Below are 72089 nucleotides of genomic sequence, written 5' to 3'. Positions count from 1 at the left end.
CCTGCTGCCGCCCCGTCCAGGAGCGCCAATTTTGACGCTCCGGGACCACTGGCACCCGGCTCTTCCCAGTACCCCTGGTGGCATTGGGTACTGGGGTAATAATAGGGGGTTAGTGTTAGCCATTTTATACCGGCTAACACTAGGCCCCAACTTAGTAATGGATTCCGTCTATTAGACGGCTTCCAATACTAAGTCTATAAAGTAAACAAATAAAGACAAGACACAAGTTAAAAAAATTTTTTATTCAAATAAAAACAGCCCCACACCCCTTATTGACCATTTTATTAAAAAAAAACATTAAAAAAACGCTGGTCATCGACGTAGTCCACGGAATCCGACGTAATCCACAGGATACCGATATCTGAAGAACAAAAAGGGAGAAACACACAAAAAACACACAAACAGGAGCACAACACCCATCATTGTGAGCGGTGTTGTGCTCCTTACAGTATGCAGCATCTTTACAGATCGCTGCTTACAGTCTGGCCCCCAAGGGGGTAAGGGAGGGTGTATTGCATCCCCCTTAAACCCGTGGGGGCCAGACTGATGTCAGACTGCACCCATCCCAGCAAGGAAGGGGTTTACTGACCCCCCCTTCCTTGCTGGGAGGGGTGCAGTGCTGGGGAGGGGGTGGGGAGAGCTCTATACTCACCCCGATGTGTCCTCTTCGCTGGTCCGCAGCACAATGAAGTCACTGTGCTGCGGACCCGCTAATTATACGTGCGCTCAGCCGATCAGCCAATCAGCTGAGCGCACATATAATTCTAAATGTTTCTTCTAATAATGCTATTGTGATAACATAATTAGAAGAAACATTTGATGTTTTCATTAAAGTAAAGTGATGATTAGTACAGAAAGCTCTTTTGCCGGCAATATGAATTAACGGCTTATGGAGCTTCCTGTACTAATTAATATTTAATTAATAAAACACATTTTCGATGAAATAAATTCAGTTTCGTTGTTCAATAATTTAATTCTAACGAATCCATCATTGTGCAATTAAATATACTGTCAAAAAATAAATATATATATAAATATACATTTATTTATATATCTATTTATTTTAACTGTATATTTAATTGCAAAATGATGGATTCGTTAGAATTAAATTATTGACCAACGAAAGGGACTTTATTACAAAGAAAATGTGTTTTATTAATTTAATATATTAACTATTAGAGGCATCGGCATTCGGCATCATTGCCGGCTATTTTTGAAGTACTCCGTACGGACCGCCTGTCAATCCTCGGCTGCAAACAATGGTCTTGTTCATTTTTTACGGGTCCGTTTACGATCGGGCCGTAGATTCATACATAGTGTGCACTGTGTATATCCTATACTTTCCAGCGTACGCATGAACCACCAAAAATACCGCCGCACAATTACAGCCGCAAATACAGCCGCACAGTTACATAGTCTGAACCTGGCCTTAAAGTGTATTTGAGGGGACTGTGTGTTAGAAAGACCCACAAAGCACCCCATTTCAGAAACTGCACCTCCAAACTCTGCAAAAGCACATCCAGAAAGTTTCTTTAACCCTTTAGGGGAGTCGCAGAAATAAAAGCTAAGTGTGTAAGAAATTTGAAAATTTTAATTTTCTGTGCAGAGATTTTATTGTAATCCAATATTTTTCATAATTATGAACCTATTACCAGAGAAATGATCCCCAATATTTATTGCCCTGTTTCTGCAGTTTATAGAAATACCCCATATGTGGCCCTATTGCGCTATTTGACGCAACCACAAGCCTCAGATATAAGGGAGCGCCTAGTGAATTTCAATGGCTCCGTTATATTTGGTTATTTCTGACTGTACCACTTCAGGTTGGCAGAGGCTCTGGGGTGCCAAAACCTAAAAAACACCCCTAAAGGGACACCATTTAGAAAACTACACCCCTCAAGGAATGTAACAAGGGGTGCGGTGAGCATTTGGACCCCACAGGTGCTTCACAGATTTTCCGAACAATGTGGCGTGAAAAAAGACAAAAGTATTTTTTACACTAAAACGTTGTTCTAGCCTTCAATTTTTCATTTTCACAAAGGGACAAAAGGAAAAAAAAACAGAAAACATGTAGCGCAGTTTCTCCCGAGTACGGAGATACCCCACATGTGGACATAAAGTGCCAAGCGGGCGCAGGACGAGCCTCCAAAGGGAAGGAGCGCCAATTGGCTTTTGGAAGCTGGATTTCACTGGAATGGATTTCAAGGGCCACGTCGCATTTACAGAGCCCTCGTGCTGACAAAACACTGGAAACCCCCCACAAGTGACCACATTCTGGAAACTACACCCCTCAAGTAATCTAACAAGAGGTGCAATGAGGATATGGACCCCACTGGTGACGGGCACAAATGTGGAACAATGTGACGTGAAAGTAAAAAATTTCATTTTTTCACTTTCACGGCACAAATGTGCCCGTCATCAAGGGGTTCATATCCTCATTGCACCCCTTGTTAGGTTCCCTGTGGGGTGTAGTTTTCAGAATGGGGTCACTTGTGGGGGGTTTCCAGTGTTTTGGCAGCACGAGGGCTCTGTAAATGCGACATGGCGTTCATCATCCATTCTAGCCAAATCCAACCTCCAAAATCCAAATGGCGCTCCTTCTCTTTGGAGGCTTGCCCTGCACCCACATGGCACTTTATGTCCACATGTGGGGTATTTACGGACTCGGGGGAAATTGCTCTACACATTTTGTGGTTTTTTTTCTCTTTTAACCCCTTGTGAAAATGATAAATTCAAGGCTAAACCAACATTATAGTGTAAAAAATTTTATATTTCATTTTCACGCCACATTGTTCCACATTTGTGCCCATCACCAGTGGGGTCCATATGCTCACTACACCCCTTGTTACATTCCTTGAGGGGTGTAGTTTCCATAATGGGGTCACTTGTGGGGGGTTTCAACTGTCTTGGCAACACAGGGGCCTTTAAATGCAACATGGCCCCTCGAAATCCATTCCAGCCAAATCCAGCCTCAAAAAACCAAATGGCGCTCCTTCTCTTTGGAGGCTTACCCTGCACCTGTATGGTGCTTTATGTCCACATGTGGGGTATTTCCGTACTCAGGGGAAATTGCTCTACACATTGTGTTTTTTTTTTTATCTTTTAGCCCCTTGTGAAAATGAAAAAATCATGACAAGATCAATGATTTAGAGTAAAAATTAAAAAAAAAATTACACTAAATGTTGGTCTAGCCTTGATTTTTTTCCATTTTCACAAGGGGTTAAAAAAGAAAATAAACTCAAAACGTGTAGGGTAGTTTCCCCTGAGTACGAAAATACCCCACATGTGGACATAATGTGCCATATGGGCACAGGGCAAGCCACCAAAGGGACCGAGCGCCATTTAGAGGCTGGAATGGAGGATGGAGGCCATGTCGCAATTACAAAACTCCTGTGCTGCCAGGACAGTAGAAACCCCCCACAAGTGACCCCATTCTGGAAATTACACCCCATAAGGAATCTAACGAGGGGTACAGTGAGCATATGGACCCCACTGGTGATGGGCACATGTGTAGAACATATGCCGTGAAAATAAAAAATACCATTTTTTTCATTTTCACATCCAAAATGTGGCCGTCACCAGGGGGCCATATACCCGCTGCCCCCCTTGTTAGATTCCTTATGGGGTGTAGTTTCCAGAATAAGGTCACTTGTTGTTGGTTTCTACTGTCCTGGCCGCACAGAGGCTTTGTAATTGCATCATGGCATCCTCTAATGGGAATGTTGGCCATACCTATTTAGCTGGGGAAAAGGGACCATTCTAATTTATTTGGGGGTATTAGGCCAATTATTAGTTTATAAGGTTGAAAATGACAGGTGTCCATCAAATTCAACCTGTGTTGATCCAGAGGAAGGCAAAAAACCCTCGTAAGGCAGACAACTTTAGCCTCATCACAGGGAAAAAAATCCTTCCCGACTCCATAATGGCAATCAGAATAGTCCCTGGATCAACGTGACCCCTGAAATAGGAATAAGGGAAGGAATTTAGATAATGTAGAACTCCAGTGACGTGTGGTGCGCCTTGAAGTGATCCAGTATGCAGAGGCCGGGACGATCAGGACAGGCGTCACACTGGAAAATGGTGTCCTTCCTGATCCCCCTGTTACGCCACACTCTGCGCTTCTTCTGGTGTCTCCCATTCTCCTGTGTGCGGGACGTCACCTGGAAAATGTTGTCCTGGTGCGATATGGGGTCCTTCATATCCAGAAGCGCTGGGTCCGCTCCATGGCTGCTAAATATTAGGGCTCTATTACTGCTTCTGATATTTTCGGATCGTTCTGCAAGCTACAGTAGCTCAGGCAGCGAGGGACCGAAAGAGGGGGTGCTGGTATAAAAGTTATCCCTGTACAGGTGGTGGTAACCTTTATCTAGCAGTGGGAAGATCAGTTCCCAAACGATCTCCCCACTAACTCCGAGGATGGGGGGGCATTGGGGGGCTGGATTCGGGTGTCCCTTCCTTCATACACTGTAATGGTACCTGCACACTGCGGAATGGCGAAGGATAACCCTTTGTGCATTCCGCAGCTGGCACCCACCGGCGGACTGATGCCGGCGCGCGTCTCCGTCCGTGTCATAGACTCCATTCTATGCACGGGCGGATTCCGCTCCAACGTATTCATTCTTTGGACGGACGATGGAATCCGCCTGTGCATAGGATGGAGTCTATGACACGGGTGGAGACGCACGTGCCTGCATCAGTCCGCCGGCGGCTGCCAGCTGCGGAATGCACAAAGGGTTATCCTTCGCCATTCCGCAGTGTGCACGTACCCTAAATCTGTAAGTGTACCCTGAGGTACTCTCACAGAGTTAGTAGAATTTCACGCCATACCGTCATCTCTTATTGGGACGGTACTGGCGGAAAAGACGTGTCTGGGAAGCAGCGTACACTACGCTACCCCCAGATACGTCATTGGAGGATGAGAATGAGGATGAATGGAGGAACGAAGGATCCCCCCCATTCATCCTCACTGGCTGTTTCGGTGTCGGAGGCAATAATAGCATATGCGTCCGATACCGAAAACACGCCGGGGGCCACTTTTATATAGGGATTGGTATATAGGGTATGTAGTGGTGTAGTGTCAAACTTTATTCAATGTAGTGTAGTGTGGTGTAATGTAGTGTTTTTTACGTGTTTTTTACAGTAAGTATAAAAAAAAAAACTACGCCAAAAATGGTGTTGCTGATAAGTGCCGCACTTATGTGCAGCACTTATCAGCAGACCGTGGCAGTAGGATATAGAAAAAAAACACCCTACGCCAAAAAGGAGGAGTTGCTGATTAGCAGCGCACTTTCGTGCGATGCTGATCAACACTCAGTGGCGATAGGGTGCGGAAAATAGAAAAAAAAAATTTGGGAAAAAAAACCAAAAACCTTTATTACATACTGAACATCCCTATAGTGGCTGATACGTGTATTACACTTATCAGCCGCTAGGGGGCAGCAGAGCGCAAGATCCAAAAAAAGACGACGCTGGAGCCGAAAATAGCCGAAAAAAGCCGAACGGGACGTCACGGAAGGAGCCGAAGACCTGACCAAAAGACGAGGACGCCGCAAACCCGGAAGACGCCGATCAGGACCCCGGGACAGGTGAGTAATGTACAAATACCTGCTCTGGACCCCTCAGCTACCTAGCTGAGGGGTCCGGAGCAGGTATTTATAACTTTTGGGGACTTTGAACTGATAAGCCAATAGCGGCGATCGTCGGTATGGAGGGGGTTAACAACCCCCATGCCGACAGGGAGAGATGGCCTGCAGTGTATTTCTGCAGGCCATCTCTCCCGATCGCATGCGGCTGGTCCGCGTCGCCCTCTTAAAGGACCTGCATACCGGTACGTCATGGGTCCTTAAGTGACAGTGATCCATGACGTACCGGTACATCATGGATCCTTAAGAGGTTAACTATTACAGGGTGCATCGGAACGTCCCATTATTTCTGGCGTTGGGTCTCTTACTTCTAATTTATCTCATTATTTGGATTTATTTGTGCAAAAATATGTGTGGGAACTACCTTCTTTTTTGAAAGACTCATCCCAATTAATTTTTGAGTTACAGTCACTACAATTACCTTCTTATTACAGTTTTGTTACACTTGATGTATCTTCATTATACTCTAATATTGATATTAATTTAGGATTAGATGCTACACTTTGTTTTTTACAAATGGACCCTGATTTAGATGAAGCACAAATTAAGTTTATTTATGATGGAATGAAATTTATATTGGAGCACAATGTGTTTAGTTTTGAAGATGCTATCTACAGACAGATCAGGGGCTGTGCTATGGGCACTCGCTTCGCACCAAGTTTTGCCAATTTGTTCATGGGTCGATTTGAGGCTAGTGTCCTGGCACAGTCCCCTGATTTTATTAAATTGTCTATTTATTATCAACCTGTTCCTCATTTGGGGGGGGGGGGGTCGGAGTTAGAAGCCCACCAATTTGTTACAAATTTAAATGAAAATCAATGGGGTATTCAATTTACACTAAATTATGGTGAAAACACTATAGACTTCCTTGATTTGGAAATCTTCAGATCGGAAGATTCGGGGATTGCCACTAAAACCCATTTTAAAAGCGTGGATGTAAACAGCTTTTTAGATTACAGTAGTAGTAGTCACCTCCCCTTATGGTTAAAAAGGTGCCTTTTGGGCAATATCAGCGCATATGAAAAAACTGTAGTCATGAGAGGGATTATATAGAACAATCTAAGATTTTGAATGACAGATTTAATAAAAAAGGCTATCCTGCTAGAAGAATAAAAACCGCCTATAACATGAACAAGTGCACTACACAAGGACAATTATTGACAAAAATGAGGAAAGAAATAAAAAGACCAAAACTAAAGTAAGCAAAGGAAAATGTGTACTGTTTTATCACAGAATATAACTGTGGAGCTCAGAACATAAAAGAACACTTACAAAAAAATTGGGCTATCCTTTTAAACAACCCTATTTTGAAACCAATTATCCCTAAAAATCCTAACATGATATTTCGAAAAACCAGGAGTTTACGAAATCATCTAACCCCAAGTAGATTACCACAAAAAAAGAACTGGATCGCTAAAAACAGTAGTACATCAGTGAAAGCGATTGGTACAAGAAAGTGTTCTAGCAGTAGATGTTTGTGTTGTGAATGGATATCTAATGAACCTACAAAGACCTTTTGTTCTCAGGCCAAAGGTGAGATTTTTTCGGTAACTGACTCCTTTAATTGCCCCACCCAGTTTGTGGTGTACCTTTTGGAATGCACTTGCAAACTGCAGTATGTGGGACGCACTGTTCAGATGTTCCAGGATGAATAAGCACAGATCCAACATCCGTAAAGGTTTTTTACTGCACAGTGTTTCTAAACATTTTTTGTTGAAACATAATTGCGATCCCAAGTACCTTACACTGACTATTTAAGAACACATCTCTGAGGAACGACGAAATAGACATAGACATCTTAATAACAGAGAATCCTTTTGTATTTTTAAACTGTGCACATTATCCCCTATGGTTTAAATGAGACTATTGAGAATATTCGTTAGATTTTACTGCTGGATTCTTGGTAGAGATATTAATGCTTCCTTTTATATATATTCTTTTATATATATATTTTTTTTTTAAATATTTGTATTGTATATACATATATATTTTTCTATATACTTTTACATACTGTGAATTTTATCATTAATATATTTGAACATTGAGAGTGGTGCTAATGCAATGAACAATGGTTTGTAAAGAGTTAATGTATTAGTCTTTTTCCATCCCCACCCTGAGATGATGTGACCTAGTGAATGTTTCTTTATATATACGTTTCTTGCTTCTTTATATATGCAGATGACACTTGAAAAAGAAACCAGAGCGGTTTGGAAACGCGTTGTGTCGCATTTTATTGCTCAATAAATCATTTTTATACATACTGTTTGATGGTTACATTGGACTTGGACCTGCGCCCTACAGTACCTCGGGGTGGAGTGGAGGTTTTTTCTGGCTGTATTGATCCCGTTTGTGGGAGAATCCGAGGAGTGGCTGTGGTTTAATCTTACATGCTGTTTGAGTGTTGTGCCTCTTATCACGCACAACACAATCAGGTGAGAGCATTCCCTACTATCGCTCCCATCTTATGCATGGTCTATATTATGCCATGGAGCGCTGTTTCTCCTTTTATTACAGGATGCGGTATTATTGCCGGCAATTACTATTGCCAGTAATACCATTGCCTATAATACTGCTTCCCTGCTTTCCCAGATGCTTTCCCAGTGTTTGCATCACTTTCTAAAGATGTCTTGGACTTGGTGACCTCCGATTCGTTGAATCTTGATTTCCAGGTCCCAAGGATTTTTCTCCCATAGACTATAATGGGATTTGATATTTGATCAAATAGTCGAATATCGGGAGCTATTCGAATCGAATCCAATCGAATCGAATATTTCACTATTCGCTCATCTCTACTGCCCACAGTTCTATTCATTGTCTATGGAGCCGCCGGAAAGAACTGAGTGCTGTACTTCGCTTTCTCTGGTGGAGTCGTGGATCATGTGCCCTACCTGCCACTGTACAAAACAGAAGGAGCTGGGGCCGATCTGGACATCACCGTGGGGTACAAAAAAAAAAAAAGACAGAATTGACAAATATATATATATATCAGATCAGGTTCCAGAATGATTGAAAGGATGTCCTTGTTAGGTGTTAGGTGTCTACAGGAATTATGCCAGCTTGTACCTACTGATAATGTGACAATTTCTCTTTAAAGAAGGCATTCATATTATCTTTAAGGTCATCACATTTTCAGCTGATGCTTCAGTTTATAATGTTGTTACTCTTTGATTTAGTTTTCTTCATCCATTTTTTATGTCTATTAAGTAGTGATAAGCGAGTACTAAATTGCCCGGGTGCTTGTTACTCAAGACGAATATTTCCCGATACTCGAGTGCTCGTTTCGAGTAATGAACCCCATTGAAGTCAATGGGACCCAAGTTCGGTAGAGGGAAGGTCGTGTGAAAACCTGTCAACCTCAGAAAATGATGTAAACACCATGGAAATGGAAAGGAAACAGCAGGGGCAGCATGCATGGATGCCTCGGAGGCTGTCCGAGGCATCCATCGCACCAATCCAATCGCACCATTATGCCAAATTCTGGGCAACAGCCTAGTTAAAAAAGAAGTAGGCATATAAACCACCCAACAACTTAGCCTGTCACAGCATGACAGGGAACCATTAAAACAGAGTTAGCATATGAAGCACCCCAAAATTTTGCCTGACACAGCATGGCAGAGAACACAGTGAACCATTTAAACAGAGGTAGCATATGAAGCACCCCAAAATTTAGCCTGACACAGCATGGCGGTGATGACAGAGTGACCAAGGTAAAGCGGTAGCAGGTGAGCCTCCCAAAAATTATGCCACACATAGCATGGCGGTGATGACAGAGTGACTAAGGTAGAATCGGTAGCAGGTGGGCCTCCCAAAAATTATGCCACACAGCATGGCGGTAATGACAGAGTGACCAAGGAGGAAGTGGTAGCAGGTGAGTCTCTCAAATATTATGCCACACACAACATGGCGGTGATGACAGAATGACCAAGGTGGAAGCGGTAGCAGGTGAGCCTCCCAAAAATTATGCCACACACAGCATGGCGGTGATGACAGAGTGACTAAGGCAGAAGTGGTAGCAGGTGAGCCTCTCAAAAATGATGCCACACACAGCATGGCGGCGATGCCAGAGTGACCAAGGTGGAAGCGGTAGCAGGTGAGCCTCCCAAAAATTATGCCACACACAGCATGGCGGCGATGACAGAGTGACCAAGGTGGAAGTGGTAGTAGGTGAGCCTCCCAAAAATTATGCCACACACAGCATGGCGGAAGAAGAATTGGCTGAGAATTGAAGAAGTAGGGGGAAAAGAGGAGGAGGAGGAGAGGAGATACCAAGAATCTTCATGTTGAGCTGCTTTCCCCTGATGGACAGTGGAATTCAGCTGAAATCCAGGCTTTGTTCATTTTTATAAATGTCAGCCTGTCAGCGCCGTCAGTTGACAGGCGGGTGCGCTTATCAGTGATGATGGTACCAGCTGCACTGAAGACACGCTTTGACAACACGCTAGCGGCAGGGCAGCACAGCACCTCCAAGGCGTAAAGCGCCAGTTCGGGCCATGTATCCAGCTTTGCAACTCAGTAGTTGTAGCAGAGTGATTGGAAAGGACGTTCGTATGGTTAGCAAGGTACTCCCTTACCATCTTTCTGGAGGCCTCCCCACTACTCTGTGTAGACTGGGGACGGTTGACATAGTCTTGCTGGGGTGCCATGAAACTGTCAAAGGCCTTGGAGAGTGTTCCCCTGCCCCTTGACAAGCTGCCTGCTCCCCCCTCCTCTCCCCCGCTTTTTGGCCAACAGAACTATGTCCTCTGGCGCTAGTGGTGTCAGATGGGAAGTACATTTTCAGCTTCTGCACCAAGGCCTGTTGATATTGATTCACTCTCATATTGATTCACCCTGCGTTCCTTGGCAGGAATGAGAATGGAAAAGTTCTGTTTGTACCGAGGGTCCAGGAGGGTGAACACCCAGTAATCTGTGTTGTCAAAAATGTTTTTAACCCGAGGGTCACGAGAAAGACAGCCTAACAAAGTTAGCCATGTGCGCCAGGGTCCCAACACGCGAGAATTCCCTCTCCTCAATAGGCTGACCTTCAATTTCCTCCTCCTCCTCCTCCTCCTCCTCCTCCTCCTCCTCCACCAATTCCTCCTCTTCAAGCCATACACGCTCAACAGCTAAGGATTGAGCATGGGTACCCTCTTCAGTCGCACCAGCAGTCTGCTCCTCTTCCTCCTCTTTTTCCTCCTCCTCGACTTCGTGCTGAGATACTGACGTCAGGATGGTCTGGCTATTTAGCAGATGTTCTTCCCCCGTCTCCTGAGATGAAGGCAAAGTCTCAGACTTCAGGCTGAGCAGGGAGGTTTGAAGCAGACACAGCAGCGGGATGGTGAGGCTGATAATGGCGGCATTGCCGCTGACCATCTGTGTTGACTCCTCAAAGGGGCCCAGTAGCTGACAGATAGCAGACATTCACGTCCACTCCTCATTGTAGATTTGAGGAAGTTGACTGATCTGACTTTCCACAATGCCTCTGCGTTGCTGGTAAACCCTGGCTACCATCTGGAAGGTGGAATTCCACCGCGTGGGCACGTCGCACAGCAGTCAGTGAGCCGGCAGTTGCAAGTGCCTTTGCACTGCCCTAAGGGTGGCGGCATCCGTGGTTGACTTGCAGAAATGCTCACAGATGCGCCGCACCTTGGTGAGCAAGTCAGCCAAATTGGGGTAGGTCTTAAGAAACCGCTGCACCACTAGGTTGAACACATGGGCCAGGCATGGTACATGTGTGAGGTTGCCGAATTGCCGGTTCCTAAAAACCTCTGTCTCTACGAGCCAATAGGGCAGCATCTTCAGGCTCAGCAGTTTGCCTATGTGCACATTTAAAGTGTCACTGTCGTGAATTTTTTTTTTGCAGAAATCAATAGTCCAGGCGATTTTAAGAAACTTTGTTGGGTTTGGGTTTATTAGCCGAAAAATGCATTTTTATCATGAAAAAGCAGTTTGAAGCTCTCCCCCTGTCTTCATTGTTTTCCTATGGAGAGAGCTAAATAAAAGACCAAAACAAGACAACAAAGAGTTAATCTACAAATACCTCACCCTTTATCTCCTCTGACAGTCACCACTGACCTCTCTGAGCTCTGATTACAGTTGTCACCCAGTTCCGTGCCTGTAATCCTTTATCTGCTTTCTGCTGTCGGCTAACTCCCTCCTTCCTCCTCCCCCCTCCCCTCTCTATAGACCAGACTGGGTATGTCTGATGCAACAAGTCACAATTTTCAGATTTTTTGCAGTGGATGGAAAAGAGGAGGGAGGGGGGGGGGGGGCTGGGAAAAAGCTTTTTAAATGCAGATAAAGGCATATTTGGCTAATAAACCCAGTTACAAAGTTTCTTAAAATCGCCTGGACTATTTATTTCTGCAAAAAAATAAAATAAAATACGACAGTGACTGGGGCCTGGGCTGGTGCTCATGCCTTGAGCCTGGGCTGGGGGACTAACAAAGCCAGCACGTGACACAGGGGAAGGAGCAGGGGTGTGACTTGCAGTCACCCAACGGCTTTGGTTCCACTGAGTGGGGTGTTTAGCACTCATATGCCTGTGCATGCTGGTAGTGGTTAGACTGGTAGTGGTGGCTCCCCTGCTGATTCTGACAAGGCAAATGTTGCACACTACAGTCCGTCGGTTTCTTTAAAGAACCTCCAGACATGCAAACATCTAGGCCTGGCGAAGGGATTTGACTCTGTGAAACAGTTGCTGATCTACTTGCTCTGGCCCTGCTTCTCCCTCTGCCCACCCCTCTTCCCCTTCCAACCGATCTTGTGGCTGAACTTGCCTCCCTCTCAGAAGCACGGTCTTCACTTGGCTTATCCACCCAGCTCGGGTCAGTCACCTCGTCCTCATCCACCAGCTCTTCCTCCATTTCTGCACTCTGCTCCCCACTTTGAGTTACATCCATGACAACAACCTCACTGTCTGACAACTGAGTCTCATCGTCAACATCAGACACCTCTTCAAACCCGCATGCAAGTCCCCATTCTCTTCACCCACTGACTGCGTTAGCTGCATAGTTTGGGCATCGGGACAGATCAACTGCTCCGGGTTCTCAGACTCAGGGAAGGGTCCAGAATATAGTTCCTAGGAGCATGGTGGTCGATCTGAATCCCTCTTTCCCTGGAGGGGCCAGGCTGTGGGGAAGGAGGCTGAGCTAATGGAGCAAGGGTTCCACTCCCTTGGGTAGCGTGGGTGGACTGCCTAGAAGACTGGGTGGTGGATAAGTTACTGGACACATTATCCGCTTATCCGGTTTCAATATCGGTCTACCATGAGACCCCGTAAGTTGGGCGAAGAAGCTAGGGAGTGAACGTCTGCGGTGTGTCACTGCTCCCTCCTCAACAGGTGCTGCTGTGTCACCCTGCCCTAAAACACGCCCTCTGCCAACTGCATCGCTTGGAACACCACGCCCACGCCCTCGTCCTCGACCCTTACCCCTGGGGTTCACCATTTTATGGACACTGCACAGTCAAGACTGAGATAGCTGGAGGCTGTGGTCAGGGGCGTAGCTAATGTCTCCTGGGCCCTGGTGCGAGAGGCCAACTTGGGCCCCCCCCCCCTCCTTTCACAACCCCCCGTCCCCCCCCCCCTCCTTTCACGACCAAGTGATGCTATTGTTGTGTGTGTGTGTGTATATATATATATATATATATATATATATATATATATATATATATACACAGTGGTGACTTGGATTATGAGCATAATTTGTTCCAGGACCGTGCTTGTAATCCAAATCCACTCTTAAACCAAAGCAAATTTTCCTATAAGAAATCATGTAAATGCAGACAATTGGTTCCACACCCCAAATATATTTATTATTCTGTACTGTACAGTAATGGAGAGGATGGGAAACACAAGGGCGGACAGAGACTGCAGGGAGCAGGAAGGAATGAGCAGGGCAGATGTGGGCACATACATGCAGCACTCTCTGTCCGGGGAGAGAGGGGTTACAGCTATGGAGAGATTACCCCCCCCCCCACAGTCCTGTCCCCTGATGTAAGCCCCAGCCTGAAGGGGATCTGCTATGATTTGGAAGGTGTTTAGAGTACAGTGCTGTAGACCCCGCTATGCAGGCCATGCCCCTTCTCCACTCGCGCTCCCACCCAATACAGGAAGTTCTTAAACCAAAGCAATGCTCTTAAACCAAGTCACAATTTTGAAAAACTGTGAGCTCTTAAACCAAAACGCTCTTAAACGAAGTTACTCTTAAACCAAGGTACCACTGTATATATATATATATATATATATATATATATATATATATATATATGTATATATATATATATACACACACACACACACACACACCAAGACAGATATTACCTATACCGCCATACTGTTACCGACCAAATCCTGTATACTGAGACCAATATTACCAGTAATACCAGTATATAGGGAGGAAACATTACCGCCACACCACAACCACTACCATCACCACCATATTGTTACTGACCAAATCCAGTATACTAAATAACCTCATCCAGTCATATAGAGGTGGCCCCAGCTCTACACAGGTTCTATACACCATATACATTACTGTGCAGATATATCAGGTGACTCACAGGGGACGTCTTTTCTGATTGGAGTTCTTTCCTTTTCATCTTCTTCTCCATTTGTCCTGGGCTGTTATGAGAACTTCTCCGAGCCACGAATCCACAGAATCTGCCAGACAGATATATTAGGCTCCACACTCTGACACCATCCTCATCTCTCTACACAATGCACATCTGTACTGTCCCCTTTACACCCTCATTTAGTGGGTAGCCCTGACTCTATGTGACCTCCTAATATATGCCCCCCTCTGTGTATTCCCTCTCCCCCTATGTTGCCCCCCCAAATAGATGGCCCCCTCTACCCCCTCCCTTATAGATGGCCCCCTCTACCCCCTCCCTTATAGATGGCCCCCTCTCTCCTCACCCTCCCTTATGGATGGCCCCCTCTCCCCCCACCCTCCCTTATAGATGGTCCCCTTCCCCCCCCCTCCCTTATAGATGGTCCCCTTCCCCCCCCCTCCCTTATAGATGGTCCCCTTCCCCTCCCTCCCTTATAGATGGTCCCCTTTCCCCCCCTCCCTTATAGATGGTCCCCTTTCCCCCCCTCCCTTATAGATGGTCCCCTTTCCCCCCCTCCCTTATAGATGGTCCCCTTTCCCCCCCTTTATAGATGGTCCCCTTCCTCCCTCCCTTTATAGATGGTCCCCTTCCTCCCTCCCTTATAGATGGTCCCCTTCCTCCCTCCCTTATAGATGGTCCCCTTTCCCCCCCCCCCCCTCATAGATGCCCCCCTCCTTTCCCCCCACCCTCATAGATGGCCCCTCTTTCCCCCCCACCCTCATAGATGGCCCCCTCCTTTCCCCCCACCCTCATAAATGCCCCCCTCTTCCCCCCCACCCTCATAAATGCCCCCCTCTTCCCCCCCACCCTCATAGATGCCCCCCTCCTTCCCCCCCACCCTCATAGATGCCCCCCTCCTTCCCCCCCACCCTCATAGATGCCCCCCTCCTTTCCCCCCACCCTCATAGATGGCCCCCTCCTTTCCCCCCACCCTCATAGATGCCCCCCTCCTTTCCCCCCACCCTCATAGATGCCCCCCTCCTTCCCCCCCACCCTCATAGATGCCCCCCTCCTTCCCCCCCACCCTCATAGATGGCCCCCTCCTTTCCCCCCGCCCACATAGATGGCCCCCTCCTTTCCCCCCACCCTCATAGATGGCCCCCTCCTTTCCCCCCACCCTCATAGATGGCCCCCTCTTTCCCCCCACCCTCATAGATGCCCCCCTCCTTTCCCCCCACCCTCATAGACGCCCCCCTCCTTTCCCCCCACCCTCATAGATGCCCCCCTCCTTTCCCCCCACCCGTACAGGCTGATAAAAAAACAAAACTTAACTCACCTGACATCGCGCTCCCACGTTGATCCTCACTCCTTCGCCTTCGGTCTGTCCCCGGCTGCTGCGCGGCTGCCGGGGGTGTCGCGTCTTATCCCCGGCAGCGCGCGCATCCCAGAACTCCCTGCGCGCCGGAAACCGGAAGTCAGGGCCCAAGGCGCGCAGGGAGTTCTGGGATGCGCGCGCTGCCGGGGGTAAGACGCGACACCCCCGGCAGCCGCGCAGAAGCCGTGGGAAAGACGGAGCCAGTCTCTTGTGACCGCAAGCAAAACAATGCTTGCGGTCACAAGAGTGATTGATCGGGGGGCCCCGCGGGCCCCCCTTGTGGCGGGCCCGGTCGCGGCGGCGACCCCCGCGACCACGGTGGCTACGCCACTGGCTGTGGTATATAATCTGTTGGTGGCTGCACCTATACACTGTGTGACCCCTCTTACACTGGGCAATCAGTACTGAGCTTAGATATGCCTTGAGTGGTAAATACAGAAATCAGCAAATATACTAGTGGTCCCACTAGTTTTTGGAAGGCTTTGGTATACAATCTGGTGGTGGCTGCAGCTTTACACACTCTGTGACACACCCTTACCCTGGGCAATCACTGAGCTTAGATATGCCTTGAGTAGTAAATACAGAAATCAGCAAATATACTAGTGGTTCCACTAGTTTATGGGAGGCTGTCGTATACAATATGGTGGTGGCTGCACCTATACACTGTGTGACCACCCCCCCCCCTTACACTGAGCAGTCAGTAGTGAGCTTTGATATACCTTGAGTAAGAAATACATAAATCAGCAAATATACTGGTGGTCAGTGTCACACTAGTATTTGAAAGCTGTCTATAGAGTCTGTGTGTAAGTGGTGGGCTGTCGTCTGTGGCACCTGTTATACAGGACAATGAACAGTGAAGTTCTATGCAGGTATACTACAAATTACAGCAATACAATCTACGACACCAGCACCACCAGCCACAAAATCAGAAAAGAGTACTGAGCACTTCTTAGGGGTCTGTATGCAACACCTAATGTCCCCTTTCTGCCAGCAGCCGATCACCACAATGTGCTGCTGAAATAGTGGTAGCTGCACTGCAAGTCCCAGCCGGCAGTCTAGAGTAATACAAATAAAAAACTATTTGAAGCCCTTACAAGGGCTGTTTGGTTGTTTCGCTAGTATTCCCTGCCTACTGGAATGCTGATTCCCTCCCTAATGCTCTCCCTGACAAGCAGCAGCTCTCTCCCTAATCTCTTCCAGCATACGTCTGAAGCAAGCACTGGCGGCCGCGATTTTTTATATGGCAGGGTCATCTGATCTGGCCAACCAATCACTGTTATCAACATGTATGGGTCCCACGTGATCGCAGGATGTACCAAAGGGTCTCCTGCATGTTTATTGGCTGAGAAATAGCGCCCAAACTTACAGGAAACGGATGATGAGATTTTCTCGAGTATCGCGAGATGGTCGTCTAAGTAACAAGCACCATCGAGTACCCTAATACTCGAACGAGTACCAAGCTCGGACGAGCATGTTCGCTCTTCACTACTATTAAGGAATTAAAATCAAACCTTGTTTTAATAAAACTTAAAAGTATACAGGATTAAATGTCTTTTCTAAGATAATTTATTTTACATACATCATAAACCTATTAGAAGATAAGATTTCCTCTACTTGTACCATCTAAACCAGGGATGGGGAACCTGTGGCCCTCCAGCTGTTGCAATACTACAATAACCATCAAGGCATGAGGGGATTGACAGTTTTGCAACAGCTGTAGAGCCAAAGATTCCCCATACCTGATCTATAATATAAAGTGCCACAGTATATGTTGGTGCTATATGAAAATTAGTATTATTGTTGAAAGCCTAGAATTCTTTTGGAACATAATTAGCTGTCATATGCAAAGTGTACACAAGATGTCGCTGTCCAACTTATGTAACTGTTTTATGTAAAGTATCTCCACCTGGTGGGGGGATTACTCATTTAGGATACAATTTGAATGTTGTTTAACAAGTAATAAATGTACATTAGATTTCCATAGAGTAACAATAAAATAAAAAAGTATAACAATGAGACAGATTGATTAATAATATCTAAAAACTTACTGGAATGGTAGAGTGATATATTCGCTGTGCTCACTAGGCTTGTTTGTAAAATTGTTGAGAAATATTAAGATAGAATCACATAATAAATTTGATGTGCACCTTTTGCTCCAGTTTTTGCATTTAATTTCTCTTATCTAATTTGCAAACGATCAGCGAACGATTAACAGTGATTTTACGGTAGGCTCAAAATAGCTGATCAATGATATACGAACAAATTTTAATTGGTCGATTGATCATAAGGGTCCATTTACACAGAAAGATAATCTGACAGATTATCTGCCAAAGAGTTGAAGCCAAAGCCTGGAATGGATTTGAATACAGGAGAAATCCTTAATGACCTGATCTCTGTTTATAGTCTTTTTCTGGCTTTTGCTTCAAATCTTTGGCAGATAATCTGTCAGATTGTTAATGTTGTTATTTTATTCTGAACATTTTTTTGCAAACTGTTTTTATTAAAATGAAAATAGATTGAGTTTAGTTATATCTATGCTACATAACATGCTCCTTATGATGTTCTTTATAGCTTTTGTACATATTTTCAAATTATACATAAGTATAGTGTGGTCCTGTGCTCATGGCATTATTAGAGGGCAGGCTACTAATAAAGTCTAAAACAGTGTAAACATATGCTGCGTTTACACAGAACGATTATCGTTCAAATTTTAGCGATAACGATTGCATTTGAGAGACAATCGGTTTGTGTAAACACAGCGAACGATCAAGTGACGAGCGATAAATCGTTCATCGGGATCTTTCAACATGTTCTCAAATCGTCGTTGGTCATTCACTGATAATTCGCAGATCGCTTCGTGTAAACAGTCTTTCTCCCTATGTGGGAGATAGGCTTAAGCGTTCTTAAAACAATCGCAATAACGTTTTTTTTCCAAACGATATATCATTCCGTCTAAACACTGATCATTACAAAAAACACATTGTTACTTCGAAATTGTTAATCGTTCGATTGGGCGAATTATCGCTCAGTGTAAACGCAGCATTATAATAGAAATTGTAAATTTATACTAGAGAGTCTAGGTATGGACTAAAAAAACATACTGTAGCTGCTTCCTTCCAGAAATAACATCACACCTGTACTCAAGTTGTGTTTGGTATTACAGCTCAGCTCCATTCACTTCAATGGAACTGGGTGGCAATTCCACATACAAACTGTGTGGTGCTGTTTCTAGAAAAAAAAAACCAACAACAATGTTTGTTCAATCCTGGAAAACCCCTTTAGGCTATGTTCTCACAACATGATGGCCGTGAAAAGAGAGGTCTTTTAAAAAAGTTATTTCATGAACATTATCTGCAGACATTATTTTGTTGAAAAATATATTGTGGACATATGTCCCATTGTACCAGGCTCTGTATGAGAGCAGGAAATGCCCCCCAAAATTTAAAAAGATATGGACTCACTGGATATCATTGGAAGCCACTAATGTAGGGTCCAGCTAAATCCACCAGGCTGTGTAGGGTCGGGTTGTCAAGGTCCTGTTGGGTGGGGGAGGGAGTTGAGAGAGTGTATGTGTGTGGATTGTTGTCTACTCTGTCTGTTCCTCTAAAGGGGATCTTTGCAAGCCCTTCTCTTTTTCTCGATGGGTTGGTGCTAGGCACCCTGTTAGCCTCAGTCATATGATGCCTTTATATGATGTAAGCTATGTTCCCGATTGTGCACATATATCTCATATATATTCCCCTTGTGACTGTGTGTGACGTTACTTTGAAAAACGTTAAATAAACGTTTTTTTTAAAAAAAGAAAAATATATTGTGGGTACAAGTCTGAAGATGTTTGATAATGTTGTCTAACTGCATACAACCTATTATCTGGCTTACTTTGCACCAACATTTTTGTGCATGTTACCAAATCCTTTTCCTCACTAAACCACGCTATTCCCCTGTATGGAAAAAAGCACAAAAGTGTCCAAAACACATAATACATGTGGTGAAAGTGATTCAAAAAGGAACCAATCAAATGGAAAATCATTATAATTCTATCAATCCATGCTTATACACCCCCTTGTGCGTGTACCCTGTCTAGTATACCCTGCAAACATAGTTTGATCAATTCCCACTTGGTATGCAAATTGACCTCATCTATTTATCTGGGTGTTGATTCTGGGCCAAGTAGTCCTGGGACTGAATTTTGGTAAAAAACACGCCTATATGGCGTGATTCACAGTGCTGTGTCATGGAATCACCATCCAGAGGCAGGCTTAGCAGAAAGTAGCTGCTCTGACTTCTTTGATAAGGCGGACAGGTGCAGTATAAAGTTGTCCCATCCCCGCTGTACTGCATATGTCCAAAATAGCCTCAAACTTACCCTGTTTCACAAAGAGTTACTGAATGGATTGGTTGGACCCTGCCGCAACCACCAACTGTGGTGGTGATTTCAGACATGCACAGTACACTGGGGATATGATGCTGTTGTACTGCGCACCTCCACATGAAGAAAGACATTGGAGCGGTTATGCACTGCTAGGCCCGCCCCTGGATGATAATTCCAAGACACAATGTTGTGAATCACAACCATAGAGGCCTAATTACTGCGAAACCCAGCCCTGGGACCGTGACTACTTGGCCCTGAAGAAACGCCCGGTCGACTAAATGACATCAATTTGCATACAGTGTGGGAATTCAAGAAGTGTGTTAGGGAATGTATTACCACGGATTGATAGTGTTATAATAATTTTTCAGGTGATTGGTTCCTTTTAAACCAGTCCCCCCCCCCCAAAAAAAAAAAAAAAATAAATCTGGCATAGTTGCAATCTGTTTCATAGACTGTACAGCAGAGATCCCCATTTGTTTGTGGGTTACATGTAAATTTCTAGTAGGTTGTGACATTTTAGGAAAAATCTATCAGAGATATGACCAAGTGATATGTCTTTTAAGGTGGCCATAAACATTAGCAGCAGGCTAAGGGTGGAACATCATATGGTGAAGTATAATTTTAGTCTATATTAGTCTTTATAGTCCCTAATCTTGAAATAAAAAGATAAAAAACTGCAGTTTGACAATAAATAGCTTCACTCAACCACTAACCATGAGTGGGAAAAGAGTTTTTGTGTTATCATTTATATTCTCTGAAAAAGGACAAAAAAAGCAATAATTCTACTGGGGTATGTAAACTTTTGAGCACAACACTATATAGACTATAGTGACACCTAGTGGAGAAAAAAAAGAAAAGCATTGGACCTTTATCCCAGAGTATAACTGACAATGGTACCGACCTAAAGGGGTGATGAAAAATAGCAGTGGCACACCCACTCTAGGACAGCGCATTAGCATATGGAAAGGACCTTGAGAGCTAAAAGTGGCCCCCAAACCACTTATTATGATCACTGATCTAGAGCAATACTCAGGGCATCACTTGTCTGGGTAAACATGTGGGTCAGTTTTCTACTATAGAGATGTAGAGTGCTTAAATGGTGTATTGGTGTAGGAGACAAGCCATATGCTGTGGCTAGCGAAATCCTTTAGTGGCACTCCATCTCCAAGGTGTGTGATCATATAATATTGTCCTATGTACAGTGGGTTAACTTGATAAACATTTCACAAAGGAAACAGAAGAAGCAAAGCAGATTAGAAACACATCTGTGCGGTTCTCGAGCATTTTAATTACAGCAATTACACTCCTCTCCTTCCTTTGAGGGTTTATCCTTCCTTCATTACAGCTTTATTCAATTTTATACTTGAAAGATGACTTTTGCACAGTCAGCGGAGTATGAAATGACCACTAAGCGTGTCCAGTGTCTCTGCAGTGTAAATAAACAGCCGTAGTAACTGATTACCAGCACTGAGCGCAGGCTCCTCGTCCCGTCCCTTCATCACTAGCAAGCTCTAGAAACACTCCATCAGGCTTAGCAATTCCTTCTGCATGGCAGCGTTCTCCTGGCATGCAAACTGGGAGTGACCAGTAGTGAGGGCACCCCGCTGATAGAAACATCTCATCGTGCACTGCTTTGCTTATTCTTAACCCAGTCGCTACTTTAGGGGTAAGATCTGTAGGATGTCTTTCGTCAGTGGTAAAATCCTGCTGTATTCCCAAAGTGGGGTTTATTGTAGATCCAACCATCTTAATTTCTCAAGCCTTCCTGGAATATTGACCCACAGTCTACACATCAGACCATTTTTCCTCCAGTGTATATGATAGGGAACAGAAGACCCAAATCCCTTCCTAGGCCTAATAGTAGACAACAGCAGTGTACAGTCATGGCCAAAAGCTTTGAGAATGATACAAATATTAATTTTTACACAGCCTACTGCTTCAGTTTTTATAATGGCAATTTGCATATACTCCAGAATGTTATAAAGAGTGATCAGCTTAACAGCAATTACTTGCAAAGTCAATATTTGCCTAGAAAATGAACTTTATCCCCCAAAACACATTTCAACATCATTGCAGCCCTGCCTTAAAAGGACCAGCTAACATCGTTTCAGTGATTGCTCCATTAACACAGGTGTGGATGTTAATGAGGACAGGGCTGGAGATCAATCTGTCATGATTAAGTAAGAATTACACCTTTTCCCATACTTATCAGCTTCTGTATGTCCTGCAGGAAATGTTTTCTTTTCAGCCTGACACAGTGCTCTCTGCTGACATCTCTGGCCGAGATCGGCCAGAAATGTCAACAGAGGGTACTGTGTCAGACTGAAAAGAAAACAACATTTCCTGCAGGACAAACAACAGCTGATAGGTATGGGAAGACTTGAGAGCTTTAAAAAAAAGTAAATTACAAATCTATATAACTTTCTGAAACCAATTGATTTAAAAGAAAAAGATTTTCACTGGACAACCCCTTTAAAGGTGCATAGGCACCTTAAATCTATAGCTTCAACAGCATTGGCCAGTGCCCTGAGTTAATGAGTGAGGCCAACAGGACTTTTCCAGCCTCTGAGAGGTTGCTTAGTTTAGGAAACCCATTTTCAAAAACTCCATTAGGGAATTTAGAGAAGGATCTCCATTAACCTCTTAACAGCGCATGAAGAGTATACTCGTCATGCGCCGTTAAGGATAAACAGAGAGGTCTCCCGGCATGAGCCCTCTCTGAAGCCCGCGGCCCCCAGTTGCTATGTGCAGCCAGGACCGCGGGTATTAGCCGGCATGGCTGATTGCCACTGCCGGCTAATTAGCTATTTAAAATAGCTCAAAGCTGACAGCTGCATTTAAATAATGCTTGTCCACCTGTCCCTTGTGTCTAGCAAGGGGATCTCCCCTCTGCGATGCGATCGCAGAGGGGAGATCCCTTCTACTGAGCCAGCCGGGGCTCAGCATCTGAATGACATTGATCCCGACTCAGCAATCAGTGCATCTGGTCTGCAGCAGACCAGAGTAATAGAGCACTGATCTGATGGATATACATAGCATATGTACACAGCATTGATCTCAATAGGAGATCAGTGCTGTGTATATAGAAGTCCCCCAGGGGACTTCTAATTACTGTATGTAAAAAAATGAAGTGTTTTAATAATAAAAAAAATCCCCTCCCCTAATAAAAGTCTAAATCACCCCCCTTTTCTTATTGTAGAAATAAAAATAAATAAATAAATAAACATATTTGATATCGCCACGTGCATAATCGCCAGAGCGATTAAATTATCATATTTCTGATCTTGCACGGTAAACGGTGTAAAAGCAAAAACCTGCGAAAGTACAAAATAGCTAATTTTTGTTTACATCAATACTAATAATAATAATGCTTTTATTGGTATAACACACACGGATTCTGCAGCACTTTACATAGTTTTGCCAATTATTGCTCCCTGTCCCCATTAGGGCTCACAATCTGAATCCACCTATCTGTATGTTTTGGGAGCAAACACGGGGATACAAACTCTTTGCAGATGTTGCCCTTGGTGAGGTTTGAACCCAGGACCCCAGCACTGCAAGGCTACAGTGCTAACCACTGAGCCACTGTGCTGCCCATCAAATCCAGAAACAATGTAATAAAAAATTATCAAAAAGTCGCATATATGCCAACAAGGTACCGAAAGAAAGAACAGATCATGACACCTCACACAGCCCCATAGACCAAACAATGAAAGCATTATAAGTAGGGATGGTCCGAACCGAGTTCGGTTTGGGTTTGTACGAACCCGAACGCTTGGTAATGATTCCCGCTGTCTGCCCTCTCTGTGGAGATGGTGGATACAGCGGGAGGACCGCCTGGAAAACTGGGATACAGCCATAGCCATAGACTGTATACCAGTTTTCCAGGCGGTCCTCCCGCTGTATCCACCCGCTGCAGACAGCGGGAATCTGATGCCGAGCGTTCGGGTTCGTACGAACCTGAACCTCGCAGTTTCGGACCATCTCTAGTTATAAGGATAGGAATAGAGCAATTCTAAAGACATTTAGTTTTTTTTAAAAGGTTTAAATTTTTTTAAAAGCCATCAAATAAAATAAAAGTTATACAAGTTACAAGTCAATGGTGTAAACACGAAACCCCTCAAAATAAAAAGAAATGCACCTGTCGCAAAAAATAAGGGCTCATGTGGGTCTGTAGGGGAAAATATGCAAGCGCTATGGCCTTTTAAACATGAGGAGGAAAAAAGCGAAAGCGCAAAATTTAAAACTGGCTCCGTCATTAAAGGACAACTCAAGCTAAAACGTATTTTTAATATGTTATTACTTAAGGAAAGTCAGACAAATTTCTAATGTACATTAATTAATTTCCTTAATTTAGTAGATCAGGGAGGCTTCAAATTCTCTCAAAAACCATGACGTCACGAATCAGGTGTAATTACTGTATTGGCTATGGAAGTCTATGTAATGTAATGTGCTGTTATTGATACAGTATGTTTATGGAATAATTTGGGGAGCAAGGACACATGCTCCCCAAATGGAGGGCACCGAGCAGGGAGGGAGAGAAGTGCCCGTGCATCTAACTACTTCCCCTCTCCCTCCCTGCTCGGTGCAGTGGGACAGATACACACTATTACTCCTCCCATCATCTGCTCATACTATGGGCAGATGATGTGGGAGTGGTACCAGGGAGATCCCCATCACCAAGACCCCCTCAGCCGACATCCCTCATCTCCTAGCCAGCAAACACCCACCGCCCACACCAGCCCCCTCCCCTGGCCACCACCACCGCGGCCACCGCAGCACCGCAGCACTGCCGGTAACCTCCCCCATAGTACCAGGTCCGGTCCCCTTTAAAGGGTTAAATATTGGAGAGCAGTCCTCTCTTTTTTGAGGTCCTAGTACATTGTGTAATACACAGGCAGCTCACTGATTTTAATAGACATGTAAAACTGTAACACATTTCCCTTGGGGGCTCAGTAGCAAAGGTAAGCATGTGCTGTAAGGTTTCCCAACAGATTAGAATGAGCCCCTAAAATCTGATTATTATTTTTTTTTGGGGGGGGGGCTGTTCTAACAAGAAGCGATTGTTAAAAGCAGAGAAACCCCTCAAAGAGGAACTCTCTGGCAGACATTTAATAGACTCTGGGGCACAATGATGCTAACATTTTTATGCATGGGGAAGTCGGGAGAGATAACTGCTGGCCAAAGGTTATTGTAAATGTATGGCCCACCCTGAGAGTTGCTGGGCATATACCGAATATAAAAGCTGCTGCTCTAACTAGTTTTAGAACACTATATTTTTCCTACACAGTTAGCAAACCAGTAAATGTTCTTTCCCTCACTATAGTCAGCAGCATAAGGACAAGCTTTCCATTTTTCATTGCATTTATAACTCTGTTAGAAAAATAATCTACAAACCAAACCACTAAGAGCAACAAAGACACCTTAAAGCCACTGGAACAAATGGAGATACCTGATATATTTGGCGGCCCTCTCATTCATCACTTCAGCTTTTTTTGGCTTAGCACCATCAGGAAGTGGTATGTCCTGTGGAATGGTCTGTGTAAAGTGCAACAACAAATCAAACCGGTGGTTATAATATTTTAACTGCAGCCGAGAGATGTGGGTTTCATTTCTATGTAAATGTGGCACAAAATGCTGATTTTTTTATTATTTTTTTTTGCAGTATCTTAGTTGTGGAATAGCGGCTGACATGGTTGCATAATTTCAGAGTATAAGAGCAAGTTGGATGTTAAAAACTTTGCCCAGTGATTCTCTGTACTGAAACTTTGCATATACGACATGTACATACTAGAGATGAGCGAACCTCGAGCATGATCGAGTCCATCCGAACCCGAACTTTCGGCATTTGATTAGCAGTGGCTGCTGAAGTTGGATACAGCTCTAAGTCTATGTGGAAATCATGGATATAGTCATTGGCTGTATCCATGTTTTCCAGACAACCAAGTTCAGCAGCCCCCCCTAATCAAATGCCAATTGTTTGGGTTCGGATGGACTCGAACCCGAACCCAGTTCGCTCATCTCTAGTACATACCTGAGCAGTATTGCTCTATCTGGCAGATTTCTGCTTTGCAAGTTGTCTTTTAGCTGTCTATCTCTCTCTGCACCCCAAACCCTCCTACTGTGTACAGTGTCTTATATTAATTTTTGCTTCAAAGATGTGCTATGTCTTATTTTCAGGGGATGTCCTATTTTTCTATGAAGAATTCACAAAAAAAAAGGAAAAGAAAAAGAAGAATATTTATTGCATACTGTACAGTAGTTTTCATCACAAACCAGCATACCCAGACAAAACCCTGGTGGCGGAGAGTGGCGGCAGGGGTCTTACGTTCGAGGGATGCCTTATTTTCAGGGGGATGCCTTATTTTAAGCTACCTGTCTTATTTTTTGGGGGATGTCTTATTTTGGGGAAACAGGGTATCTCCCTTCTCTTAGACCTCCATAGACTTACAATCTCATCCCCGAGCTAGCTACAAGTATTAACAAAAGTTGTTGCGAGGTTGATTCTGGATAACAGTTTAGCAGGAAGAGAGGTGATACTAGGAGAAGGAAGCATTTTTTTCTGATAAGATATATTATAAAGTATCTTATATTCCCTTATATTATTGATCTATGCAACATCTACTGAAACAACAGTGCCTATTTAAATGGGAACTCCAGGTAGAGATAAAAAAATGAAACTTCTGCAGAAGCATATAGCATTACTTACCTGTCTATCCCAGTTTTGAAACTACCAAAAATCCATTTGTTTGTTTTTTTTTTTTTCTTTATTGTGTTTCTGTCCTTCCTGGTTGAGCAGTTCCCAGAATGCAATGCTTTCTCTCAGCTGATCATCACAGTCCCTCACTGATCACAATTAGTAAAATTAGTGCTGCACCTGCTTCTGGCCATTCAGAGATGGTGGATCTGGATCACATTGGGGGATCCAGCCAAGCCTCCTTTGACATCACGCCCTGCCCCCTGTCTGCATCATCAGCCTGTCCTCAGCAAACACACACAATGTGAGACAGAGGCATGGAAGATTTGTCTCCTAAGGGGGGAGAGCAGGAGACAATGTGAATTGGCACAGATGCCATTTTTTCTTCACTTCCTGAATTTCTATCAGCTACCAGTGTGCCAGAACCGCACAGATATGGTAATACATTATATAGACACATGTATATAACTTTTAATGTACTTTTAATAGAAAACAAGTTTTTCTTATCCAGAGTTCCCCTTTAACTTTATGTCATGACCTGGGCCTAAAAGGGATGGTATACTCTTCACTTGTAGTTTGGATCCAGCCTAAAATGTTCCATTATTTGCAATTTAAATTTAAATTGGGCATAGGCCCCGTTACTTAGAATAGAACCTCACAACATTCCTGTCCCACTTTGCTCTCCTAAAAAACATACTCTTATTTGAGGTTTGCTTTTAATATCTGTCTTATTCTCTTTATACGTTGGAGGAATGCAATTGTCAACAATAGACAATAAAAATAGAGACACCAGATGCCCTATGGGGCAAATCCACTGTGCACTGGATATACTCCAGGATTTAATTTACAAAGAAATTTACTGCAGAAATAAGCAAGGTGTTTTCCTTACACACAATTCTGACAGATTTGTTAAGGCCCTATTCCACGGGTCAACTGAGAGGAGCGAACGAACGCAGCAGCGAGCGGGTGAGTGTGGAAGGGGCCGCGGGGAGGTGCGGGGGGGCTGCCCAGGTGATCGCTGATCTTCCGGGCAGCCCATAGCATATAGTAGTGGTCTGCTGCCGCCTCTCCTATTCCACAGAGTGACAGCAGCATATTGTTGCTGTATGAGTCATTTGTCTTTCAACATGTTTGAAAGACAAACAACGCAACGATCAGCCGACGATCGTTGCCTTCTATTCCACGGGACGATTATCGTCCGTAACAGCTGATATCGGCCAAATATGGCTGATAATCGTTCCATGGAATAGGTCCTTTAGTTATATTAAAAAGGCACCATAGCACATCATTTGTCCTATGGTTTGTCCTATGCCATCAAAAAACCTATAGATAATTGACAGTATACTGTGTTCTCATGGAGATATACATATACATTGAACTAATGCAGTGCACTTGGCACAGACGGCTTATCTGTTGTTTGTTTTAGGGCAGCTAATGTGCAGTTATTACTGCAGCTATCACATAACCTTTCTTATCTCCTGCTGATATAGTTCACTGTGTTTTTTTAAGGTCACAACAGATAAGGTATGTGCTAATACACTATATCAAGGCAGCCCATCTGCAGGTGACCCTGCAGGTCTTCTTTATAGCACCACAGATCCTGGCATAGATAATAGAATATATTTTCTACTGAATGGTATAAATAAATTGCTCTTTTTTTTGTACGTGCTGTAGGGTTTCATACATTGCTATGCAGGAGCTCGACAGTACAAACATGCTTGGTGCCGTCGGGTCAATTTTTTTCTCCCTTTCTACACCTGCACCATAAAGAGCATCTATATTGTCTTTTCACCTCTTTATCACATATAAATATGGGTGTAACTACCAGGGTAACAGGTATAATGTGTCAGCCTTGACAAACCTGGCTCACTATTTCTTTAAAGGGAATGGGGGAGATATATCAACATAGGATTTTTCTAGATGTGGTCTATTTCTGCTTTGGCCTGAATAGACTGGTGTATTTAAAGTGCAATTTACTATCAGAGATAAGCCTCTTCTATTTTCTGTGGTGCTGATTTGTTTGGCTCAGAATTGTCTCTAAATAGTCTCAGAATTGTCTCTTAATAGTCTCATTGGCCCTGGTTTGCCTCCTAGGTAATGTGCATTTTCTTCTCCTGTTCTTTTTCAGATACCGGCATGCAGGTGATTACGTTGGATTCGTTTGGACTACATCGATGACCGGCGGACTTTACTGTTCAATAAAATGGTCAACGAGAAGTGTGGGGGTGGTTTTATTTGAATAAAAAAAAATTCTAGGTGTGTTGTGTTTTCTTTCATTACTTTACAGACTTAGTAGTGGAAGCTGTCTGATAGACGGAATCTATTAATAATGGCTAACACTAACCCCCCCATTCTGTTTTCTTGGATCATTACGCCAGTACCCAATGCCACCAGGGGTACTGGGAAGTGCGGGGTGCCAGTGGTCCCAGAGCGTCAAGATTGGCGTTCCTGGACTGGGCAGCAGCAGGCTGGTAATATTAAGGCTGGGGAGGGCCAAAAACAATGGCCCTTCCCACCCTGGTGTTACTAGGCTGCTGTTGCTTGGTTTTTATCCCAGCTGGTTATGGAAAGGTGGGGGATCCTATGCGTTTTTGTTTTTTTTCCCAATAAATAAATAATTTTAAAAAACGCATAGGACCCCCCCCCCCCTTTTCCATAACCAGCCGGGATAAAAACCAAGCAACAGCAGCCTAGCCATTGTTTTTGGCCCTCCCCAGCCTTAATATTACCAGCCTGCTGCCGCCCAGTCCAGGAGCGTCAATTTTGACGCTCCGGGACCACTGGCACCGGGGTACTGGGGTAATAATGGGGGGGTTAGTGTAAGCCATTTTATACCGGCTAACACTAGGCCCTGACTTAGTAATGGATTCCGTCTATCAGACAGCTTCCACTACTAAGTCTGTAAAGTAATGAAAGAAAACACAACACACCTAGACAATTTTTTTATTCAAATAAAAACACCCCCACACCCCTCGTTGACCGTTTTATTGCACATTAAAGTCCGCCGGTCACTGACGTAGTCCAAACGAATCCGACGTAATCCTCTGGATGCGGGTATCTGAAAAACAAAGAGAAAAGACACAAGCAAAAACAAACAGCAAGTAAGGGGTTAAGTGCCTGGGAGCCCGACTGTAACTCCCATGCTTATGCTTGAGGTTACCCAGCTTTACCAGCATCCTGTAAGGTTAACTGGGAAAGCTAGGTGACCTTCAGCATGGGCATGGGAGTTACAGTCTAGCTCCCAGGGGCTTAACCCCCTGGGGACCAGACTGTTCTGGCACTGCACCTGCACCAGCAAGGAGGGGGGTTAAGTGCCCCCTTCCTTGCTGGGGGAGATGCAATGAGGCGGGGGGCTTCTGCTTCATCATCCAAAGTCCCTAGTAGTCCCAGGGAGCTTATCCGGGACTACTAGCGACTCTAGATGAAGCAGCAGCAGGTACCGCCGAGCCCCTACAATCACCCCCCCCAGAGCTCACTGCATCTGCCCCAGCAAGGAAGGGGGCACTTAACCCGCCTCCTTGCTGGTGCAGGTGCAGTGCCAGAACAGTTGGACTCCCAGGGGGTTAGGTCCCTGGGAGCCAGACTGTAACTTCCATGCCCATGTTGACGGTCACCCAGCTTTCCCAGGATCCTGTAAGAGTTAACCTTACAGGATGCTGGGAAAGCTGGGTGACCTCCAGCATAGGCATGGGAGTTAGAGTCTGGCTCTGGCTTAACCACCTGGGAGCCAGACTTTAACTCCCATACCAGGGATTTTAAATTTCCTGCTCAGAAGCAGACTGCTTTCTGCTTCTGGGTGGGAAACCCTGTAGGGCAGGGAATCCCGGCTTTATGAGGGGATTCCCTGTTCCTAGACTGTAAGGAGGGGTGCGCTTTGCACCCCTCCTTACTGTGCAGCCACAGAGGGTTAGTAGTGATGCTGCTGCATCACTACTTAACCCCTTACACTCCATGGACTGGGTGCACAGCACCCGACCCACGGAGCATACCGGCTCCACATTATAGGTGGTGAAATACACCACCTCTAGTGTGGAGTCAGTCTGCGACCCATGTGCGACTATTTTAGTTAGTCGCACATGATAAATCATGCCTATTTTCAGCCTAAGCTGAAGTAGGCATGATTGGTGTAAGTGCCAGAAAAGTCACAAAATATTGCACAGCTATGCGGTTACTCAAAATTCTATGACTTTTCTATGCCAAAAAAGTGGCATATATTTTTAAAAAATCTCCGCAAATGTGTCATTAAAAAATAATCTATTGTTTAAACATTTTTTAAAGGAGAGGTTTTTTATGGAGATTCCCATAAAAAACCTCTCCTGCTTTGGACAGTTCCTGTCTCGGCCAGAGATGTCAGCAGAGAGCACTGTGTCAGACTGAAAATAAAACAACATTTCTTGCAGGACATACAGCAGCTGCAGGACATACAGCAGAATGGGAAGACTTGAGATTTTTTTTAATAGGAGTAAATTACAAATCTATATAACTTGCTTCATAGAGAGTGAGGACTGGCTGCTATCAGCAGCTGGGTCCTCACTGTTAGTGAGAGGCTGCCGAGATGGCATTAGCGTACACCATTAACCCTGTGTTCCACACATGTTTTGTGGTGTGAACATACCCTTACAGGTAGTAGCATTGCCTGGCCACTGTACATATTTCCAGTACAATCATAATATTGTTCATTATTTATATAGCTCCAACTTATTCTGCAGTGCTGTTCAGAGATTGTAGTCACTCATATTGGTCCCTGCCTCCAGTGGGGCTCACAATGTTTTGGAGAGTGTGATAAAATCCATGCATACATGGAGGTGCATACATGCAGCTGTAATCCCAGGACCCCAACACTACAAAGCAACATGGCTAACCTCTGTGCCACCGACAGCATAGCTATCGGCTCTTGGTCTCCTCCATACCGGGATTAGTTGTTAGCTCCTCCTACAGGGGTGGGGCTAAGTCAATGTGGATGTATGCCCCACCTACCTGATGACTTACTGTCCTCTCACTGGAAAGAACAGGAAACAGGGAGTGTGACATCACAAGAAGTAAAGATGTGGTAACCCCTGGATGATGTTGTAGCGGTGAGATGGCCGGTCACTTGCTAGATGAAAGTGTGATGCCACTACTTGTGGTGGATGGCTGAGATACAGCTGGACCTTAAGCGTTTTGTCATGTGATGCCAGTGCCTGGTGGGCACACAGGTGTGATGGCACGCCTGCTTTTAGAGTATAAGGCCGGCTGTACCCTTCTCCCATGCGGTCGGTGTCCTGTCGGGTTGCTGCAGGGCCCCTTGGGATAATGTAGTCACAGGTGGTCATAGCGGTGTAGTAACCCTTCCGAATAGTGGTAGGACCCGCCACCCACAGAAAGGGGAAATGTCCCAAGGTTGCGGTGTAAGTGCTGTGCAGGTCGTAGTGAATAATGACAGACTCAGTTGATAACATTGACTTGGTTTACTACTTGTAATTATGTAGCAGGTAACGGATCTTGAAATACACTTGATACAGTTCCAATAAATACACAAACATAGAACTACCAGATCTGTGTGATAAGTGCTGAGTAGGATGTAGTAGAGTTAATAAGGTTGTACTAAGGTAGCGTAGTAGAGAGGAGAGTGCCGTGAGAGTCTCAACCCAAGTAGTAATGTGCTCCGCTGGGAGATTGGAGAGCATAGAAGAATACTTGTAGAAGTATGTGTCTGTGCCTGTGTTTTGACCTTTCCTATAGTCTTCACACCACCTTATGCCCACTAGCTTTGGCGAAACCGTACTGATGGGTGACACAGGCCCCAGACCTTGTTACCTGTGATAAGTGAAATAGTCAGAATTTGCTGGGTACACCCGCGCTGTGAGATGGAGTTCATAGACCTTTAGTAACTTTGCTCCACTTGGATCAGTTCCTAGCTCTTTGGCTCTATTGTGGATACTGTCCTGCACTGTAGTTACTCCTACTCCTCTGCGTGGGTTGAGATGATCTGTTGGCTGGTCCTTTCTTGAAGGGCTTAACAGTGCATTACACAGCTTGATTGATGCTTCAAGAAAGAGGTTGGTAAGAGGGCTCTATGCTGCGTCCTACCCATGCGGGGTACTGACTAAGAACTAGAATTGTTGAGGGGGGCCTGGCAGAGGGCCAGGGCCCAGGTAGAAACACGGTGGAGAGCTATCTAGCTGCGTCCTTTCTCCACCGAAGCTCAGATAAGACTCCTTCTTCACCCAAGGGACTACCTAACCAGCGTGTATGGTGCGCTGTGATTGAGTGGAAAGAGTGCAACAGGAGAGTGGAAAGGAAAGAGGTGATAGGACCGAAGAAAGGAGAGATCCTACTGGTTAAACAGAATCTGGTACATATACATACAATAACCCAAGGTAGATCCAACCTAATTTGTCTACTTTGGCTCTTGCATATTGTGACACCTTCAGAAGTGATTAAAGCGACTCTGTACCCACAATCTGACCCACCCAAACCGCTTGTATCTTCAAAAAGCTGCTTTTAATTCAAGATCTGTCCTGGGGTCCGTTCGGCAGGTGATGCAGTTACTGTTCTAAAAAATAACTTTTAAACTTGCAGCCCCCTGCCCAACAGCTGTGGCTTGGAGTATCTGTGCGCTAACTTTGCACCACCCCTCTGTCCCTCCTCCCCACCCTCTTCATCATTACGAATGCCACTGGAACATTTTCTCCTGTCTGAACATTGCACAGGTGGTTAACGATCCAGCCCATGTTCAGTATTCACACAGCTGAATACTGAATAGGAGATAATCTGCCTGGAGCATTCCTAATAATGAGGAGGGCGAGGAGGAGGGACAGAGAGGTTGGGCCAGCCTAATGCATACACAGTCTAAGCCCCAGCCATTGGGCACAGGGCTGCCAGTTTAAAAGTAGTTTTTTAGGACAATAACTGCATCACCTGCAGAACAGACCCCGGGACAGATCTTGGATTAAAAGCAGCTATCCTTCTTTGTCTCAGCGGTAACTGCAAGATAACAGCGGAGTAAATCAAACTGTTTTCGTCCAGTATTCATAGCTTAGCTGCTGCATGAGGTTTGCAGGCCCACAGCATAGGGATACTCATAGTCATCCTAGGACCTACAGCCATTTCTCTGCATTGCACAAACCACTTTCACACCATAGGATTCATCCCACTATCCGCTACCTGCTTGAAGCCCTATATGTATCCAAGTTGTTGAAACCATCCAAGATTGCAGGCATAAATTTTTTATTTTTTTTGTTTCAGTAAATGTAGGCATACATTTAGTGTAAAATACAATAATATACAATCTATTCCGGATTGTAAATCCTCACAGACATGCTTCTCCATGTACAAGGCTGTCATTCAGCTAATTCTTGTTTATTGTACCTGTTTTTTTGTCATATGTTTTTTATTTAACCCATTTGGTCATAGAGACATGTCAAAAGTTTTAATTGGTGGTAGAGTGGGTGTTCAGACCCCCCTGATTGCTAGAATGAGCTAAGAGCAGTGAGCGCTAAACACGTTCTCTCCCAGCTCTGCATGCAGGTCTGATATAGACTCCTATAGTAAGTCTAAGTTCGCATCTCAACATGTAGTAAGGATGAGGTTTCTGCTGTTAATTTATGTAACATGTAGGTCACAGTAGGCCATGTTACGGCCAAATGACGGACATCAACTATCTAATAGAGAATCTAAGCTATGTGGTATTTATGCTCAGAAAAGATGTCAAAAGTAATGGTGGTGCCAGATAGTGATAGGACAGAGCAATTGTGTCCAGTGCCGTCTTATGCCACATCATACATCTCAGATCCCCTACCAATCAAAACGTTTGACATGTAGCTACAACAATTTAAAGGTTTTTGGAAGTGACAGGTACAACTTTGAGGTAGTAAAAGCCGATTCCACTGGCATGTCAGCAGATCCAGGATCCGGCAGCTGTTCCTTACTGGGAATGAAAGGTGTCTGTCACTGTTCCTGAAATATGGAAAAAATTAGAAGTGGTGGAGATGCAGTTCCTAAACTCACATGTTGTGATAGCAATGGTGGCCTATTGCTCAATTCCAAATTTTGCTTTTAGATCAACTAATGAAACCTGTTTTTTAACAACTTCTCAGTCCTAAGAATAGCCGGAATTTTTCATTTTATGAATTAATCAAAATGTTGGGCCTTATTCACATGTCCCGTAATCTACAGATTCGTGTTTCCGTATTCGGATTAGTGCACATTGTTGTCTATTGAGCTACTCACACATCAGTAGATTACAAGGACACAAACCAATGCTGAAAAAAAGGACATGTCCTAGTGCGGACGCAGATTTTATTTTATGGATCCTCTCATAGAAATCAATAGGATTAGATTGTAACCTGTTTGGCATTCGTATTTCCGTAAAAAACAAAACAAAACACGGATGAGCTATAACTGACATGCTAAAAAAAAAGGATTTACAGAAATACGGATGCACTACATGTGCCCAATCTGTAATTTGTAGCGGATTGTACCGGTGGAGTGTACGGGAATCTACAGACTTGAAAAAAATGTTGATATGATAAGACAGCACAACTGCTGTTGGTTTATCTTCTGTACCACCCTATGGCTATGTTCACACAATGTTTTTCCAGCTCCGTTTAAAATAACGGACGTTATTTAGCAGCCTGGAATCCCCTGTGCAATGACTGGTGTTTGCATATTATTTTAGTTTAGGATTACTAATTGGACTTTGGCTGTGTCTTAATTGAAAAGTGCATTGAATTTAAGGCTGCGTTCATACTACGTATATTTCAGTCAGTATTGCAACCAAAACCAGGAGTGGATTAAAAACACAGAAAGGATGTTGAAATTGAGTGGATGGCCGCCATATAACAGTAAATAACTGCCATTATTTCAATACAACAGCCATTGTTCTAAAATAACAGCAAATATTTGCCATTAAATGACGGCCATCCACTCAATTTCAACATTGTGTGAACAGATCATTTCTGTGTTTTTAATCCACTCCTGGTTTTGGTTGCAATACTGACTGAAATATACATATACTGACTGAAATATACCTCATGTGAACGCAGCAGATAGTAAAAACGGAGAAAGAACGGTGACAAAAGGAAAACTGTGTGTGAACTAGTAATAAAAAACATCCGCTGTTTGCAAAAGACGCCCGGAAATAATGATCATGTTCATTATTTTGACGTCCGCGACAAAAACACACGTTATTCAATACGCTGTGTGCATTGGACGTCCGTCTTCCCATTGACTTCAATGAATTGCCATTGCAGTCAGTTAAATCACGGCAAAAACTGCAGTTATTTTAAATGTGAAAATTGGCCGCTTTTTCCCTATTTTTAACGTTGTGTGAACATAGCCTTAGGCATATAACTTTCTAATATTGTGTCATTACCACGTGTACTGTCTTTAGAACAGCTTTGTTTGACTTACATCTGACAGGAAGTTGTATAGTCTTTTTATTTTTAGTGTGGTGTTGTCTCCAGCACCCCTCTACTGTCTCAGGAGGCTTGTCTGTGGATCTTGTCTCTGAGCTCTAGCCACTTTCCCCCTGAGTGGTCCCACCTCTGCCCGGCCCCTTCAGCTACATCTCCATCTACCTTACATATACAGTACATATATATCTTGAGGTGTGTTAACAGCAAGCTACCTTGCTGTAAACATCTAGGGCAGGAGGAATACCCCTTTAAAAATATTTTTTACGGCTGTACTGGAGCTCATCATTTGTTACTTTTTTTAAGTGTCTCAATATTCTTTTGTTTTTATTCTGAACAACAGCATAAAATCTTAACCATATCTGCATAGTGTTATACATTGGTTTGATACCATATAACTTTCTATGGTTACTTACCTGTCTTTGTTTCCACATGCTTTGTATTTAAAGGGCAACACTCCAATCTTTTGTGATTTATGGACAGAAAGAAACTGGTGTTGGGATGAGGCCTAGGACCACTCTGGTGTTTTAACCGATATGCCAGATACCAACAAGGGAATCATCATGGCATCAGTTTTCCTCCAGCATGTTACTGCCACCCCGGAAGGTCAAATATTGGTTTGAATTTCCAATTCTTCACTCAGTTACATACTTTTGTATCAGACAGCAACCAATCACAGCTCATTTTGAGAAACAAAAAGTGAGGTATAGTTGGTTTCTATTTGATTCCCTTTAATTCCTGACTTACCAGTCTATTAGGCCTTATTTATACATCCTGTAATTGACGGATATGCACAGTATTTCTGTACTCAAGTCTTTAGATTCCTTCCGTTATCCACCCGTACAATTTGCTAAAAATGACAAATGATAAAAAAATATGTAGTGCATCCATAGTGCATCTGTACTTCTGTAAAGAAAAAATTTCAATGTCAATTATAACTCTGTATTTCTGTAAAAAAAATGAGGATGCCAAACAGGTTACAATCTGTAAAAAATACCAGATCCCATTGATTTATATGAGAAGATCCGTAAAAAATATAGGTCCGCACTAGGACATGTATTTTTTTTCTTAGCATTGAAGGTCCATTTACACAGAAAGATCATCTGACAGATTTGAAGCCAAAGGAGGAGAAATCTCAGGCTTTTCTTTATGACCTGTTCCCTGTTTATAGTCCGTTTCTGGCTTTGGCTTCAAATCTTTGGCAGATAATCTGTCAGATAATCTTTCTGTGTAAATGGACCCTGATGCTAAGTTTAAACGGAGCGATAATTGGCCCGTTCACACAATTAATGATCTCGAAGTAACGATTTTTTTTTATAGGAAGCAAAAAGTTGTACAACAGCACAAACCCAGTATAGTTGAATTGGGTGCCCGTCTCTCCACCCTGGCCCAGGGTGGTGAAAAATCCAGCAATGAAATAGGAGACAGCACATCCAGGGATAAAGTTGAAAAAACGTATTTAATGACACACCAGTGCGCGACGTTTCGGCTGAATAAGCTTTTCTCAAGCAGTGATACAATACAATGCAAGCTAGGTAGTATTTGTACAATGCAAGCGACTTCCGCATTCGGCGCTCTGGTCCGGAATCCCGCCACCTGGTATGTTGATGGATATTTGCTCCTCCTTTTTGTTTATTAATTATTTGGGGTACTCTGCACATCTGTGGTTTTTGTGCCAATTAACACTGTGTGTACACGTTACACCGGTTGATCCTTATTTGTGCCATGATCAACTTCATGTATTACATGTATGTATGTTCACTTTACTCAGTTGAGTGTGTATTTATGAATTATGTATTCACGATTGTATTAAATTTGTACATTTGCTATGATTATATGACACTAATTACTTGATTGATATTCACTTCACTTGTGTACAAATACTACCTAGCTTGCATTGTATTGTATCAATGCTTGAGAAAGGCTTATTCAGCCGAAACGTCGCGCACTGGTGTGTCATTAAATACGTTTTTTCAACTTTATCCCTGGATGTGCTGTCTCCTACTTCATTGCTGGATTTTTTTTATAACAATCAGCGTTTAGACGGTACGATATATCGTACAGAAAAATCATTTTGCGATCGTTTTGCGATCGCGCGCCTGCAGCCCGGCCCGCCCCGCCCGCAGCCCGCCCCCCGCTCAACCGCAGCCCCCTGCGCCGCCCCGATCGCCACCCCCGCCGCTCCGATCGCCCCCCGGCCGCCACTCACCCCCCCCCCCGCTGCCGCTCCGATCGCCCCCCGGCCGCCGCTCTGATCGCCCCCGGCCGCCGCCGCTCCGATTGCCCTGACTATCGCGCGAGGACTTTTTACACGGAACTATTGGCGGAATTTTTTGCGATCGATAAACGACGATTTATGAACATTTTAAAAGATCAAAATGAACGATTTTTCAATCGTTCGCCGCGTTTACACGTATCGTTCGAATTATCGTTCGAATTCAATCGTTATCGCGGAAATTCGCCCGATAATCGCTCCGTGTAAACTTAGCATGAGACCTTGTAATCTACTGATTGTGTGAACAGCCCAATAGACATAAATGTGCACTAACTCCAGTATGGAAATAAGGATCTGTAGATTACGGGATGTGTGAAAAAGATGCAAACCAATGCTGGAAAAAAAAGGACTTGTCCTAGTGCAGACGCACATTTTTTACGGTTCCCCTCATAGACATTAATTGATCCGCTATTTTTTACGGATTGTAACCTGTTTGGTATCCATATTTCCGTAAAAAATACGGACGATTTATAAATCATAAGTTTGTGTTTTTTTAATCTACTCAACTTTAACTAGTATTGTGCAGTCAGTAAAAAAAAAGGTTTTACGGAAATACGGATTCAATACGGATGCCCAATCTGTAATTTTTAGCGGATTGTGCAAGAGGACTTGAAAACAATACTAAACGTGTGAATAAGGCCTGACTTTGTCTGATCTGTGTACTTGGCTTTGAATGTTATTTTGTCCAACTATATCAGTTCTTCTATCCTGCTTATTACTCCTGTGCTAGCTAGGTTTATCTCTTTACTCTCATTCATTACATCCAATCCATGTTGTGAGGCATATATTAAAGTTTGCTACTCTATCTATCTATCTATCTATCTATCTATCTATCTATCTATCTATCTATCTATCCTTCATAGGCAGAACTTGAAGCTCCTGGCTCATGAACCATTTAAAATACTGATGTAACAGTTTGGCTTGAAAACTAGGTTGGATCGAACTCGAACCTAGCTGGACCTTTCATATTTAATTTCTGATATCTTCACAGTCCGTGCGGAAGGAGAAGACAGCCTATTACCTAGGCTGAATCCCAGAATTCTAGGCGGTCCCTGGGATGTCTTCTCCTACACGGACTGTGAAGACATCAGCAATCAAATGTGGAAGGTCCGGCTAGGTTCCAGCTCGATCGAACCTAGCTTTTCCCGATGTTCGATCAAGCCTAGTCACAGGTGACTACTATAACTGCACTCCCTGTAGCTGCTTCTGTCTCATGATATACCTTGTTTTCTTCCAATGTTCTTTATTGTATTGCCCTGTTAAATTCATTAAATAGCAAACACAATCCTTAAAAAAGCCTTTAAAATCAATAGGATACCTAAAAACAACTTCATAAATTATTTAGTCCTTTTCCTTTTGTTGAACTCCAGTTATTTATTCCCTATTCTAATTCACAAAACAGCTGTTTATGATAAGGAGTCTTCCTTCTCCACATATCTGGACAGGAGGGGTCAATTCTTCCTTCGACTTGTCGGAGTTCAGGAACTTTTTTTGAAAGCAAACATAGATGTGGAATTTATGTCGGATAGCTGTTAGAAAATGTTTACATTTGATAAAAGATGTTCTTCCAGATAGAGCCATAATAAATCTGTCTTCTTTCCATAGGTTGTATATGACTACTACAAGAAGAGAGAAGGTTTGCCTTGTGCATAAATTATGTTGACTTACCAGTTTTTTGGCTATGGTTCTACCTATGGAAACTTGTATGTTTTACATTAGACATAAATGCATTCACATGATTTATTTGAAATACTTCATAACATGTTGCAATTCCACCATAAAAAAAAGAAAAGAAAAACATAGCAATATTTCATATGACCTCTCACTCACACGTGTATGTTAACTGCTCTGTTTATATTCCCTATAAACATGGGCAATTTGTTTTAAGGCAAAAGCAGTAAAGGAAACAAGCTCAATAAAAATGCATCCTTCATTCTCCTACATGTTTACAGCTAGATACATAAATGGCTATAAGGTTCATCAGACCTATGGAAGCATTAAATTGTCTGTCACTTTGTGCAGCATATGAATGGGCTCATGTTCCTGTTTCTAATTAGCTTCAACATAATGATATTTACATGCAATACTCCGCTTGGCCACATGGTGTGCTATTAAGGAAGACTATGTCCAAGACCATCTAAGAGCACAAAGCACTCTTACTCGGTTACTGTATTTGTAGCATGATAATCTACATTGCCACCTAGTGGAGAAAGTTTTAAGTGCAGTACATTTTTGCTCTCTATAAAACACAATTGGTTTGAAATCACAGCAGCACACTCAGCTATAGTTGTTAAAAGAGTTGAGTAGTCTCCAAAATTGGAGAGAATGAGACATCCTCTATATAAAGGTACCAGGTCATGCTCTGCCTAATACCTAGGACAAATGCCTCTCATTAATATGCACACAATAGCCTGACATTTCTACCTAAGCCTTAAGTACAGCACAAAACCTCTCCAATGCATTATTCCCAATAATTTAAGCAGGTTTGCCTTTTTCTAGAAACCTGCCTTTATCCATGGGATATGTTTGGTATTGCCGCCTTCCCTAGTAGACATGGGTAATCCCAATAACATTAGGATTTTGTAATTCTTTTGAGTGTTGCCGAGTTGCAATAACAGATAAGGCAGACTGAGGCTATTTCTTCATAAAATCCCTTTAACAAATCAGTTTTGACTGAGGGTGAACAGAGAAAGAGGAAGGAGAGAATGCTTTCCTTCCTAATCCTCCATTATGTGACTGATGAATTCACTGATCTACCGAAGCAATGACTATAGGAAACAGCATTTGTTCTTATATTACCTTCATTTCTTGCCACAATGTTTGCACACAGAGTAAGGCGTAAGAGAGGAGGGCCAGCCAGTTATAGTCCAGAACCTGACAATTTATGACATGATATTTCTGACACCCACTCGTGTACTTGATTTGAATGGAGCTGAGCTGCAATACTAAATGCATCATTAAAACATGGTCATAGTGTTGGGTCTTAACTGTCCAACAGAGGAGGCCTTCTCTGTCTGACTACTTTCTGCCACAGTCGCTACAGACTTCAGCATCTGGAGGGTCAAACAGCCTGAGATTAATATTAGGCTTTCTTCAGTAAAATTTTCAATGGTCACTTGGTCAGTGGTCCATAAATCCGCGACCACAGACAATTTTAGGAACCATTTGAAGGAATGCGACCCCCACCACGATCCGCACCATTAAAAAATAGGACATGTCCAAGTGCGGATCGTTGCATGGATCCTCCCCACCGCCTGGCAGCAGAGATTGCCGAGAGAACAGGAGCGCAGAAGAAATCTACTCGCCTACTTCCCCTGTGCTGGTGAATATGTAAGCCTGCTGGCACAGGGGGAGTAGGTGAGTAGTCTTCTGCGCTCCTGTTCTCTCTGCTATCTCTGCTGCCGGGCGGCGGGGAAGCTGCATTTCTATTGGGGGATCTGTGCTGCGATCCTCCGTCTGGTCATCTCAGCGGGGATCGTGGCACGGATCATGTGAATAAGAGGAAAGACACAGCTCCTGACGCACATGGTGTAGATGGCATACAGTGAGTTTCACCTAGTTACTCAAATAGTTGATGGACAGTTACGTTGTTGCTGGGTTAAGGAAAGTTACGTCCTGGTTTCTCTGCGTTTGTTTGGTATCATGTGAAAGATTCAGTCTCCAGCCAGGTCCCACAAGTGACTGGAGTGATTTATATGGTTATTATATGTTTCCAAAGAACGCTAAACACATTAATATTAGTGATCGCTCAGAAATGTGGAGAAGGCCATAACAAGGACAATAACATTTTTAGCATTGACTTTAGAATAACTAATTCTGTACAATTCAAGCTGTATAGCATTAGACAGGACTGAAAATGTGCAGATATACTAGTCACTAGTGTTTATTTATCCTGGTGGGGAATGTTCATCAAAGTCTCACAATGTATCGGTAGATATTAACAGCCAAACACAGGCCAAAAGACTGCCTATTTGTCAAGTATATATTGGTCCAAGTCTTCCCCAAGTCTACAGACAAGCATATTTAATGTAAGTCAATAGCAGAAATATAGAGCTCTAGTGAGACCACATCTGGAATACTGTGTCCAGTTCTGGAGACCTCACCTACAAAAGGAAATTGATAAAATAGAACAGGTACAAAAAAGGGCTACAAAAATGGTGGAGGGTGTCAGGCATAAACCATATCAGGAAAGACTTAAAGTGTCACTGTCATTATAAAAAACCTTTTACATGTCATGGAGACATGTCAAAAGTTTTGAGCAGTCTGGGTATAAATGTTCAGACCTGTACCAATGGGGAGATAGAGCGGGATAAGGACTGCAGCTGCAGCGCATCCACTCTCCTGAGTTTAAAAAAAAGGTCTTGCTCCATAGGGGGAAAATGTACGTTTTTTTTTTAAATTCAGAGCGTAGAGTGCATCTTCTCCCTACTCTATTTACTGATCAGTACGGGTTTGTATGTTAAAATCAAAACAGAGTGTTCGATCAAAACTTGACATGTCTCATTGAGGATTTAAATCTGTATAGTTTGGTGGAAAAATGGGTAAGGAGGGAATGGGGGGTATGGTCGAAAACCTTTAGGTATGTTAAAGGACTTAATAAGGTTCAGGAGGGAAGAGTTTTTAGTAAGAAACTGAACTCAAGAACAAGAGGACACAGTGAGAGGTTAATTGGAGGAAAGATCAGAAGCAATGTAACAAACACTTGTGTGTCTCGGGGCCTTCAATGCTAATGGTCCCTATACACCCAGGGCCGTATTTACCACTAGGCACCCTTGGTCCAGTGCCTAGGGCAGCACCTTGCAGGGAGACAGTACCAGGGAGCAGGGGGAAAAAACAACTTTTTTTTGTTATTTTTTTAGTCTCCCACCTCCTGGTCAGACTTACTAGTAAATCTGGTGACTTTGAGGGGGGTGGGGGGTATGTTCAGGTCTGGTGTGGCTTTGAAGCTTAGAGCTATTACCTACCAATCTACCAATCCTGTGGTGAGAATTCCATCACACAATATGCAGACGACTCTAATCATTGATTCAATGTGTAAATTTATGTTATAAGCAGTTAAAAACCATGAAAATAAGATTCAGACAATGTTTCTACATGTAAAGAAATGCATGTGGCCGAAACCACGCTCCCCCACGATGGGGCGTCTTCGGTTTTGTGCCTAGGGCAGCAGCAGCTGTTACTACGGCCCTGTACACACCTTATACATTTTGAGGCTGGGTTCACACTACGTATATTTCAGTCAGTATTGTGGTCCTCATATTGCAACTAAAACCAGGAGTGGATTAAAAACACAGAAAGGCTCTGTTCACACAATATTGAAATTGAGTGGATGGCCGCCATATAATGGCAAATATTTGCTGGTTTTTTAGAACAACGCCCGTTGTATTGAAATAATGGCCGTTATTTACTGTTATATGACGGCCATCCACTCAATTTCACCATTGTGTGGACAGATCCTTTCTGTGTTTTTAATCCACTCCTGGTTTTGGTTGCAATATGAGGACCACAATACTGACTGAAATATACGTAGTGTGAACCCAGCCATAGTCTGTACCTTCCGCTTGTAGGTGTAAGGTGTATGGGGCTTTCCCAAACGTCCACTGGAAGATGATGTTGGTGGAGAAAGGGGTTGGGCATGATGAGGAATAAATACCTGACCCCTTTGTTTTTGGAGAGAAAGCTGCAGTCAGAGCAGTCTCACTGCTTACCCCTGCCCATAGAAACACAGAAATGCTTTGTCGTGCCAAACGTTCCAGTGTATACAAACATAGAAGATTGTTGGCAGAAAAAGGCCACCTAGTCAATCTTGTCTGCCCCCTGTCTGCCTAGTCTGCCTGGGGAGGATGCGGAGAAGATAGGAGAGACAACTGACAGCTGAACGATTGTTTGGCCATCACTTATTGAAGGTGCATGGCCACTTTAATGGAATCTTTTTCTTATCATCTATTTTCCAGCCTGATCCTCATAAGGAAGGAATGCCGTCCACACCAGCAAATCATAGCTTCTGCAACAAGCTTTCTAATGAGTCACCAAATCAGCTGTAAAAACTGAGGTAATCGACAAAGCAGATGCCAATAAGTGATTATAGAGGTAATTTGTTCTATTTGTATTTTCGCTAGTTCTCTTGCCATGGGTAATACCACTGCTTTTGTAAGTTTTGGGTAAGTGGTGGTTAATACACCTCATGGTGGATAATACACCTCAAATGGACTACATTTCAGATAGTGTCATAAAACACTGAATAGAAAACGTTATCTAGACACAAAAAGATTTCATACTAAAACTCACCTTTTGGCCACAGTCACCTGTAAGGCACTTTTTTCCCCACTTACAATGAAAAACTGTTGATATCCAAAGAAATAAATCACGAAAAGTGGGATGAAATATTTCATATAACTAAAAGACACAGGGAACTGTTGTGACTTACACGCTGCTCGAAACCATGAGCCATTGGGGTGGTCCTCCATGGCTTCTCCCCACCACATCAGACATGATTCATAGCTCTCTCCCTCTTTGGGTATAGGAATAGATCTATCAGTATAGGCCAGTGGGGTAGGCAGAAGCCATTGTGATTCAGGCAGCATGAAAGAGATTCCCTTGTCATACTGTAAGTTATTCTTCTCAACTCCTCCAAGTACTTGCATGCTCATTTCAGCATGTGTCTCAATGTGGAGATGGGGGTAATCCATAAACAGACACCTCAGACCGCGGCCCACGTCTGTTGAGAACAAAAAGATTAGGCATTTTAAAATCCAAGAACCTAATCTTATTTTCTCTGACATCTGCAGTTGGGGGAAAGTCAAGACACCCTCATTCACATTAGATGGTTCATCAGTCCCACCATAAAAAGCAAGTATAGCTTACATTAATGTGTATATGTGCATACTTAGGGGGACATCTATAAAGACCTGTGAACTTGTACGCTAGTCTTAAATAGGGCCAGTCCCAAACTACCAAGCTGGATTTACTAGGCACAAGTTTCTTAGTAAATTTGGCCAGACCTGCGTCTGTCACAGGGATTGTGCAAAATTCTAAATCTACTCCGGGGCAGCTGTATATTTTTTCATGGTTTACACCTCTCTCCAGAAGTAAACCATGATAAATTAGGCCACGCCCAAAAAAAAATCTGCTTTTTTTAAGGCAAAAAACATGCTTTTAGGCTATTTTAAAGCCATTATATGGGATTTAGTTTATAACTTTTTTAGACGCACTGAAAATATGTTGTAAATGACATTTATTTTATAATATTTTATTATATTTTCAATAAAGAACAAACATAACAAGAAGTAATAAAAAACAAAGTAATGCATCAAATAGGTAACAATGACAGCCTTTGCTAAAACAACACAGGCAATTTCATCTGTATTTTGGCAAAAAAAAAAATCCCTTATGCTTACAGTTATTGGGTTGTAAAATGGCCATTCTGGGGATGGAGCATGTATTCATAATGTAAAATTGTGTTTAGACTTTCTCATCCCACTGGAAAACCCATGTCCTTGTAATAGAAGTATGGGGGGAGATTTATCCAACTGGTGTAAAGTAGAATTGTCTTAGTTGCCCCTAGCAACCAATCAGATTCCACTTATCTTTTCTCACAGATTCTTTGGAAAATGGAAGGTGGAATCTGATTGGTTGCTAGGGGCAACTGAGCCAGATATACTTTACACCAGTTTCATAAATCTCCCCCATGGTTCAAGTCGGCCAGAATGGAAAGCACTTATACTCTTGGGTATAGCCTTATAGATAGGGGTTCAGCCTTATAGATAGGGGTTCCAAATGGGGTGTACCCTTATAGATGTCCATATCCCGCTTTAGCAGTTCCAGAAATTCCTGTCCTGGGAGGAGGTAAGCCATGAATTACATATATACTAGATCCTGATTAGCGACTTTCCAGAAGAGGGCAAAATGTTTGAGACAAATAGGAGTAAAAGAGCTTCATTGTGTACAAGCCACAGCAAGCAAGCGTTGTCCTGCAGTGTGACTCCTTCATGTTAAACCTAAATACAATGCCAATAAAAATAGGTGCAAGGTGCATGTCTATAATGCCTCCCCCCACATCATGCAAGTAGCAAATGTTGTGCCTTCTCCCGACTGCTGGCCGGCTCCATGATGAGGGAAAAAAACCTGATGACAGCTCCTGTCATTACCAGGCATGTTTCTGTCTGGAGTTTGTGCCATTTACAGTAGAAGTTGATTCTAATGAAGATAATTTGACTTAAAGCGAGCCAAAATTCACATCTGTAGGTGATTTATTTCTCATTTAAACTCCTCTTCTATTTTCCCATACTTAGGTAAGACATGATCGCAAAAAGAGAAAAATATGAGTGGAGGAGGGAGGGTGCAAGAGTTCACAGGCAGAAAAAAAATGTGAAAAATCATCCGTCATATTATAAGAAAAATAGATGAAGAGAAAAAGCACATTCACTTATACACATGTACATTGGCCGGGACTAATGATAGATAAATAATGTATGCCTATAGATCATTCCAGACTGTTTGCCTTATTTCGCTATTGTTGCTGTTACTAAAAGATAACAAAAAAGGGTTTTTGTATTTTAAGAACTTTCCCCCTATTTTTCCATGAACCTACACTTGACTTTTCATTCTTGTGGTTGTCTGGAGTATTCAGGATCTATCATTGGTCTTTTGTGATTGAGCATTTCTAGAACTTAGGCTCATAAAGGTATATAGGGCACTACTATACATAATTATATGGAGGCATATGTATCTTTATCAATTGGATTTTGTATAAAACAGAAAAAAAAATTACAGCAGTTGGCGCGCTTACAGCACAGGTATCGCCCATGAAACCTGTCCGAGAGACATTTTAGATTGTGCATTGTGATGGATATAGAATAGAAAAAAACTGATAAAAACTTGTATAGGAGTAACTACTGAAATTTAATGCATTATACGCAGCTATTCAATAGTCAGATATACATTGACCATAGATATAGTAGAGAATTTTGGTGCTCCCATGAACTTTTATCATGTGTTATTTGAAGTTTATTATAGGACTACATGTAACCGTGTCTTTACTCTTATTGTGCCCCCTCAAAGAATTAAATAACAAACTGAGCTCTGCTACATGTACAAATGACTATAAAAACGGTAAAGGTTCAAGACAAAGAAACACAAACTAAGTTGTCCTTATGTAGTACCATATTTAATAAAGAACCCACCAGATCACCATTTCACATATGTTGTTCACCACCAACTCTGTTGCAGACGCTTTCATCTTAAGTATAAATCCTATTCATATTCCTGACAAGTGAAATATACATAGGCACCAAATTAAAGGAGCAAGCCTATTGCTGATTATTTTTGTAAGTTGAAACAATGGTTTGGCATATATTTAACTCTTCCACTGCCATGGTGGTCTATCTGAAGTTATATGGGGTCTGCTATATAAACAGTTAATGCCATCTGGTGGAAACTTAGATTGGTACATGAAATTAAACATACAAATGTTAAGAAGTAGATCTCATTCTATCAAACTGTTTTTTCTTGTGTTAGGTTGACTGAAATGCAAACTTAGTATTTAACATTAAAAAGATTGAAAAAAATTATGATGACAGTACAGGAATTAAAGTTTTAAATAGGAAAATTTAGTGTGAAATATATTTTTTAAAATTTTAACAGGGAAGTACTCTCTTTGAGATATCTGGAATTTGGTGTGTTTTTTTTTAATTAATTAAAATTTAAATTACCATTTATATTTTAATGTAGCAAAAGTAATAATAATAATAATAATAATAATAATAATAATAATAATAATAATAATGAGTTTAAAAAATAATAAATAAATTAATAATAATAATATTTACAATGCATTCTTTACTTTTTACTAGATTTATTATGTTTACATGATCTATAAAATACAAGTAAATAGGTAAAAGGTAATTCAACTGTTATATTTATTATAGCATTTGTTATTAAAATGTATACTTTATATTGTACATTTTATATATGTCTCTTCTCTCACTTGCTTATTCTACACTGTTGTTTATCGCATGTCTAACAACATTTTGTCATGTTAATGTCATGTTAGAGTCAAGTCATGCTAAAACATACAATATGAAATCCTATTCCTTCAATGCTTATAAAATATTTACTTTCAATAGATGTACATTAGCTGGCTGTTCTGAGAATATTTGTATAGCGTATATTTGTAGAATGACATTATGTAATGTCATAGACTAGACTGTGAACTAATATATTAGGGAATTAAAATGTAATGTATGACAGGAATGACTGTGACTGTGTGAATGTTTTTTTCCTTAAGTTAAATGTATCTGAAGTATAAGAATCTAAGTAATATAAAACGTATCTAAGTAATATAGAATAGAATAAAAAATATTTAGAAAAAACTTTTATTTTTGCCTAAAGAAAAATAATTAAAACCTTTATTTTTTTAAAACGTAATTTTCCTGTATTCTCCTCCTTTATTTGTTGATATAATAAAAGTACATTTCCTTGACCAGTAATAATAATGATAATAATAATAATAATAATAGTCAATTGTTATACTCTATTGTTGATATAATCTTACACGCATTTTGTATTATGCCCTTTATACACAGTGTCATCATTATATAGAAACAATAATAAAATAGTAGAAATTATAAAAATGTTTATCGTGCTAAGATATAGTTTCCTTTGTTGCTTACTATTGTGCACAATTAATCTAAAACAATTAGAATGTTTAAGTTTTAAACTATGAAAAAATAAATTACATAAAACAAAGAATATCTAATATAATGTGATATTGCATTGTATAGTTAAATCTGGACTTATAATATATAAAAACTGTGCAACAGTAATGATACTGTATTATTAATAAAAAAAAAATAAACGTTATATTTCATATGTTTCTGCATTTAGGACATGCTTGGTTATTTTTTTGCATATTATTGTAATATTTGATTTGATAATTACACATTGTTTTGTATACTGATTAACTTTACCCACAATTTATGTAATAATAATAATAATAATAATAATAATAATAATAATAATAATAATAATAATAATAATAATTTAACCTAAACAAGTACAAAGGTTGTTTATTAAGGGAGTGTTCACATAGTCAGTTTATTAAATTGCAATTACAATTATTAAAGCCAAATCCTGGAACAAATTATGAATGGAAGACTGAGATTTCTTCTCTTTTCATATCTATTTCTGACTTTTTATTAACTGCAATTAAAAACCTAAATGTATGGATTTAGCATTAGGCTGTTACATGCCGCACAGCATCACCATGGAAGTACCTGTAACCATTGAAGATATATTGCAACAACTTCTTAATTATAATGAGTTCTTGTTCATTAACTTTTACAGTTCTCAGTAAAAATTAGATAAAATTACATTGTATTCATTACATCAGCAGAAATAGGTAAGGTTTATCATATATATATATATATATATATATATATATATATATATATATAGTTAAGTTCTATAGGTGCCTGCGCTTTAAGAATTTCTATCAAATACAAAATATGAGTCCACCAGCTAGTAAATACAAAACAATGATGAAGACATGGGTTGGTCAGGTGATCTCTATCCATACAACCAACCAAACAGTAAATGGATAAATCTATAATTCGATAACATAGTATTTAGATATATATGTAAATGACATAAAGATTACCTGTTCTGTCATTAACCTGTGTGAACCTGAATCTAGTATAAGCCAAAAAGTCCACATCTTACAAATCCCCCCTTCTTTATTTAGAGCTGAGGGCAGATCATTGGGAGGTGTTATCTGTAGATAACAGGTGAGGTGATAGATATGATGTGATACTAGATACCTCCATGATACTATCTAGTAAAGGCTTCCTGCCCTTTGCACAGTGCTCCAGTACAGAACGTCTCCCTCTCTCAATGACATTGCAGGCGAGGGAATAGGTTTCCGTAGAATGACAGGAATTTTAAGCCATCCCTTTGCTATTTCACAATGGTTAACGTTTATTGAAGCCATAAAGTGATTGTTGGCTCCTCAAGTGTCCACACAGTTTAAAGCTGTTAGACAGGTGAGGTTTAGATCTAATTGCATTCGCTACAATGTTGCATCATGTGTCAAAGATTAACAGAGATGTTCAGAGCAGGGTCCAGAGGAAAGTGTGGGGCATTTTCTACTACAGTAAGCAAGAGGAATTTATGACAAGAAGCAAGCGTGTGAAAAGCTCCACAGAAATCACTGTATGAAACTACACTGGAAAATCAGCTATATACATAGGGTAGAGCAAGCTAAATGGGATATATAGATGTAGCTAAATAGGTAATTTGTCACTAATATGTATACGGCTATGTTCACACAACGTTTTTTCAGCTCAGTTTAAAATGACGTCCATTATTTTGAGTCTAAAATAAGGGACGTCATTTAGCTGTCTAGCCTTCCCTTAGTACAATGACGGCTGTTGGTACATTATACTAGTTTGGGGTTACTAATTGGCCTTTAATTTAATTTAATATTAATTTAATTCAATATTAAAAACGGAGAAAGAACGGTGGAAAAAGAAAAACTGTGTGTGAACGACTAATAAAAAACATCCGCTGTTTGCAAAAGACGTCCAAAAATAATGATCATGTTCATTATTTTGACATCTGCGGTAAAAACGTCTGTTATTCAATGCATTTTGTGCATTGGACGTCTGTCTTCCCGTTGACTTCAAAGCATTGCCATTGCAGTCAGTTAAATTGTGGCAAAAACTGGCGTTTTTTTAAATATCAAAATTGGCCACCTTTTCTCTATTTTTGACGTTGTGTGAACATAGCCATATTGATATAGAGGTTCTAGAGCAAAATAACAAACTCAACGCCATTACTCCATGTTTTTCACACAGCAATCCTATGTAAGGTTATTTCTAGACATTGCAATGGTATTTTGTTACTTTTGGGAGGCTGGGTATTCAGTCCTCCGTCTGCAACGACTGCCCCTCAAAACAGGGGTGTTTTGGTCTTGTCTGACGCTGCGATTTCTAATGAATCACCCTGTCACAGTGTATATTATCATTAGGGAGTGTCAATTTACTGATGTGTTTTCATTTGCAAGTGATGTTAGTACAGTATCCAGCTCAGGCGCATATACATAGACAATGATAATATTTGGCTTACTCTCATGTGTTAACATTTCTCCTAAATTGCAGAGATCATTTCTATATACAAACTTATTGCAGAAATATTTGTTTTGCAGCCATTATAAGCGGAAAGTTTCCATGTAGTTCCTGTATGTCTTTAGTATGCTTCCTTCCTGAGTCTTAAACTTTTTTTTCCCCTTTATAAAGAGTCCCCAATAAATCATTGAGTTATTGATGATAATTTTAAAGCCATATCCTTAAAGGGGAAACAAATGATAGAATTGTCAGAGAGAGCTGTTTATATACTAGTGGCAGTGAATGATCACCAGGAAACCTTCATTGTACTAGAGCTTTAAGGGGTCTCATTAACCCAGTTAATAACCTGTATTAAAATAAATACAGGGAATATATACATAGTCAGACTTCATTCTAGGCTCACTTTATGTGCTACTTGGGAAAGTATGTTAAAGGTATGTTCACATGCAGCAGATTTGTTGCAGGAATGGCTTTTGTAAGAATTCATGACACACATGGCACAGATTCTTAGGCATGTTCACACAACTTTTTTCATTTGTATTCTGCACAGAAAAACTCAGATACTGTGTTCAATATGAAGAACTAAGTAATATGATGTGCATCTTTACACAAATTAGCTAAAAAGAAAAAAAACTGACATGCACATTTTATTGACATACATTGTGTATTTGGCTATATCCTTGAAAAGTGTCAAAAATATCCCAAAAATAGACATAAAAACATGGTGTTAAAGTAAAACCAATGTATCAAATATACACAAGTACTGTATAGTGTATGCATGTATCTACACTGAGTTTGCTTGAAATTAGAGGTTTATTTTTAAACCTCAAACATACATTTTGTTTTACATAACCTTAATGGCAGAAACTTCTATAACAAATCAGCCTTATGTGAACGTACCATAAAGGGTTGGAACAAGGTGTCAAAAAGAAGAAGAAATTGAAGGAGGACAATGGATCAGATTGACTTGACTTGAATTTACTAGCAGCAGAAAAGGCTATCCTTACATTTCAGCTCATCCTCATTCATCAGAAAACTCTAAAAGGGCCGACTAGATGGACCAAGTGGTCTTTTGCTGCTGACAATCTTCTATGTTTTTATGTTTCATTCAGCTCCCTTATTTAAAGGGATTATCCAGGAATAGGAAAAACACAGTTACTTTTTTGCAAAAACACCTCCGCACCTGTCCTTAGGTTGTGTGTGGTATTACATTTCAGCTCCACTTACTGAGCTGCAGGACCACACCCAAACTGAGCACAGGACAGGTGCTGTTTCTGGGGGGGAGGGGGAGAAGTAGCCATGTTTTTCTAAGCCTGGGTAACCTCTTTAAAACAATTGAAGGTAAAAGTATAAACACTGGTAAAGTTGGAATTATTTCATATACAGAAAGAGAAAATTATCAGAATATGGCTAAGTTCACACTTTTTCATCTGTGTGATATTTGCTAATGACGGCCATCATCAGCAAATATCGGACATCTTTTTGACGGACTTCAGCAATGATGGCTGAAATATCGCGTAGTGTGAGCTGGATTAGTATGTGTATCTGGTCATTTGTATTTAAGAAACATATTCATTGTTGACATAAAGAAAATAAACAAATAAAATAATAATATATATACACTACTGTTCAAAAGTTTGGGGTCACCAAACAATTTTGTGTTTTCCATGAAAAGTCACACTTCTTCACCACCATACTTTGTGAAATGAATAGAAAATAGAGTAAAGACATTGACAAGGTTAGAAATAATGATTTGTATTTGAAATAACATTGTTTTTACATCAAACTTTGCTTTCGTCAAAGAATCCACCTTTTGCCGCAATTCCAGCATTGCACACCTTTGGCATTCTAGCTATTAATCTGTTGAGGTAAGCTGGATAAATTGCACCCCACGCTTCTAGAAGCAGCTCCCACAAGTTGGATTGGTTGGATGGGCACTTCTGGCGTACCATACGGTCAAGCTGCTCCCACAACAGCTCAATGGGGTTCAGATCTGATGACTGTGCTGGCCACTCCATTACCGATAGAATACCAGCTGCCTGCTTCTGCTGTAAATAGTTCTTGCACAATTTGGAGGTGTGTTTAGGGTCATTGTCCTGTTGTAGGATGAAATTGGCTCCAATCAAGCGCTGTCCACTGGGTATGGCATGGCGTTGCAAAATTGAGTGATAGCCTTCCCTATTTAGAATCCCTTTTACCCTGTACAAATCTCCCACCTTACCAGCACCAAAGCAACCCCAGACCATCACATTACCTCCACCATGCTTAACAGATGGCGTCAGGCATTCTTCCAGCATCTTTTCATTTGTTCTGCGTCTCACAAACGTTCTTCTTTGTGATCCAAACACCTCAAACTTGGATTCATCCGTCCACAACACTTTTTTCCAGTCTTCCTCTGTCCAATGTCTGTGTTCTTTTGCCCATCCTAATCTTTTTCTTTTATTGGCCAGTCTCAGATATGGCTTTTTCTTTGCCACTCTGCCCTGAAGGCCAAAATACCGCAGCCGCCTCTTCACTGTAGATGTTGACACTGGTGTTTTGCGGGTACTATTTAATAAAGATGCCAGTTGGGGACCTGTAAAGCGTCTGTTTCTCAAACTAGAGACTTTAATGTGCTTATCTTCTTGCTTAGTTGTGCAACGCGACCTCCCACTTCTTTTTCTACTCTGGTTAGAGCCTGTTTGTGCTGTCCTTTGAAGGGAGTAGTACACACCGTTGTAGGAAATCTTCAATTTCTTAGCAGTTTCTTGCATGAAATAGCCTTCATTTCTAACAAGAATAGACTGTCGAGTTTCAGATGGAAGTTCTCTTTTTCTGGCCATTTTGAGCGTTTAATTGACCCCAAAAATGTGATGCTCCAGAAACTCAAGCTGCTCAAAGGAAGGTCAGTTTTGTAGCTTCTGTAACGAGCTAGACTGTTTTCAGATGTGTGAACATGATTGCACAAGGGTTTTCTAATCATAAATTAGCCTTCTGAGCCAATGAGCAAACACATTGTACCATTAGAACACTGGAGTGATAGTTGCTGGAAATGGGCCTCTATACACCTATGTAGATATTGCACCAAAAAACAGACATTTGCAGCTAGAATAGTCATTTACCACATTAGCAATGTATAGAGTATTTGTTTAAAGTTAGGACTGGTTTAAAGTTATCTTCATTGAAAAGTACAGTGTTTTTCCTTCAAAAATAAGGACATTTCAATGTGACCCCAAACTTTTGAACGGTAGTATATATATATATATATATATATATATATATATATATATATACATACATACATTGCTGATCAAGGTAATAGAAGGAGTAAAGTGAGAGTAATTCATGTTTTAACTATTTGTTTACAAATAAACATTAAAAGCCAAACAAGTAAGAGAGCTATGATGTTAGGTGTGACAACCTAAAGCTAAGGACTGGCTGCCATACGACCGTCCCTGCAGTCTCTGATACCTCTGGTGTAGAACAAAGACACAGGAGGGAAATTGAGGACAAAACTGATCCCATAGTATCCTGTGGTGTCAGTTGTGCATCTGGTGGCATCAGTTTCGACACCAGACGTTACCCTATGTCAGACAGAGAAAAGTTAATCCATGACATTTCTCTGCTTTTAGGTTGGGGAATCTAAATCCTAGAAGTACAAAACAATATATAGCTGTAGGATAGTTACATATTTATGAAATACAGTAATCTATAGCTTATGCTCTATTATAACTAACCAAATGATCATTTAGAATTATCCCATAGACTTAAGGCTCATAACATGTAACTGGAGCTGTCATGGGTTCTATAGAGCTGTTATACGCTATCTTCCTTATGGGGGGCCATACTGTTGTCACCCAGGGTGACGCCCTATAGACTCCTCAAACATTTGCAATTCAATAGATTTCAGTTGGTTGTTTTCAAACATTTTGGTACCTAGTTGTGAAGCTTCTCTTTGCGGCTTTTCTTTTTATTTGTCATATTTCCATACATTTAATAGATGAATGGCCATTGTAATAAACAGCTGTTCCTATGGCTGTGTTACAGTTATAATGTACACAAAGTATGTAGGGCAGCGTATCCTATACAGTAGTGCGTGACTGCGTGCCTAAGTGCGTGCGGTACTATTGTGTTTACATTTATATTATGTCATAGTAATGGATTAGGATGCATATTAATAAAGACACATGGAAGAAACAATTGGACATAAACACAGCACGATTCTGGAGTATCTGCTTTTCTCTTGAAATGAATGGGTCACTTTCTGCCTTGATTAAGCTCAAACGATTGACAATGGGTGAGTATTATTACACTACTGTCATGCAGATCACTAGGTTCTGTATTGTTTAATGCAGTCATTGTCTCTTATAGAAACAGATAGTCAGCACTGGGAAATAAAGCTCTGAACGTCGTCTCATCTGAGCAGAACCTACAATAAAATAAATTTTTAGCGCCTATAATCACAGAGCGTTTACATAGGAAGAACCCTAAATTTAAAGAACGTTATAGCAAACATATAAAAATACCTTTAGGCTGGGTTCACACACAGTATATTTCAGGCAGTATTTGGTCCTCATGTCAGGTTCTCATAGCAACCAAAACCAGGAGTGGATTGAAAACACAGAAAGGATCTGTTCACACAATGTTGTAATTGAGTGGATGGCCACCATATAACGGTAAATAACTGCCATTATTTCAATATAACAGCCGTTGTTTTAAGATAACAGCAAATATTTGCCATTAAATGGCGGCCATCCACTCAATTTCAACATTATGTGAACAGAGCTTTTCTGTGCTTTCAATCCACTCCTTGTTTTGGTTGCTATGAGGACCTGACATGAGGACCAAATACTGCCTGAAATATACTGTATGTGAACCCAGCCTAAAAGTGATAATATGGTATAATTGCACACACATTTAAAATACACAGGGAGGGAGAGCTGAGTATTATTGGTTGGTAATAGTATCTACTGTATCACAACATTCACCATTCGCAGTGTTTGAATCGCACAGCAAGTGTACACCCATGTATTATCCAGTACCCTACTGTACATAGGGACCACCAATATAGGACTCAACACCTCCCGGACATTTAAAAACACACCACTCAAGCCCCCCTCAACATGTTTCGGCACAAAGTGTTTTTGTCAAGAGGAAAATGGGTTCTGAGTTGTGAATGCCAAGCAAGGGTTCATAAAAACTCAGTGATGTCACTACGGGACTATGACCAATCGCAAGCTGAAACCCAGCCGACCAATCCCCCTTCACACTGGGAAGACACATGGGTACTAACTAGACAATATATATTTGAGTAGGACAGACCAGTTGTGTCTCTTATTGCTGTCATTGGCCAGTAGTATCGGTATCCCTAGTGTATGGGTGGTGTGTTTTTAGATGTTTTTAGATTATATTAAAACTCGGTTCTACCTCCCTGTGTATTTTTAATTGTGTGTGAAATTATTCCCATCACATTCAAGGTTTTTTTTATATGTTTGTTATAAAACTTGGTAAATTTAGGGTTCTATTGGGACACCCTTGTGTCTTCATGTGTAGATATTAAGTTTTCCCTCCAAACGTTATCCCTTCTTTTTTTATATATAATCAGAGAGAGGGCTCTGGGCACCTTCGTTAAACACATGAGGATGTTTACAGTATTTGCTTGTTTTTTTTTTTTTTTTCCTTTGCTTGTTTGTTTCTTTAAAATCTATGTACGGAATGAATTCACATAATTTAGTAAATACATTATATTGTTATTATTGTCGTGCAGTTAACAGTGTTTGTTTAAAAAAAATCATAATATATAATGCTGCCAGGAAAAATGTAGAATTAAAAAAAAAAAAAAGTACCAGGGCAGATGTACTGCTGCTTCATTTGCACCAGAACTGTGGGGCACAGCAATGGGGACACATTTTTTAAAGGAGTTATCTCATCTCAACTAATATAGTTAAACTTATTATGCTAATTAAATATTTTTGCAAATACATACATTTAGCAAACCTACCTCCAGTGACCACCACTAAATACAATGGTCTGCCTGGTGTGTATATATAGCTATACTATAGATGTATAGAGATATAGGGGGCATTTATGAGGACCTTAAAGGTCTTAAATAAAGCCCCGCACCCCTTTCCCTATCTGGATGTACTAAGAGAAGCATGCCCTAACATATGAATATGTATGCTATAGCCACTGCTTCAACAATAGAAGGAAAGGAGCAGCATATCTGAAGGAGACACATTTTTTAATAAATTACTCTATTTTCAAAAATATTCATCTTGATGGACCCTAAAAGATGAGCTATATAAGTTGAGATGGGAATACCCCTTTAAGTCAAGAACACCTGAAAGAACAATAACTGCTCCTCGACTAACAAAGGGCATAGGGCAAGTTGTGATACCATGCACCATGAATGAGCCAAAATTTTCATACACTGAGACAATCTAAAGGAAGTTGAAAAAAGTTGGACTAAGCTTAAAATAGAAGAGCAAACCTAGATGAACAGTAATAAAATGCACCAGCCTCAGCCACTTTGAAACCCCCTTCACGCCCCATGCTGTGCCTCCCTGCCTGCTCACTTGGAGAACATGATACAGACCAGGCAGAATTTTGCACAAACCCTCTTATTTTGTGACTTTCTGCTGCCTCCCCCATTTTGTTTTTCATGCTGTTTTTTCTGGTGCTTTTAACTTTGTCACCCCCCCCCCCCTTCAAACTGCAGCACACTCTGTGTATGCCATTTATTTCAGCTGTTTTCCTCAATCGTTTTCCCTAACAGACTTGATAAAACTCCAGAATAAAATCTTACAAATGCAAAACAATAAAAAAAATGAAACTTACAATGCTGGTAAAAAAGAACTTTACAAGTACCTGAATTTTATGGCAATTTTACAAGCATAAAAAAGCTGAAAATCATATTTATGAAGCAGCCTTTATGTGAGCTTGTGGCTGCACCATTCTGCTAATGGGAAGAGTCTGATAATAAGTGCAAAAAAATGGAAAAAAATCCCATTATAAAGATGATGGAACAGGGCTAAATAAATGAGAAGAATGAGATGCTTTAATAGTGGTCTGCAGCTCTGTTTGTACAGTGTACATAGCTCTGTGTTTTGCTCTTTACCTTTTTTGATGTCATTTCGGGTGTTTTTCTTCTTGCTTCCATCGTGTGGCTCTCTCACCCTCTTTTTCACCAGCAGGCTGCACTTTAAACCACTTGTGCCTTTGCACTATCCCATCAGTGTTTGTTTTGTTCTCCTTTAAGGCTTTCACAGTGCCCTTGCTTTGCACACAAAAGCCTGGAGTACAAGTCTTATAGTACATCTGCACTACGTGTATCGCCCATGCTCTTGTAAACAGTCCATTGTTTTGTCCTCAGCCAGCACATAACATCAGGTTGCAATCTCCCCAGGAGAAGTGTTGTCTTTCAGTTTATGGCACTCGGTAAAACTTGTGGATAAGTATTTAGTGCAGTCTGAAGCCCAGACTACCTTTGTGATAAAATCATGTAATCCTCTTCAAAGTTGAAGCTGAAAGGATTGAGCTGGAAATGTTATTTCCTATTTGTTTTTAGGTTTATGGCTTAAGGAGGACACTATCATTTTATAGCTTGCGGTGCTCTGATTCCTGCACTTTCTCCTTTCTGGCACTCCTATTTTACTGCAATTGGCACTGTTACTGTTACTTTTGGCACATGATAATGAATGAATAAATTGACAACTGGGTAGACCTGTTGGGCAATTCTCACAGACCCAAGCTGCTCTGGCACTGTCCATTCAGTATGGACAGTGACAAAGTGACTGCAGCAGTATCATCTTACAAATAATTGTTCTAGGGACATGTGAAAAGTTTTTATTGGTTGATCTGCAGAACGTGCTCCTCTCACCGCTCTGTGCCTTCGAGACTTGCATTGGAAGTCCGTCCAGGTACGCTAAGCACATACTTCCACGGCTTGTTCTCGAGATTGTTCTCTATTGCATATTAAATGTTTTGCTGCTCTACTTTGGACTTGCTATTTTTTTCCTCTGATCCTTGATCTGTTCTCAGAACAGAGCATCATTTTTTAAAGGAGCATATACAAGTGAATACAGAGATAACTGTCAATTATCAAATAGGACCACCCACTTTACTACTTTGTGGCACTCTACAATGACAACTCCGGGGCCACTCATCACTGCAGAGCGGTGGGAATATTCATGATGTGGATGTGTCTGATTAAAGGAGTTTTTCTGTCAAAATGCCCTTTCTCCTCTATGGTGCTCAGTATGGTGTCCCGAGGGACATGTCAAAGGTTTTTATTGGTCAGGGTCTGAGCGTTAAGACCTGGACTAATCAGTAGAATGAGCAGGAAGATGACCATACTGCCATGTGTCCCTCTCCTCAATCTGTGTCTATGAAACCAGGAGGGCCCCATCGACTTGTGACTGGGAGTCCATCAAGGTCATGTAAATCAGAGTCAGGAATGAATGTGACTTCTTCTCCTAAACATTGGCAGTCTGATCACACAGACCCCGATCAAGACTTTTGATATCTATATGAGATATCAAAAGTATCAACCAAGCCTTTCTCTGTATAGCCATTTCAAATAAATGACCCGTCGGTAGTAGCCTGTCTGTGCTGATGTCCTGTAATATGCAGATCCTGAGGTGGGCCATGTATAACTTTGAGCAGCTCTGAATGTTACAATGTATCTACGTAGAAACAGTAAAGAAGAAAGGCATTTTGCAATAAGCATCCTATTGGAAAGCCATCTTAAAAATTGATAAACCCTTAAACCCATAATTAACATAACTGGATTTTTCTCTGATTAACCCTCTTACCAGATCTCTCTGTTCTGCCAACAAATTATATCCATACAAATATCCTCCAAAGACCTTTATATCATTCAGCCTGATATCAAAGAGCTTGCCAACTGCATGATAATGCCAACTCCACTCCTATATTGACTGGTGAGGCAGTCATCATAGGGCTTGCTGCCATAACTTCAGTCTCAAACAGTAAGTTGGCCATCTGCTGCCGCATTGAGGTGGTATAATAATGGAGAAGTCATTAGAGAAGTGTGCCTGGCTATAACCATAACCCTCATAGGGATAAGCTCTCCACATGCTCTGACACCTTTTTATTCATTCTCCACCAAAATGCAGTGGCTAGGTTCTTTCAGTGAAGATTTCCAATATTGTCTCCTCCTCATCTAAAATGTACTCGTCTGGATTCTGCTATTGCAAACCTGTTTGATTTGGTACTCTCTTTGTTTTTCTTTTCTGTAGGTCTATGTCTGATGTATGTAACTATAGATATGTCACTGTATGCACAAGCAGTAGTGTACATCTACAAAAATGCTGTTAAAGGGAAACTATCAGCAGGTTATACGTATCTAACCTGCTGATATGTCCCTATAGCGCACAGGATGCTGAGGATAAAGGTAAGTTTCTTACCTTCATCCCTGGCACCATTTTTGTGCAGTTTGTAGTTAAAGGGGTAGTGCGGCGGTAAACAATTATTTACAGAATAACACACATTACAAAGTTATACAACTTTGTAATGTATGTTATGTCTGTGAATGGCCCCCTTCCCCGTGTCCCACCACCCCCACCTGTGTACCCGGAAGTGTGGTGCGCTATACATACCTGCCGACTCGTCTCCAATCTTCAGTCTGTGATGTCGTCTTCGGACGGCCGGGCCGAATCCCTCCGTCCGTCCTGAGTGCCGGCCGCCCTCTTCAGTGTCATCAGCTGCTCAGCCACGATTGGCTGAGCACAGTTATGCTCAGCCAATCGCGGATGAGCAGCCGATGACACGGCAGAGGGAGGCCGGCACTCAGGACGGACGGAGGGATTCAGCCGAAGACGACATCGCTGACTGAAGATCGGAGACGAGTCGGCACGTGACATGTATGTATAGCGCACCACACTTCCGGGTACACGGGTGGGGGTGGTGGGACACGGGGAAGGGGGCCATTCACAGACATAACATACATTACAAAGTTGTATAACTTTGTAATGTGTGTTATTCTGTGAATAATTGTTTACTGCCGCACTACCCCTTTAAGTCCCTATGTTAATGTGGTAGTTTGGGGCACTGACTGAAGCCCTTAGTGCACCAATCTGCCCTGACCAATCCCCCTCTGCTGATATTCATCAGAAGGGGCAGGCTGAGGGGCCAGGGATGACCTTTTCACTGGGGGAAACTTACCTTTATCCTTAGCACCCTGTGCCCTGTAGGGACATATCAGCAGCTTAGATGCATCTAACCTGTGGATAGATTCTCTTTAAAAGTATGCAACTGGGTGCCTAAGCAGTTATTTTCATATACATTCATTTCTTTGTTTTAAACAGAACCTTCTTTCTTGTAGAATAAGGGCCCTTTCCTATCTCGAACGAATACACCTCTAGTTACAGAACTGTCTACAACTACAGAATACACTGACTTATCATTATGCAGTGGTCACAGCATTGGTTTTCTTATGCAATATTGCCAATACAGGTTGTTTTTTGTCACCAGATTTGCCTGAATTACAAATGACACTTTTAGGAATTGTTCCAGGCAGCAATTTCTATAGCAAATTCTTAAATAAAATTTTTAAATTCACTGTTTTTTAAAAAGTTTTTAAACTAAATAAAAAATTGTGCCTTGCAAAAAAATAAAATAAAATACTCATGACTAAAAGGTGTAATTAGTTGTCTATAATCTAGACATACCTTAAAGGAGAAGCCCTACAGGAGGACAAAAACTGGTGGGGGCGGAAAATATACTGTAGACCTGAACTCACCCGTCCTCATGCCGCCAATGCGCCACTCCTGGGTCCTGTTTTTCTGTCCCCACCAGCCTGCTTACAGTTTCTGTCCTTCTATGGGACTTCTCATTTAACATTTTAGGGCTTGAATACTTGCAAGACACTATATACTGTATGTACATTTAGGTCTAGAAGTATATGGATAGTAACACAATTTTAACATAGCTTCTGTACAACATCACAATAACATTGGAAATAAAACCAGCAATTTATTGCTAAACTACAGACTATTGTATTTCCTATTAGAAATCACAGCCATTATACATAACTCTTCAATTCCACAGGTTCAAAGGTAATTGGACAATTGACTGATGAGCAGTTTCATGGTCCAGTGAAGCCTATTACCTCGATATTTCATGACAAGTTAAGGAGATAAAAGACCTGGAGTTGATGTTAAGTGTTGAATTTACATTTGGTAGCTGATCATGGGAACTCTCAATATGTGGCCCGGGGAGGTGTCAATGCGAGTAAAGGAGGCCAACATCACCAAAAGGGCTAGAAGAGCATGGAAGATAACTAAAGTGGATGACTGCAGAATTCTTTTCTTGGTAAAGTAAAACCTCTTCACAACTGCCAGCCAAGTCAAGATCACTCTCCAGGAGGTAGGCATATCATTGTCAAAGTCTACAATCAAGAGATGCTTTCATGAATGTACAGACAAACCAAGGTTAACTTCTAAAAGACTGATGGCAAGTGAACAGTATGAAGAAGAAAAGGAAGGGCTCATGATCTGTTAAATGATGGAGGCAGTGTTGTGGTTTGGTCATGTATGGCGGCTGATAGAGCTTGGTCACTAGGGTTAATTTATGATGTGACTGCAGACAGATACCACAAGATGAATTCTAAGTGTACAGAGCTATATGTTCTGCCGAGATTCAGTCAAATTCTGCATAAATGATAGGATAGCACTTTCCCAGTATAGATGGATGGTGGTGACCCAATACATAAAACTAAGTCTAAAGCTTCTAAAGGCAAAGAAGTTAAATATTCTTCAATGACTGTCAAAGAAAGTTACCAAAGATAAAACTGAGGGCAGGAAGACGCACAACCAAAGAACAATTGATGGAAATAGCAGAACAGGGCTGGCAAAGCATCTCAGGGGGAAAAACTCAGCTTTGGTGATGTCCATGGTTGCCAAGCTCCATGCATACATTGGCTGCAAAGTAATTTCATACATATACAATAACATATAGAGTAAACTCTGCACTGCTCAGCTAGCATCCAATCCTCCTACACCGTAAGGCTGGGTTCACACTACATATATTTAAGTCAGTATTGTGGTCCTCATATTGCAACCAAAACCAGGAGTGGATTGAAAACACAAAAAGGCTCTGTTCACACAATGTTGAAATTGAGTAGATGGCCGCCATTTAATGGCAAATATTTGCTGTTATTTTAAAACAACGGCTGTTGTATTGATATAATGGCAGTTATTTACTGTTATATGGCGACCATCCACTCAATTTCACCATTGTGTGAACAGAGCCTTTCTGTGTTTTTAATCCACTCCTGGTTTTGGTTGCAATATGAGGACCACAATACTGACTGAAATATACGTAGTGTGAACCCAGCCTTAAGGATATTTCATTGTGGCAATGGTCTCCCCCTTAGCTGAACATCATCAGGTGACCCAAGATGGTGCTCTGCTGTTTATAGATAGTATAGTCATAGCAGTCTTGGAAGAGAAATATGAAATAAGCGGCACAAACCGAATGTCTTTCAGGTCCTTTATTGTATAACACAAACACCAATGATTAGCAGGTATACAGAGTATCAGCAAGTGTATTCTACTATGGCTACGGCCGTTTCGGGTGTCCGCGCATCAACGGGTCTACAGCCCTTGTCATAGTGGAATACACCTGCTGATACTTTGTATACCTGCTAATCATTGGTGTTTGTGTTATACAATAAAGGACCTGAAAGATATTCGGTGAGTGCAGCTTTTTTCATATTTCTCTGCAAAGACTGGTAATTTCATACATATATTCACTATATGTATGTCGCCTTTTCCCCAGATGGACCTACGAAGAGGCGCATGCCTCGTGGTAAATCTGTCCAGCCCTGCGCCAAATAAATCTACCCTTGTATCCAAATAAGGCACTGGAGGAGGCCACGCCTCCTCCCTGCCTTGCTGCAACCCCCCCCCCCCTTCCCACCCACCCATTAGGCGAGCAGAGCGTATGGCGAATCTGCACCTTCTCCCTGGCATGTACCACGGGCGCAAGGTTCATAAATGTCCCCCTTTTGTGTTTAGTCTTATTTGTTCAACCAGCACAAGACTAAAAAGCTGCCTTTAGTATTTTTGGTAAGTATAGCTTTGTTTTACAAACAAAAAAAATAATGACTGTAAATTGCAAACTTGCTTTATTTCACATCTATTGTTGATTTAGATTTTGAAAGTTATAATGAAACTGACATTTAGGGTTAATGTAACAATTCTGTTAAGCCTCTTGACTCCAATAAATTGGGGTAGTGTAATGGTGATCAGTCGAATAATGAGAAAACGTGTAAACAGGAATGCGCAGCCACCAACCATGGAGTTAATAGGCAGCATGAATGATCCAGTAACTGAACCTTTGCTCTGCAAATGAGCAGCCATCAGGCTCATCAGTGCTTGTTTGAGACACTTGGTTGGACGGTGTTAAAGAGCCCTAAGTTATGATAACTATGTCATCTTCAAAATTCTTCTGGATCCAACTATGTACAGGCTTGGACTCTTGTGGTCCTCAGAATAGCACCCAGACAAGTCTCTGCACCGTTCAGTGATTCGCACAAAATCATGCCAAAACTTTAGGGTAACTTTAGGGTAACTTTAGGGTGAGCCCCAAGAGCCAATTCTACTTGTCCTGGGCACCCCAGTTTAAAACTTTTTATTAAATGTATATATACATGAAATATGAAGATATAGGGAGGGAGGTTGGGCTGTGTATCCTTCTTCTGTAACTATTTCACTTTCCCTCTTTTCCCTGTACCATGTGTTTGCTTATGTAGATTCTAGACAGGGTCTTCTGCTCACCTCCCAGTCCCAGTCTTCCACCATCTATATATGTGACCCCCCTCAGAGTCATGTTCTCTCCCCTCCTCCATATACTCTGGTGTTCTTGTGCTAATGTCTGAGGACATCTCACTTCATCTGTCACCAATTCTGTTCGCATTTCCAGCTGTCAAAACAGGGGGTGTCTTTTTCATTCCAGCTCACAAAGTACCAAAGGGGGGAAAGGCTTTAATGCCTGTGTTTGGACACAAGCAATTATCACTAATTATTGTTTTTCTTTTGAGCCTGCCTGTCTTGCCAGAGAGCTAGCAGATGAACATACCATAATCCTCCCCAGTCGGTTGATCTCAGTGGGTTTTGCTGACCAGTCCTGGTGAGAGGCTTTGTGCCTTTCATCTCAATGTGAGTTAAGAGCTCATTCAAACTCATTGCGATGGCAGAATTAATCTCACAGCCCAGCCTTTCATTGCCTCTAGCCCTCTACTAATAGATAATATATGCTGCAGACTCTTTTTTTTTGGCAAGATCTAGAACATGTCAAATTGACGCGTAATAGAATTGTCAGTTGTTCTTCTTTCACCCCCCCCCCCATACAATCAATACTTGGGCTCTGCTGCATCCTATTGATAACATTGTGTGACCCTATAACACAAGTATAACTCTGCAGGATAAAGAGTTTACATTTTTGAACTATGGCTATGCATGTTCTATAGCCAGGGTCACATGACCTGCATGACGTTTTTTTTCTAATAGATATGTAATAGTTGTCATAATGATAATAATACTATTAATTATCATTTAGGTATGTATGTAGCACCAACATATTCCACAGAACTCTGCCAAGCTTGTTGACAGTCATTGTCCCGGATAGAGCTTACAGCCAAATTTCCATATTAAGCTATGGCTACATGGTTGATTTTGGTCACACAACTTGAATATCACATAGACATTGAATCTAATGACATGACACTTGCACAAAATGCAAATGGATTTTTTAGTGCAAGCCATGACCAAAGCACTAATCGTGTGCGACCATAACTTTGTTATACGCACATTTTGCAGTGTAGCCCTAGTTTTAAAGAGGTTGGCCACTTTTAATCTTCTTTATTAAAATTAACAACAGTGACAACATTAAGGCACCAACTCTCCATAGCGGCCCTGTTCAGTAGCTCCACCCCCTCTGTTCCATTCCTCTCCCCGTACCACCAGATGGCTCCTCCTTCCATTCTTGGCTTCATATGGAGGAACATTGGATCAACAGTGGTACATTGCAAATCCATAGACACAATCAATTAGTCCCATAGCAGAATCTCTATGATGCCCCTCTATTAGATACAGTAACCATGTTCTAAGGCAAACCAGGGTACTAGGCATGTAATAACTACTCACAACACCTTCTCCTGTTGTAAATTGTAATTTGTTTGGCCAGATCCACACTATGTAAAAATAATGTCTTTCATAATAACGACCGTCATTGCGCAAATAACGTTCGTTATCTTTAAAATAACATACATAATTTGCACAATGACGGCTGTTGTTATGAAAGATGGCCACCATTTTTACATAATGTGAACCTAGCCTTTGTTTAATCCATGTTTCCAAAGGCGTTATGAAGGAGTTCAGGTTTGAAAACGAAGTTTAGCTATGCACTACATTTCTACTCTAGAAACATGGAATAAAGAAAGAAATAGAAAATTTGCAAACCAAGAAGGTGTTGGCGGTACTTATTGTATGCCGAGTAAAGTTTTATTTAGTATCCTGGTTTGCTCTAAAACATGGAATATGTGATGATACACCTTGCTTGTGTGCAGTATATTGCTATGCAGGAAGCACAATGACTTGTATTATCATGTGCTCCTCCATAGAAGGCAATGTACATACAGAGAAGGAGATGAGAGACAAGTAAAGGTACTTAATGGGCTGCAGCGAAAACTAAAGTTTCCCATACAATTTCAATAGAGAAGATAGGATAGGTGGCCAATCCCATCATAGTATCTGGAGGAAGCTCACATAAACACTGGGAGACCATACAAATTTCTTGCAAACGTTGTCCAGGGTTGGATTTGAACTCAGGATGCTAACCACTAAGTCTCTTTGTCATTTGAAATTAATATTGTAATGACAATTATGTAATAATGTGATGCCTACAAATAAATCTGCAAGGGCGTATGTTTACATACCAGTAGGCACTGGGAGTGTGCCACACAGACAAAAGATGTAGTAAAAAAAAACCTTCCATGTTTTTACTGCAAAATTGTTATGGGTTTTCTCTGCACTGTATTTGCTGGTGAAATTCAGAATGTCAAAATAAAAGCAAAACTAGTCCTAATTGTGCTTGGTATTACAGCCTAGTTCTATTGAGGGGAGTAGGATAGAGAAATAATACCAAATGTAACCTGTGGGATGTGGGACTGATTTTGGAAGTAGACATCAATGTTTTTCCCAGACAACCTGTTTAAATGGATCCTTTTACCTAGAATACAGTCCAATCTGTAAGCAGCATGTTAAAGAGCAGGTGGAGATGAAAAGATTGATATATAGTTGTGTGGGAAACAGTGTCAGACTTGGGTACCTGGGGCCCACCAGAGAAAATGATCCTGAGAGCCCACCAATAAGAACCAGTGAGAAATGACATGTCAGTCAGTGTTACTGAAGGTTTGGAGCTGTTGGTGGGAAATGTTATGTAACTTGTTATGTATTCATGATACTTTCTGCTTATTCTAGACTAATTAGTCAAGTGGGTGGTCCTACCCAGAGACTGACAACTCTTTCTATGTGCACAACAATAACTTAATCACTGATCAGTACTGCCTACTTGGCTTCTTTTTCTCACAAGACTATATATCAATCTGCTCAGCTCCTCCTGCTCTATAACATGCTGCCAATGGATTGGACTGCATTTTAACGCAGTTCCCTTTAATGCAATTGTCTCATATGAAATACTTTGAATGGCTAACACTTAAAAGCATTGAAGGCTCTACAATGTTTTGTGGGAAGAGGTTTTGGGACAGATGCAACCAAGATGATATTTTGTACCCAATGTTTAAAATGACATTTGTGCAACAAACTAGGAATCTAGTTGTGATAGCTTTGAACTGCGAATGCTTAAAGGGGTTATCCAGTGTTGAAAAAAACATGGCCACTTTATTCCAGAGACAACACAACTCTTGTCTCCAGCTCAGCTGTAGTTTGCAATTAAGCTCTATTCACTTCAATGGTACTGAGCTGCAAAACCTGCACCCAAACTGGAAACAAGAGTGGTGCTGTCTCTGGAAGAAAGTCTATATATACCTATAAGTGATCCAAATGTATAAAAAGGTCCTCCTGCAAACCCTATATACCAAACCAAAAAAGAAGGTGGAAGGATTCCACCAAAAAACAAATGCAGGACCAGATGTAAGGAAATATATGGTTTATCTTTTATTCACATACATAAATTTTTATACAAAACACTTTAAAAGCAGTATAGGAGCTGATACATCAACAGATCCCCAAGGGAATTGGTGGTAGTAGATATATAACAGCACAATAGATATCCACAATACAAAGTGTATAAGGTATATAGTGTTGTTAATCTACATAGGCAAAGCACTGGGCATTGGGCATATATCTAAACCATGTTGTATATGAAGTGATATGTAAAGCAAATACAGATATAAAACCAATATCCTTATCCATATATACTACCCGTAGAAATTGACCACCATACCACTCACCCTTGTCACCTCACATCTCAACAACTTTTTTATACCATTTCAAAATATATAGGTGGTCAGATCCAAAACATATAGCGGCAATTTGCTCCAGTATAAATAATTCTCTATTCCCTCCTCACAGAACACACTTTGTAAAATACTCGGTAAATGAAACAAATACCATAGCACATGAATGTTACTGCTCACAGATGGTGCTGAAATGTGTTGGTAGCTCAGAATAGTCTGCAAGAAACATTCCCTCTGGCTAATGGGAATTCAGTGCAGTTGTTTTATAAGAGAAAGATGTAAGTATAGTGAACCGACACTACTTTATCCAATTACGAGGTCAGATAATAGATTACATGTAATTTACAACAGGTGGCGTGTTAACCAGATCCATGTCGGACAATCCTACTATCTACACATTGAGACAATTTATTAGTTCTGCTAGACATAAAGAAGTCATAAAAGGATTGCACTGGAGATAGACATATAACACCTATAATAGCAGCACTTTATGGTACGCCTCTACAACTAGTATGAATGGTTATAAATACTGTAATTTGGAGAAGAAATGGTGTATATGCTGGGGCCAGATGTATAAATATTAAAATATATAAAGATTATGATATTTTAGTTTTGAAGCCATATTCAGACACACACAAACCATTGTGACATTTTCATGTACAGGCTCAGTGCAGCCTATTACAAACAGGCACATATTGGTGAGATAACACAATAAAAGACAGGATCTAAACAGACATAGTGGCCCAAATTTGCTAAAACTATCTAATCCTTAGACAGTCCATAAATGAATTCCATTTACTACAGTGTATCAAGCTGCTTGGTAAATTTGTTGTAAGTATGTTTGAGTCAACTTAAGGTGGCCATACACCTTCAATAACAGATGGGCGAACGATCATCCAGCTGTCAGTTATCTCTCCGACCCGCCGATGGCAACAATGGCCGTAGTTTTTGCGCAGCGGAACACAGCCTATTAAGCAATGGGATCCCGGCCGGAGCGTACACACATCGTATACGCTCCGGCCGGGATCTCTGCGGCCCCGCAAATAATTGACAAGCCAGTTTTTTGCGGCCGTAATTCAGTGAATTCCGCCCGCAGAAAGACCTGTCAGTTTACACAGTGAAGCGAGCGGCCCTGGTCGCTTGTTTCACTGTGGGCTATGGTAAGCTCTGATGCGGGCGCGCGCTGATGCACCCGCATCAGAGCTCTGCGGCCGGAAAGATCATCCGGCCAGAGACCGGCCAATCCGTGACCCGGCCAGGGTCACGGAACGGCCGGTCTCATACGTTGTGTGAACATAGCCTTACTGTAAGTTTGCTCAACACTAATTTCAAGACTTTGCCAGAGACATGCCCTAGAATTCAGGCACATTTTCGATACACAGAGTTGTATCTTAAAGGGGGTTATCCAGCGCTACAAAGACAGCCCCTCTCTTGTCTCCGGCTTGGGTGGGTTTTTGCTACTCAGTTCCATTGAAGTGAATAGAGCTTAATTGCAAACCGCACCTGAACTGGAGACAAGGGTCGTGTTGTCTCTGAAAAAAAGTGGCCATGTTTTTGTAGCACTGGATAACCCCTTTAAGCCAATCTTAAGACAGTAGTCTGTAAATACTATTGTGACATACTTGCAATAGAAGGCAGCCTAGCTAGACACCCACTGTTGTAACATGAAGAGCAGCCCTTCAAATTTCTAGAAATAACTTGTAGTGTGATCATCTCACAACCATTAAAGGTATCTACAAGTCATAAAAATATATATAGGTATGATTCATTAACATGGACTATAAAAGAAAAACTCCAGGTAGCCTTTATAAAAACTTGGAAACAATGCAAGGTTGTTACCTATGTTCCCACCTGACACTCCTCATGTAGTTTTACAGTAGTCCGGCTCCTCTCATGCAGTTTTCTGCCTGCTATGTATCTCTTGCTTTCCTTTTCCCCTGCACTGCTATCTGACTACATTACCCAGTAGTCTTTGCTGTGCATGCTCAGAATATCCGGTTTCTTCCACCCGTCTTCCCATACCCTACCACTTCTCCACCCCTGCCAAGTCTGCATCCTTAGAAAATTCGTAAGAAAAAAACGTTATTGCGATCGTTTTTAAGATCGCTTAAGCCCATCTTTTACATAGGGTGAATCTTTGAAAGACTGTTTACAGGAAGCAATCTGCGAATTTTTAGCTAACGATGAACGACGATTTGTGAACATGTTGAAAGATCAAAATAAACGATTTTGCGAATAAAAATTTGCAGATCGCTTTGTGTAAACACTCTTTCAAAGATTCACCCTATGTAAAAGATAGACTTAAGCGATCTTAAAAACGATCGCAATAACGATTTTTCTTACGAATTTTCTTACGAATTTTCTTACGATTTATTTGTCTAAACGCTGATCGTTATAAAAAACAAATTGTTACTTCAAAACCGCTAAGCGATCGATTGGGCGAATTATCGCTTCGTGTAAATGCAGCATTAGTCTAGATCATATCAGAATTCACCTGATTTATCCTGCTGTTGGTTAATCAGGCTCATTAACCAAAAATGAAAGAGTAACAGGTGTCATAATAATGCAAAATAATTTTTAAAATATTGTTACTTTTTTTCTTTAAAGTAGTCAATAAAAAATAAATGTTAAGTGAATAAATGATTTGTGATTTGTTAAATGAATTTTTTCTAAATAAAAAAAAAAAGTAGTCAGTAAAAAATTGGCATAACTGTAATTGTTCTGAGAAGTGTCATTTTGAATAATTTTAACAAAAACGGTAACCCTGACAGAATTGTGTTTTTTTTTTTTCTGTTCAACTCAAGACTTTTTACACAAGACTTTTTAAAAGTTTCTGTTAACATTATATATAATATGGTACATTAATTGCTTCTAGCAAAAAATACAAGAAAAACATATCATATTATTCTGATTGCCATCGGAGTCAGGAAGGAATTTTCTCCTTGTTATGGGGCAATTGTCATCTGCCTCATAGGGGTTTTTGCCTGCCTCTGGATCAACAAAGCAGGGTTTGCCTAGGTTGAACCTGATGGACTTTTGTCTTCTTTCAACCTTATTACTATATGGCTATGCTGTAAGGATTTAAAAAAAAAAAAGTAATGACTCTTGAAAGGCAAGGAAAGAAAATCTTTTTTTTTTTTTTTTTAAAGACTGTTTACTTAAGGGGTTAACTAACTTTTGATACATGTTTAGGCTATG

At 41.4% G+C, this 72089-nt stretch overlaps 1 long non-coding RNA gene across 2 annotated transcripts; it reads right to left on the bottom strand.

Annotated features, from left to right (window-relative positions):
- Positions 1-33849: 33849 nt before the first annotated feature.
- Positions 33850-50014, bottom strand: LOC138787366 (uncharacterized). 2 transcript variants are annotated; one of them, XR_011362355.1, is made up of 3 exons: positions 49945-50014; positions 44716-45006; positions 33850-34556 (listed from the first exon to the last, which is right to left on the bottom strand). It is a non-coding gene; the product is annotated as an uncharacterized lncRNA (long non-coding RNA). The 2 variants fall into 2 exon arrangements; XR_011362356.1 differs by lacking the exon at positions 33850-34556 and adding an exon at positions 44576-44629.
- Positions 50015-72089: the final 22075 nt, after the last annotated feature.

Source organism: Dendropsophus ebraccatus, chromosome 3 (assembly GCF_027789765.1).
Source record: "Dendropsophus ebraccatus isolate aDenEbr1 chromosome 3, aDenEbr1.pat, whole genome shotgun sequence".
NCBI lineage: Eukaryota > Metazoa > Chordata > Amphibia > Anura > Hylidae > Dendropsophus > Dendropsophus ebraccatus.
The sequence above is the reverse complement of the archived record's forward strand: the minus strand, read 5'-3'. Positions and strand labels throughout refer to the sequence as shown.